Genomic DNA, 72,089 nt, shown 5'->3' on the forward strand with positions numbered 1-72,089 from the left:
TGTAACGTTCCTCTGCTCTTGTCCTGGCAATCCGCACTGGGGTCAGTAGCCATGAGAGGTTGGGGTAACCAGAGTCACCTGTGAATATCAAGGGATACCTGTTAGCCACATACTCACCCTTAGGGCCAAACCCACACCCATATACCTACATCAACTGGGTGGGGACCATGGGCTCACCTATTAGCCATACCCGGTGCCTCTGGAGTTGAGAAATCACTAATGGAATGCTGCTATTCCTCAAGATAAAGGCGTCATGCACAGAGCCAGGATACTTGGCATTCACATGGGAGATGTACTGGTCCGCCAAACACACCATCTGCAAATTCAGAGAGTGAAAGCTTTTTCTATTCCTGAACACTTGTTCAATTTTCTCCTGGGGGGTACAAATGCTATATGTGTACCATTGATGGCACCAATGATATTGGGGATATGTCCCAGGGCATGAAAGTCAGCCTTCACTGTGGCCAAATCCTCCACCTGGGGGAATACCATGTAGCTGCGCATGTGTTTCAGCAGGACAGACAACACTCGGGTCAGCACGTTGGAGAACATTGACATCCCTGATGCCATGGCCACTGTTGCTTGGAAGGAACCACTTGCCAGGAAATGGAGCACTGACAGGACCTGCACTAAAGGGGGGATACCTGTGGGCTGGCGGATAGCTGAAATCAGGTCTGGATCCTATTGGGCACACAGTTCTTGAATTGTGGCCCTATCAAGTCTGTAGGTCAGGATAATGTGCCTGTCCTCCATTGTTGCCAGGTCCACCAGGGGTCTGTACACGGGGATGTCTACATCTCCTACTCATCCTCAGCCGTTGAACTCTAGGGTAAAAAACAGTTAGCAGAGGGTCATAGTCACACATATGTGAAAATAAAAAAGCATTTCTTCCTTTACAGGCACAGTATGTGAATTTGAGAGTCAGTTGATGTGCCAATGTCTGCTGTGACGCAGCTAGGTGCCAGGTAGAGTACCAAAAGGGGGTTCCCTGATTTAATGAACGTAGCTCATACAGGGAAGCAACAACTGTAGAGGAAATCTAAATGCAGAGCTAAAACTATTTACCTGTAGGGTGAATATTCCTCAGGTACCATATCATTATAGATATCAATAAACATAATGTTGTATATCAAACTTTAACAATGACTCACGGATGAACGATAATTCTGAACATCAAGCTATATCAAAAGATAAAAAGTTCTATCAAAATGAGTTTAATGAATGATTACACAAAATACTAAAACCAAAAGACCTAATACAAAATTAGGAAAAACATGTTACCTAACTCAGCCATTCCACATACATACCAGACTAACGGCAAACAGAATAAAAGATAGAAAAAACAAGACTCTCATAATCCTAATGTGATATACATTGAATTACAAAGATGGAACCAGAAAGGTAATCTATTACATATCGATAAAGAGATGAGGAATAATACAAATCTAACAAAATCACAATAGCAATCTATAGTCCAAAACAGGGACGATCTATGGCTAAGAAAAAAGAGTATGGTATTATAATCTCAAATAAGATACAATAGGAACCGTAGGCCTACGTGCGTTTCGGTGTTCGTCTATTATTGAAGTCACCTTCATCAGGGCAGTTCCCAGTGTTGAGGTTCATTACTGGTACAATCCTAACGGCTGAACATCCTGGTCATTTCTTGTGCCCAAATCTGGAAATATGTCGAAACAATATATGTACATGATATCTAACAAAAGAAAAGATATATACAATTAAGGCTTGAATTCTGGAAATCTCTAATTCTATTTTTTTTTTGTAAAAATAGGAAAACCAAAAGAGAGTCAGTTGATGTGACAATGTCTGCTGTGATGCAGCTAGGTGCAGTGGCCTGTGCCCCTCTGAAATGGCGGCTTCCAGACCTGTGAGGAGAGACAAGTGGAAATGAGGTAATTCCGCTGGCGTTCTGCTCAGTTGCGGTAGGCGGTCGATGACCGCTGCAGAACTTTGCAATGGTTATCATTGGGTCCTATGGGTTCCAGGAGCCAACGGCTATGTACGCCAGCTGTGACGGTACGCACTGCTGCAGACGTGACCGCCATTTTCTATCTGTTCATTCACTTGCTACCTGACCTTCAACAGGAGAGGACCTACACTGCAAGTGCTGCTGTGACCTGTGTCTGGAAGCAACAATGGCTCGAGTGTCTGGGGAAAGGGTCCCTGCCTTTACTTCGGAGGAGTTGGAGAGACTGGTGGATGGGGTCCTACCCCAGTGCACTTTACTCTATTACTCTATGGTGCTCCAGACAAACAGGTGAGAACACTGTGAGCATGATGCGTGGGCCATGAATGTATTGATTGCTGTGTGTGTGTAAGCCTCATGTGGGGGGGGGCTGAGAGGTTCTGGGCAGAGTGCTGCATGTCTTGAGGTCAATGTCTGTGCGTAAGGGGATGGGAGGGATATTGTGGGCCATGAGTGTAACATGAGTGTAACAGTCCGGACCCTGGGGTTCTTTGACAGGCAGAGCACCTACTGCTGCAAACGGTGGGAGGACCTGCGCCGCTGGGCAAGGAAGACAACGGAGGCCCAGCTGGGGCTGGTCTCCCAACAAGGAAGGGGTGCCCATCGTACCCTGACCCCCCTGATGTTCCACATCCTGGCGGTGGCCTATCCGGAGTTGGATGGGCGCTTGAAGGCATCACAGCAGCTACAAGGGGGTGAGTCCAGATTCAGAATCATGACTTTGCGCGTGATAAGGTTTTACCTGGCTGGAGGATGTGGGCTGTGGGTGCCCGTAGGCCAGGGCGAACTGGCAGGGTAGGTCCCTTGTTGGGCAGGCTCTGATGCACTCCAACCCCAATAGTGTTAGTGGGCATCTACTACTGGGCAGGGCCCTGTTGGTTTCAGGTGTGCAGCTAATGGCGTTAGGCAATGTACCCCATGGGCTGATAACTAGCTTTGTAACTGGTAGTGCATGGCCTAGTGCATAGGGCTGACCCTGTGTGTTGTGTATGCCAACGGTAGTGTTGTTGCTGGCATTGACCAAGTGTATCCTCTGTCTCTCCCCCTTTTTGTTTTGTCACCCTGTCCTGGTGTGCATTAGCATCATCTGCCGGAGGAGCAGAGGCACCAGTGAAGGGGGGAGCTGCATCCCACATGGGCCTAGATGGCGAATCCACCGACGGTGAGGGCACCAGTGGAACAGAGGGCGAGGGGAGCACCCCGACGGATACAGGAAGGGTCACTACCGACAGCGACTCCTCCTCCGATGGAAGCTCCCTGGCGGTGGCGGACACCTCTGTGCCCATCCCAACAACTGGTACAACCGCACTGCCCTCCCAGCAGCCCCTCAGCATGTTTCCCGTGCCCGCTCACCCCAGAGGGTGTGCATCTCCTTCGCCCCAGGCACCTCAGGCCCTGCCCCAGTCAGACCTGCTTCCCTCAGTGAGAAGGCTATCGACCTCCTGAGATTCCTCACTGTTGGGCAGGCAAGCATACAGAATGGCATCCAGGGTGTCAAAAGGCATTTGCAACAAACAAATGCATACCTGGAGGGCATTCACCATGGTGTGGTGGACCAACAGAGAGAATTTCAGGCTCTGGCCTCCGCACTGGTGGCAGTCATTGTCCCTGTCTCCAACCCCCCACCTCCAACCTCCTCTACCCAGTCCCAATCCCCTCAACCCCAACCTATCCCAAGCACAACTTCAGACCAGCATGCACCCATATTAACACGTAGAAGTGGCTCAGGCAAACACAAGCACCACACTTCATCTCACAGGCTCTCACACAAGCACCATCCCCATGCAGACACACCAACATCCACTGCCTCCACTGTGTCCCCCACCTCCTCGTCATCCACCTCCCTCCCAGTAGCGTCTCCACTCACACCTGCATGCACTACATCCTTATCCACTACCTCCATCTCCAGCACGCCTATCACTACATGCCCCTCACTGTCAGTCACCACCCCCACATCTATGCACACGTCCCCTGTGTCCTCTCCCACTGTGTCTGTGACCTCTCCTCCCAAAGTACACAAACGCAAGCACACACCCACCCAACAGCCATCCACTTCACAAAAGCATACAGCTCATGCACCTGCACCCAAGCACAGCAGACTGACACCACCTACAACCACGCCTTCTTCCTCCACTCCCAAACCTTCACCCTCTTCCCGCCCCAGTGTCCCTAAGAAGCTTTTCCTCACCAACATTGACCTCTTCCCTACACCCCCCCATCCTTCACCTCAGGCCAGGGTGGCCAGAACCCAGCCCAGCACCTCAGCCACCCAGTCCACGTCCGCTGTGGTTTCTGCAGCTGTGAGAGGCTCCAAGGAGGCACCCGTCAGCCCAGCTAGTGTGCCACCAAAACCTGCCAAGGCCAAGAAGGTTCTCCCACCTGGTAAGGGCAAGAATAGGACAGCCTCCAGCAAGGGGAAGAAGGCATAACCAGCCAGCAAGGCCACGTCATGGACTCCAGCTGGCAGAAACAAGGAGGCACCAACATCTGGCAAGGGCAGGAAGGGGCACAGAACACCAGCCATGGCACTTCAGCCATCCGAGGCTGCAGGTGAAGGCCTGGAGGCTACCACCACTGCCAGCACCTCCACCTACACCGCAGCCAGCACCACCACCTGCACCGCCGCAAGCAGCACCACTGCCAGCAGCAGCAGCCCCAGTGAGCAGCCGTCCGAGGCTGCAGGTGAAGGCCTGGAGGCTACCACAACCACTGCCAGCACTGCCACCTGCAGCGCAACTGCGATTCACTGAGCAGCTGTCACCGCCGGAGAGCAGTGTGTAGTGGTGACTACATGGGCTGCAGTGCATCCTGGCCCCTGCAAAAGCTATTGTTATGACACCCAGGTGAGAGACTGTGACCTTGCACTCCAAAACATCTGCATCACAGGGCGCAATGCCCCCTCCAGAACCAGTGGAAGAAGACATCCACTCAGCCCCTCCTTGCCAGGATGAAGCACACTGGGCACAATGCCCCCTCCAGAACCAGTGTAGGAAGGCATCCACTCAGCCCCTCCTTGCCAGGATGAAGCATACTGGGCACAAGGCCCTCTCCATAACCAGTGGAAGAAGGCATCCACTCAGCCCCTCCTGGCCAGGATGAAGCACACTGGGCACAGGGCCCCCTCCAGAACCAGTGAAAGAAGGCATCCACTCAGCCCCTCCTTGCCAGGATGAAGCACACTGGGCACAAGGCCCCATCCAGAACCAGTGGAAGTAGCCACCCACTTGAGAGACTGTGGCTTTGCACTCCCCAGGACCAAGCAGTGGGCAAACCACCCACTTGAGAGACTCTGGCCTTACACTCCCCAGGACCTAGCAGTGGGCAATCCACCCACTTGAGAGACTGTGGCCCCGCACTCCCCAGGACCAAGCAGTGGGCATGGAGCCCCTCCAGGAGCAGTGGCGTTTTACCATCTTCCAGCTGAGGTCCCCCCTTCCATGTCTCCCTGAGGTGCCTGTGTGTTTTCGACCTGATGCCCCTGCAGTGTTCTCTCCATATTGAGGCAGGAGTCAAGTGTGGGCTTGGCCTATGTGTTTTGGCCCAGTGGGCCACGGACATTTTTTGAGTGGATATTGTCCCGTCTTTTGCATATATACTGCTAACCAGTGCAAAAGTGCATAGGCTCTCTGTGTAAATTATATTGTTGATTGGTTTATCCATGATTGGCGTATTTGATTTACTAGTAAGTCCCTAGTAAAGAGTACTAGAGGTGCCCAGGGCCTGTGACTCAATTGCTACTAGTGGGCCTGAAGCACTGATTGTGCTACCCACCTAATAAGCCCTGTAAACATGGTTCAGACATGCCACTGCAGTGTCTGTGTGTGCAGTTTTAAACTGCCAATTTGACTTGGCAAGTGTACCATCTTGCCAGGCCTAAACCTTCCCCTTTCATACATGTAAGGCACCCCTAAGGTAAGCCTAGGGCAGCCGCATGGGCAGGGTGCAGTGTATGTTAAAGCTGGGACATGTGGTGATGTGCTTTATATGTCCTAACAGTGACGGCGATAGCAAAATCCACTCCGTAATGCCAACAGAAATGCACACACAGCATCATGACCCACGAATCACTGCAGTGGTCATTCAACCGCGGTAAACCATTGGCGGTATACACCGCCACGCTCAAAATACCCACACACTAACAAAACTGCACCACATTGGACAATTAAAAATACACACACCTGACACACATATGGAGACCACACCCACACACCAAATCCAATAGAAACACACACCCACAATACCCACAACCCCTTACAACGAAAACAAATATTGCCAACTGTGAGAGAGACAAGCCAGGTCACCCACTGAATCTGAGCCACATAACACCAGCACCCATACACCATTCACGCACTTCACAGCACACACCCTAACACACCCTCACACATACCACTCACACTACACCCATGGCACCACAAAGACACCCCAGGTTCAGAGGAGGATCTAAGGGTCATGCTGGAGGAAATCATCTGGGTAGAGCCACAGCTATTCGGATCACAGGTGCAGTGGATGTCTATTGCTAGGAAGATGGAGCTATGGCGGAGAGTCGTGGACAGGGTGAATGCCGTGGGACAGCACCCCAGAACAAGGGATGACATCAGGAAGATGTGGAATGACCTACGGGGGAGGGTGTTTTCCGTGGTTGCAAGACACCAGGTAGCCGTACAGAAGACTGGTGGTGGACCTCCACCGCCTCCCCCACAACTAACAACATGGGAGGAGCAAGTCTTGGCGATCATGCATCCTGAGGGCCTTGCAGGAGGAGCATGAGGACTGGACTCTGGTAAGTCAAATCTTTACTACTATATCCCCCACCCTACCTGCATGCCATCGCAAACTCCTACCCCTACCCTCACCCCATCACTCCACCACCTCACATATACCCCAATATCACAACCCACCCATCCCAATACCAAGCCCTGCATGCAACACCAATGCATGGACACCCTTCACAGACTTGCACGGACACCCATCACCACAGCATGCACACTAGTGACAATCACTTAGCCAAACCAAGCACAACTCACACAAGCCAAAGCTGCCTTGATAAAAACAACCATAGAGGGAAACACATCCATGCACAAGATGGCACAAGCAGATACACTAACACTGCATTTGCATCCCCACAGGACCCCCAATCAACGTCACCGGAGAGGAGGTGCCACCAACATCCAGTTCTACCCAGAAGAGGCCCACAGTGATGACAGCATCTCTGCACGCCTGGCTCACGATGACCAACCAGGCCCATCAGGGACCTCTAAACAGTTGGTTGCCCTGCCACAGTTCCGACCCACCACAGAGCCTCCCCCTTCAGGAAACACCACCACAGCACCCACCCAGTGGGCCCATAACTCTGTCCCCAGGCAGGACACGTCAATCAGCAGTTTGTCCACCACTACAGGGACCCCAGCAACCCCACAAAGCCAGGACAATCAGAGACCTGAGGTCAGTGGCAGTGGGCACACGGTTCAGGGATGAGAGGCACAGGACAACAGGGAAGCTGGGAAGACTGCTGTGTGACAGGGGGGGGGACAGGCCCAGAGAACCCTCTCTCCACAAGGCACTTGCAGGTATCCTGGGAGTATACCACCATGAGCCAGATACTGTACAAGTTGCAGGAGACCCGGCGGCTGCAGGAGGGACAGTACCTGGGGATCATGGAGCACCTGAAAGACATCCACACCACCCTGGTCACCATTGCAGGGGTGCTGGCAGACATGGCCAACACCATGAGGGAGGCAGTGGCACACCAACGGGCCCCTGACACTAGCCACACCGAAGAACAGCCCTCCACCTCCACCGGTGATAGTGGACAGGAGGCCTCGCCACAGGACCAACAGGCAACCAGCACCCCACCCCCTGCAGACGGAGAACCACAGGTAAACGGTCCCTGCGATCTAGGCAGAAGCCAAAGAACATTGCCAAGACCCCGCCAGGAAATAAGACTCTCCTGATTGTCACCCTTCTGTCCCACTCTGTCACGCTATCCATCTTGAACTGCCATTGCTCCACTTCCTGTGCCTCCTTGGACAATGCACCTGTGATACAAATAGACTGGACTCTACCCTGGACTTTCCTCCATCAGCAACCCAGCCCATTGCAATACCCACTCCACTTATTAGCACATAAATAAATACTCTTTGAACTAATTCAAGTATGGAGTCTGTGGATTATATGACACGTGTATTAGTTTCACAAACTGTAAACATTGCATTTCTAATCTACTGTAATATTAACATAGGTATAACCTGTAGTGGACAGCAGTAAACACACCAGGAGCCAGAGTGGGGAACAGAGATCTGAAAATAGAGATGCCAAAGGGTACAGTAAGTGGCCATAGACATAGGGAAATCAGGCTGCCATGTTCAATGTCAAACACAAAACTGCAATGGAAGGTGAAGTTACAGGGCCTGATTCTAACTTTGGAGGACGGTGTTAAACCGTCCCAAAAGTGGCGGATATACCACCTACCGTATTACGAGTCCATTATATCCTATGGAACTCGTAATACGGTAGGTGGTATATCCGCCACTTTTGGGACGGTTTAACACCGTCCTCCAAAGTTAGAATCAGGCCCACAGTGTCTTACCTGTGTGTCACTGGAAGTACTGTTGAGTGAGTGTACTTCTGTTGTCAACATCTTCTTCCTCTGCCTTCTCTTCCTCCCTGTCCAAGGACTCCACTGCTGCCACAAGACCATCTCCAGGCTCATCCTCCTGCAGAAAAGGCACCTGGCGTCTCAAGGCCAGGTTGTGCAACATGCAGCATGCAACGATGATCTGGCACACCTTCTTGGGGGAGTAATACAGGGATCCACCTGTCAGATGGAGGAACTGGAATCTGGCTTTCAGAAGGCCAAAGGTTCTGTCAATTATCCTCCGTGTTTGCTCATGTGCCTCGTTGTAACGTTCCTCTGCTCTTGTCCTGGCAATCCGCACTGGGGTCAGTAGACATGAGAGGCTGGGGTAACCAGATTCACCTGTAAATATTGAGGGATACCTGTTAGCCACACACTCACCCTTAGGGCCAAACCCACACTCATATACCTACATCAACTGGGTGGGGACCATGGGCTCATCTATTAGCCACACCTGGTGCCCCTGGAGTTGAGAAATCACATATGGAATGCTGCTATTACTCAAGATAAAGGCATCATGCACAGAGCCAGGATACTTGGCATTCACATGGGAGATGTACTGGTCCGCCAAACACACAATCTGCACATTCAGAGAGTGAAAGCTTTTTCTATACCTGAACACTTGTTCAATTCTCGTGGAGGGTACAAATGCTACATGTGTACCATCAATGGCACCAATGATGTTGGGGATATGTCCAAGGGCATGAAAGTCAACCTTCACTGTGGCCAAATCCTCCACCTGGGGAAACACGAAGTAGCTGCGCATGTGTTTCAGCTGGGCAGACAACACTCAGGTTAGCACGTTGGAGAACATTGGCTGAGACACCCCTGATGCCATGGCCACTGTTGCTTTGAAGGAACCACTTGCCAGGAAATGGAGCACTGACAGGACCTGCACTAGAGCAGGGATACTTGTGGGCTGGCGGATAGCTGAAATCAGGTCTGGCTCCAATTGGGCACACAGTTCTTGGATTGTGGCCCTATCAAGTATGTAGGTCAGGATAATGTGCCTGTCCTCCATTGTCGCCAGGTCCACCAGGGGTCTGTACACGGGGGATGTCTACATCTCCTATTCATCCTCAGCCATTGAACTCTAGGGTGAAAAACAGTGAGCAGAGTGTCATATTCACACATATGTAAAAATAAAAATGCATTTCTTCCTTTACAGACACAATATGTGAATTCGAGAGTCAGTTGATGTGCCAATGTCTGCTGTGACGCAACTGGTGCCATGGCCTGTGCCTCTCTGAAATGGCGGCTGCCAGACCTGTGAAGAGAGACAAGTGGAAACGAGGTAATTCCGCTGGCGTTCTGTGCCGTTGCGGTAGGCGGTCGATGACCGCTGCGCAACTTCGCATTGGTTATCATTGGGCCCTATGGATTCCAGGAGCCAATGGCGATGTAAGCTGGCGGTGACGATACGCACTGCTGTGGACGTGACCGCCATTTTCTATCTGTTCACTCACTTGCTACCTGACCTTCAACAGGAGAGGACCTACACTGCAAGTGCGCCATTTTCTATCTGTTCACTCACTTGCTACCTGACCTTCAACAGGAGAGGACCTACACTGAAAGTGCTGCTGTGAACTGTGTCTGCAAGCAACAATGGCTCGAGTGTCTGGGGAAAAGTCCCCTGCCTTCACCTCAGAGGAGTTGGAGAGACTGGTGGATGGGGGTCCTACCCCAGTACACTTTACTCTATGGTGCTCCAGACAAACAGGTGAGTACACTGTGAGCATGATGTGTGGGCAATGAATGTATCGATTACTGTGTGTGTAAGCCTCATGTGAGGGGGGCTGAGGGGTTCTGGGCAGAGTTCTGCATGTCTGGTGGTCAATGTCTGGGCGTAAGGGGATGGGAGGTATATTTTGGGCCATGAGTGTAACAGTCCGGACCCTAGGGATCTTTGACAGGCAGAGCACCCACTGCCGCAAATGTTGGGAGGACCTGTGCCGCTGGGCAAGGAAGACGGTGTAGGCCCAGCTGGGGCTGGTCTCCCAATGAGGAAGGGGTGCCCGTAGTACCCTGACCCCCCTGATGTTCCAAATACTGGCGGTGGCCCATCCGGAGTTGGATGGGCGCTTGAAGGTATCACAGCAGCCACAATGGGGTGAGTCCAGATTCAGAATCATGACTTTGCGCGCGTTAAGGTTTTACCTGGCTGGGGGATGTGGGCTGTGGGTGCCCGTAGGCCAGGGCGAACTGGCAGGGTAGGTCCCTTGTTGGGCAGGCTCTGATGCACTCCAACCCCAATAGTGTTAGTGGGCATCTACTACTGGGCAGGGTCCTGTTGGTTTCAGGTATGCAGCTAATGACGTTAGGCAATGTACCCCATTGGCTGGTGACTAGCTTTGTAACTGGTAGTGCATGGCCTAGTGCATAGGGCTGATCCCTGTGTGTTGTGTATGCCAACAGTAGTGTTGTTGCTGGCATTGACCAAGTGTATCCTTTGTCTCTCCCCCCTTTTTGTTTTGTCACCCTGTCCTTGGGTGCATTAGCATAATCTGGCGGAGAAGCAGAGGCACTGGCGATGGAGGGAGCTGCATCCCACATGGGCCTGGATGCCGAATCTACTGATGGTGAGGGCACCAATGAGACAGAGGCCGAGGGGAGCACCCCGACGGAGACAGGAGGGGTCAATACCGACAGCGACTCCTCCCCCGATGGAAGCTCCCTGGCGGTGACGGACACCTCTGTGCCCAACCCAACAACTGGTACAACCGCCACCCACGTACCAGCACTGCCCTCCCAGCAGCCCCTCAGCGTGTTTCCCGAGCCCTCTCACCCCGGAGGCTGTGCTTCTCCTTCGCCCCAGGCACCTCAGGCCCTGCCCCAGTCAGCCCTGCTGCCCTCAGTGAGGAGGCTATTGACCTCCTGAGATCCCTCACTGTCGGGCAGTCAAGCACACTGAATGCCATCCAGGGTGTCGAAAGGCATTTGCATCAAACAAATGCATACCTGGAGGGCATTCACCCTGGTGTGGTGGCCCAACAGAGAGCATTTCAGGCTCTGGCCTCCGCACTGATGACAGCCATTGTCCCTGTTTTCAGCCTCCCCTCCAACCTCCTCTACCCAGTCCCAATCCCCTCAACCCCAACCTATCCCAAGCACACCTTCAGACCAGCATGCACCCAAATTAACACATAGAAGTGGCTCAGGCAAACACAAGCACCACACTTCATCTCACAGGCACTCACACAAGCACCATCCCCATGCAGACACACCAACATCCACTGCCTCCACTGTGTCCCCCTCCTCCTCGTCAACCACCTCCCTCCCAGTAGCGTCTCCACTCACACCTGCATGCACTACATCCTTATCCACTACCTCCATCACCAGCACGCCTATCACTCCACGCTCCTCACTGTCAGTCACTACCCCCACATCCATGCAAACGTCCCCTGTGTCCTCTCCGACTTTGTCTGTGACCTCTCCTCTCAAAGTACACAAACGCAAGCACACACCCACCCAACAGCCATCCACCTCACAAAAGCATACAGCTCATGCACCTGCACCCAAGCACAGCAGACTGACACCTCCTACAACCACTCCCTCTTCCTCCACTCCCAAACCTTCACCCTCTTCCCACCCCAGTGTCCCTAAGAAGCTTTTCCTCACCAACATTGACCTCTTCCCTACACCCCACCATCCTTCACCTAGGGCCAGGGTGGCCAGAACCCAGCCGAACACCTCAGCCACCCAGTCCACGTCCGCTGTGGTTTCTGCAGCTGTGAGAGGCTCCAAGGAGGCACCTGTCAGCCCAGCTAGTGTGCCACCAACACCTGCCAAGGCCAAGAAGGTTCCTCCACCTGGCAATGGCAAGAAGGGGACAGCCTCCAGGAAGGGGAAGAAGCTACAACCAGCCAGCAAGGCCAAGTCAAAGACTCCAGCTGGCAGAAGCAAGGAGGCACCACCATCTGCCAAGGGCAGGAAGGGGCACAGAACACCAGCCATGGCACATCCGACCACTGCCAGCACCACCACCTGCACCGCGGCCAGCACTGCCACCTGCACCGCCACAAGCAGCACCACTGCCAGCAACAGCAGCTCCAATAGGAAGCCGTCCAAGGCTGCAAGTGAAGGACTAGAGGCTACCACCACCACTGCCAGCACTTCCACCTGCACCACAGCCAGCATTGCCACCTGCACCACCGCAAGCAGCACCACTGCCAGCAGAAGCAGCCCCAGTGGGCGGCCGTCCGAGGCTGCAGGTGAAGGCCTGGAGGCTACCACCACCACTGCCAGCACCTCCACCTACACCGCAGCCAGCACCGCCACCTGCACCACCGCAAGCAGCACCACTGCCAGCAGCAGCAGCCCCAGTGAGCAGCTGTCCGAGGCTGCAGGTGAAGGCCTAGAGGCTACCACAACCACTGCCAGCACCGCCACCTGCAGCGCAACTGTGATTCACTGAGCAGCCGTCACCGCCGGAGAGCAGTGTGTAGTGGTGACTGCATGGGCTGCAGTGCATCCTGGCCCCTGCAAAAACTGATGTTGTGACACCCAGGTGAGAGACTGTGACCTTGCACTCCAAAACATCTGCATTACAGGGCGCAATGCCCCCTCCAGAACCAGTGGAAGAAGACATCCACTCAGCCCCTCCTTGCCAGGATGAAGCACACTGGGCACAATACCCCCTCCAGAACCAGTGGAGGAAGGCATCCACTCAGCCCCTCCTTGCCAGGATGAAGCACAGTGGGCTCAAGGCCCCCTCCAGAACCAGTGGAAGAAGGTATCCACTTAGCCGCTCCTTGCCAGGATGAAGCACACTGGGCACAAGGCCCCCTCCAGAACCAGTGGAAGAAGGCATCCACTAAGCCCCTCCTGGCCAGGATGAAGCACACTGTGCACAAGGCCCCCTCCAAAACCAGTGGAGGAAGGCATCCACTCTTCCCCTCCTTGCCAGGATGAAGCACACTGGGCACAATGCCCCCTCCAGAACCAGTCGAAGAAGGCATCCACTCAGCCCCTCCTTGCCAGGATGAAGCACAATGGCCACAAGGCCCTCTCCAGACCAGTGGAAGAAGACATCCACTCAGCCCCTCCTGGCCAGGATGAAGCACACTGGGCACAAGGCCCCCTCCAGAACCAGTGGAAGAAGGCATCCACTCAGCCTCTCCTTGCCAGGATGAAGCACACTGGGCACAAGGCCCCCTCCAGAACCAGTGGAAGTAGCCACCCACTTGAGAGATGGTGGCCTTGCACTCCCCAGGACCAAGCAGTGGGCAAACCACCCACTTGAGAGACTCTGGCCTTGCACTCCCCAGGACCAAGCAGTGGGAAAACCACCCACTTGAGAGACTGTGGCCCTGCACTCCCCAGGACCAAACAGTGGGCATGGAGCCCCCTCCAGGAGCAGTGGCGTTGTACCATCTTCCGGCTGAGGTGCCCCCCCATTCCCTGTCCCCCTGAGGTGCCTGTGTGTTTTCGACCTGATGCCCCTGCAGTGTTCTTTCCGTATTGAGGCAGGAGTCAAGTGTGGGCTTGGCCTATTTGTTTTGGCCCAGTGGGCCACGGGCAATGTTTGAGTGGGCATTGTCCCGCCTTTTGTATATATTGTATATATTGTAAATACTGTTTTTTGCTTTATGAACGTATTTCTTGGTATTTCTAATATTACACTCATTTGACTCTATTCCTTTTGTCCTTGCATTATTCCTGAGGGTTACAGACTGTATATGTAATGTTGTTGTATGTGTTTGTGTGTATGGTGTTGTGAGTGAGGGTGGGGGTGGGGGTGTTGCGTGTTGCGTGTGTGTATCACTGTTTTTTCCTCCCCCTCTCCCTTGTGTGCTAGGTGCAGTACTCACCGTGGTCGTCGGTGGCGGCATTCCTGCTCCTGGTGTATGAGAAGATACACCAGCATGGGGAAAACCTGCAGCTCGGGCTTCATGGCGTCCTGGTTCTTCCTTGAGTGTCGAGAGGTGAGTCGTTTCCCTTCAGAGTACTGTTTCCTCCGTGCTTTTGATGGGGTTCGTACCGCCCCGGAAAAGCTGGCGGATGGGCGGGTTGTAATAGAGTGGGCGGTACATTGTCTTCTGGCTGTTGGCAATTACCGCCGCAGTGTTTGTTGCTACCACCGTGGCGGTCATAGTGTTAAAGTGGCTGTATGTGTTGGCAGTTTCCACAGTGGTCATGATTCCATTTTTTTTACCACTGGCCTGTTGGCGGTGTTACCGCCGCTTTAACACCGACTGACAGGGTTTTAATGAGGGCCTTATTCTTTTGAAAATTCATATCTTAACTTGTGTATGTTTAATTTTTGTCGTTTTGGTCTTGTTTGATTTAGATAAATATTACTTAATTCTCTAAACTGTTGTGGTGTCCACTTTGTAGTGATTCACTGTATTACTGTGTGTGTTGGTACAAATAATTTAAGTATTGCTTCTGAGTTAACCCTGCCAGCTCGTGCCCACCTACCAAGGGGGTGAATAGGGGATAACCAGGTGTGTTTCTCCTTTGCCCTGACTAGAGTGAGGGCCCTTGCTTGGATAGGGGTAACCTGACTGCCAACCAAAGCCCCCTTTTCTAACACTGGTGATCAGCGGTGAGGATTGGACTTGCATTTGTACTTGACATACAGTGACCAAGTTTACACTACTGTTTTCAGTAAAGACCATTACATGACCACATACTACCTGTTTTAACTTTTGCTCTTTTTGGACTTTTTCCCTGCTTCCATATTTTTGGTGATCTTTTTGTTAATTCTTGAACTTCTCATTGGGAACACTCTTTCTGCCTTGGAACTTTGCACTTTTGATTTGCCATCATGTTTCAACCTGGAGATGCACCTGTTAGAGCTGTTTTTGAGGTAGGGAAACTGGAAAGTTACACAGTTGCTCAACTGAAACATTTTTGTAAGGATCTTGCCTGTCCCATTAAGAGTTCCACCAGGAAGGAGGAGCTGCAAAGGCACTGAGGGTCTTGGTGACAGCCAATGAGGCTGGGGGCACGCAGAGGAGGAGGATGAGGATGGGGAAATGCAGAGTATACCCGTTACACCTGGGGGGAGGGTCTCAAGGATAGGTAGCAGTATGTCCTCTGAAGGTCTGACTCCTGAAGAGTTGCAGGACAGATAGGCAGAAAGGGTGCACCAACTTGAGCTAGAGAAGCTTAGGATGAAGATGGAGCAGAGAAGGCTGGCCTTAGAGCAGAAAAAGATACTCTTTGCTTATGAGCTAAGATTGAGGAAGCTGTAAGTCATTAGGGCTGAGTCCAGCTTAAATGGTGGCAGCAAACATTTTGGCCCTCATTACAACATTGGTGGCAAAAGCCACTTACCGCCGTGCAGAAGACTGCCAACACACCGCTGCGGCAGCGGAATTCCGCCACGGTCATCATGACCCACTGTTAGGAATCCGCCAATATTGAGACACCCACATAAGTCCGCGACACCAAAGGTCAGTGATAACAAAACCTCCACCGTCACGCCAACAGAAATATGCCACACTATCACGACCCACGAATCCATGCGGCGGTCTTTCAACCGCGGTATTCCATTGGCGGTACACACCGCTGCGTTCAAAATACACACACTCTTGCAAAACACAGCCACATTGGACAAATCGAAATACACATACCTGATACACATACACACCCCACTCCCACACACCCATTACAATATAAAACACCCACCCACAAACCCCTACGACCAAAATACCGAAAGAAGGCCAGAGAGAGACACTACAGACTACTACCAAGCATCCACAGGCACACAATACCATCACCCACATAACTTCAACGCACCTCATCCAACACACCACTAAATATCACCCCACTTATCACAACACACACCACCCCACACATCACCCACACCACCCTATGGCACGACAAAGACACCCCAGGTTCTCTGAGGAGGAGCTCAGGATCATGGTGGAGGAAATCGTCCGGGTAGAGCCACAGCTATTCGGATCACTGGTGCAGCACACCTCCATAGGTAGGAAGATGGACAGGGTCAACGCATTGGGACAGCACCCAAGAAATAGGGATGACATCAGGAAGAGGGGACACGACCTACGGGGGACAGTGAGTTCTGTGGTATCAAGACACCACCTTGCGGTTCAGCGGACTGGCGGCGGACCCCCACCTCCTCCCCCACAACTAACAACATGGGAGGAGCAGGTATTGGCGATTCTGCATCCTGAGGGCCTCGTAGGAGTAGATGGAGGAATGGACTCTGGTAAGTCAAATCTTTACAACTATATCCGCCACCCTACCTGCATGCCATCACATACCCATACCCTCGCCCTCACCCCCATCACTCCAACTCCTCACAAATGTCCCAATATCACAAACCACACATCCCAACACCAAGCCCGGCATGCAACAACAAAGCATGGACACCCATCACCAAAGCATGGCCACTGCACATACCCATACACACCCCTAAACCACCATCACACAAGGTCCCACACAGGAATGCAAGCACTGGGGTACACGATCACCCGCCCATTTAACACCATGGCACACACAGATGCAATAAACCTCCTTTTATACCCCTGCAGGACCCCTACCCAACGTCACCGGACAGGAGGGTCCAAACATGTCCACACCACCAACAGAAGAGGCCCACAGTGATGACAGCAGCTCTGTCCAACTGGATCTAGATGACCAGCCCGGCCCATCTGGGACCTCGGGACAGTCCATTCCCCTCACACTGGCACAAGTCACCACAGAGCTTCCCCCCTCTGGAGACACCACCACAGCACCCACCCAGCGGGCCCATACCTCTGTCCCCACGACACGTCAAGCAGCAGTGTGTCCACCACTACAGGGAACCCAGGCTAACCCACCACCCCAACAACAAAAGGGACCTGGGGCAGTGGCAGTGGGCACACGGTCCAGGGGACAGAGGCCCAGGAACACAGGGGAACTGGGATGGCTGATGTGCTACTGGGGGAGGACAGGCCCAGGGAACCCCCTCTCCACGAGGCCCTCTCCAACATCATGGAAACATACCATCATTCCCAGGAGACGATGGCAACGGTACTGGCCAAGTTTCAGGAGACCCAGCGGCTGCAGGAGGAACAGTATTTGGGCTTCAGGGAGGAACTCAGATCCATCAGTTCCACCCTGGGCACCATCGTAGGGGTGCTGAAGGAAGTCCTCAACACCAGGAGGGACACTGGCACAACAAGGGCCCCTGACACTAGCCTCGACGATGAACTGCCCACCACCTCTGCCGGCTCTAGTGGACAGGAGGCACTGCCACAGGACCACCACACCAGCACCCTCCCCTGCAGAGGGAGAACCACCCCGCAAACGGTCCCTGAGATCCAGGACAAAGACAGAGAACGATGCCAAGACCTCCGCCAAGAAATGAGACCACCCTGAATGTCATCCTTTTGTCCGACCTTGTCACCCTGTCCATCCTCAAACTGCCCCAGCTCCACTTCCTATGCCCCTTTGGACAATGCACCTGTGAGACTAATAGACTGGACTCTGCCATGGACAGTCCTCCACCATCACCCCTCACCATTTTACAGCACCCTCCAATATAGAGCACTTAAATAAACACTCTTAGAGCACAAAACAATCTGGAGTCAGTCTGTGATTTCGAAATAGTGTATTAGCAATTGCAGTGACAAAATGCTCTTTCAATTGTAATGTCAACAAACCTATGTCACACAGCTCTAGTCCATGAGGAAACAAAGCAGATGTCACACAGTGGGAGCCACATCTGTGAAATCGTAAGTGAAAGTGACAACTCAGTGACCATACACTGGGTGAAAACGACAGACAGTAGAGAGGTGGTAGTGTTAAAGTACATGCAGTAGGCAGGTTTGTATTCTTACCTTTGTCTCACTAGAAGTATTGCAGGATCACCGAGTTCCTGTTGTCGATGTCCTCTTCGTCTGCTTCCTCGTCTTCACTGTCCACAGGCTCCACAGCTACCACAACACCTCCATCTGGACCATCCTCCTGCAGAAAAGGCACCTGTCATCGCAAAGCTAAGTTGTGAAGCATACAGCAGGCCACAATGATCTGGCACACCTTCTTTGGTGAGTAGAATAGGGAACCACCTGTCATATGGAGGCACCTGAACCTGGCCTTCAGGAGGCCGAAGGTCCACTCTATAATCCTCCTAGTTTACCCATGGGCCTCATTGTAGTGTTCCTCTGCCCTTGTCCTGGGATTCCTCACTGGGGTCAGTAGCCATGACAGGTTGGGGTAGCCAGAGTCACCTGCAAGTGGTGAGGGACAACTGCTAGACACACACTAACCCGTAGGGATATCCCCAGACCCAGACAACCATTCCCACTGACTTGCTCACCTAATAGCCACACACGGTGCCTCTAGAGTTGACCCATCACATAAGGGATGCTGTTTCGCAGGATGTAAGCGTCATGCACTGAGCCAGGGAATTTGCCATTCACATGGGAGATGTACTGGTCTGCCAAACACACCATCTGCACATTCATCAAATGATGACTCTTCCGGTTTCTGTACACCTGTTCACTCCTGCGGGGGGTACCAAAGCCACATGTGTCCCATCAATGGCACCTATGATGTTGGGGATATGTCCCAGGGCATAGAAGTCACCTTTCACTGTAGGCAAATCCTCCACCTGAGGGAAAATGATGTACCTCCGCATGTGTTTCAGCAGGGCAGACAACACTCTGGACAACACGTTGGAAAACATAGGATGGGACATCCCTGATGCTATGGCCACTGTTGTTGGAAATGTCCCACTTGCAAGGACATGGAGTACTGACAGCACATGCACTAGAGGGGGGATTCCTGTGGGATGGCGTATAGCTGACATCAGTTCTGGCTCCAACTGGGCACACAGTTCCAGGATTGTGGCACGATCAAGCCTGTAGGTGATGATCACACGTCTTTCCTCCATTGTTGACAGGTCCACAAGCGGTCTGTACACCGGAGGATGCCACCATCTCCTCACATGTCCCAGCGGACAGTGCCTATGAAGGACAGCAGCGAGCACAGAGTCAACCAACTCAGAGGTACGTACACACAGCTTACACAGAGCACGATTCATAATCCGAAATGTGCATGTATGGTTGTATGGGATGTGAGGTAACTGCGCTGACGTTGTACACCCTCACAGTAGGCGGTCGAAGCCCGTGGCGCAATTCTGCATTGGTTAACATAGGACCCTAGGGGTCCCAGGAGCCAATGACGATGTACGCCGGTGGTGACGGTACGCACCGCCGCGGACGTGACCACCATTTTCTATCTGTTCAATCACTCGATACCTGATCTTCGACAGGAGAGGACCTACACTGCAAGTGCTGCTGTGACCTCAGTCTGGAAGAGACAATGGCTCTTGCGTCTGGGGAAAGGGCCTCTGCCTTCACATCGGAGGAGTTGGAGAAACTCGTGGATGGGGTCCTCCCCCAGTACACGTTACTCTACGGTCCTCCAGACAAACAGGTAAGTACACTGGGAGCATGCTGTATGGGCTGTGCCTGTGTGGAGTGGGGTGGATGAAAGATGGGTGGGGGGAATGAGACGTGCATGAAACGACGGTGAGTGCATGTGCCACATGGCAAGGGTAGGGATGGGGGCCAATGACTGAGATGGTGCAGTTGGTAATAACTTTTCTTTTTCCCCTGTACAATTCATGTAGGTCAGCACCCACCAGAAGAAGAACATCTGGCGTGCCATCGCCAAGGACGTCTGGACCCTGGGGGTCTATCACAGACGGAGCACCCGCTGCCGTAAGAGATGGGAGGACATTCGCCGTTGGACCAAGAAGACGGCAGAGGCCCAGCTGGGGATGGCCTCCCAACGTAGGAGGGGTGCCCGTCGCACCATGACCCCCCTGATGTTTAGGATCCTGGCGGTGGCGTACCCGGAGTTGGATGGGCGCTTGAGGGCATCACAGCAGCCACAAGGGGGTGAGTACACTCACATTCAGCTGATTCAGCGTGCAGTGGAGGTGTCTGGGTGGGGGAGGTGGGCTGTGGGTTTCCCTAGGTCAGGGCGAGTGTGCTAGTTAGGTCCCCTTCTTCTGGCAGACCCTGTGGCACCCCACCCCACCTGTGTACAGTGCCAACTACACCTAGTCAGGCTCCTGTGACATCCATGTGTGCAGATGTCGGCCATAGCCTTGTAGGACATGTCCCAGGGATTGAAGAGTGGACCCCAAGTGCGCGGCGTAGTGCAGGGGGCTTCTGTGTCTGTCGTGTCCGCCAACGGTAGCGGTAATGCATCCACTCAACATGTCTTTCTTCTGTCGTCCCCCCCTTTTTGTGGTCTCCCTGTTCTTGTGTGCATTAGCATCATCAGACGGAGGAGTAGTGGCACCGGAGCAGGAGGGAGGTGCATCCCACATGGCCCTGGAGGGCGACACTACGGAGTCTGAATTCACCAGTGGGACGTAGGGCGAGGGGAGCTCCATGGCGGGGACAGGAGCTGACACCTGTGATACGGACTCGTCCTCTGATGGGAGCTCCCTTGTGGTGGCGGCCACATCTGTGCCCCCTGCATGTACAGGTACAGCCGCCACCCCCCTACCAGCACCGCCCTCCCAGCAGCCCCTCACCATTTGCCCCGTGCCCGCTCACCCAGGAGGGTGGGCATCACCTTCGCCCCAGGAACCTCAGGCCCTGCCCCAGTCACCCCTGCTGCCCTCAGTGAGGAGGACATTGACCTCCTCAGGTTTCTCACTGTTGGGCAGTCTACCTTTTTGAATGCCATCCGGGGTGTAGAGAGGCAGTTGCAACAAACCAATGCATTCCTGGAGGGCATTCATTCTTGTCAGGCAGCCCTTCAGAGAGCATTTCAGACTCTGGCCTCAGCACTGATGGCAGCCATTGTCCCTGTCTCTAGCCTCCCCCCTCCAACTTCCTCCACCCAGACCCAATCCCCTGTACCTCAGCCTACCCTAAGCACACCATCAGACCAGCATGCACACACGTCAACACACAAAGGAAGCTGAGGCAAACATAAGCACCACACATCCCACAGGCACTCACACAAGCATCACACACATTCAGACACACCAACATCCACTGCCTCCACTGTGTCCCCCTCCTCCTTGTCTCCCTCCTCCCTCCCAGTCTCGTCTCCACTCACAACTGCATGCACTACATCTACAGCTACTACTTCCATCACCAGCACACACACCACCACATCCTGCTCACGTGCAGTCACCACCCCCATTACCATTCACACGTCCCCTGTGTCCTCTCCCAGTGTGTCTGTGACGCCACCTCCCAAGGTACACAAACGCAGGCACACACCCACCCAACAGCCATCCACCTCATGACAGCCTCCAGCGCATGCACCTTCACCCAAAGTCACCAAACGTACACCTCCTACAACACCAACCTCTTCCTCCACTCCCAAACCCCCTCCAGCTACCCATCCCAGTGTTCCCAAGAAACCTTTCCTGGCCACCCTTGACCTCTTTCCCTCACCTCCCCCACCCCGTCAGTCTCCTAGGGCACGACTCTCCAGGTGCCAACCTAGCACATCAGCCACAACATCTCCAGGACCAGTGGTGCCAGTAGTCACCGGATTCTGGAGTGCACCCGGCAGCAGGGCAGTCAGTGTGGCAAGGAGCCACAGCACGGACAGTCCCCCACCTGTCAAGCATAAAAGGTTGGCCAGTGCCCGGCGGGAGAGGGGGAAGACTCCAGCCACCAAAGCCACTCCCAGGGGTACAGGTGGGAGTGTGGAGTCAGCTGCGACACCTTCCAAGGTGGGGAAGGGGCACAAGAAACCCAGCAAGTCTGGGAAGAGCAGCACGGCGGAGAAGACCGTCAGCAGCCCCGCTGCCCAGGAGGCCACCGCCATCAGCGCCGCTGCCCAGGAGGCCACTGCCATCAACCCCGCTGCCCAGGAGGCCACCGCCATCAGCCCCGCTGGCCAGGAGGCCACCGCAATCAGCCCGCTTCCCAGGAGGCCACCGCCATCAGCCCGCTGGGCCAGACAGGACCGCCAGCACCAGCCCTGCTGGCCAGGGGCCACCGCCATCAGCCCCGCTGGGCCAGACAGGACGGCCAGCACCAGCCCCTCTGGGCCAGACAGGACCGCCAGCACCAGCCCTGCTGGGCCAGGCATGACCGCCAGCAGCTGAGTCGCTGCCAAGGACCCCGCCGCAAGAAGCACTGCTGAACAGGACACCGCCGTCTCAGGCACCGTTGAACAGGACCCCACCGCCACAAGCACCGCTGAACAGGACACCTCTGCCACAAGCACCGCTGAACAGGATACCGCCGCTACAAGCACCGCTGAACAGGACACCTCCGCCACAAGCACCGCTGAACAGGACACCACCGCCACAAGCACCGCTGGCCCATGAGCGCTAAGGGCACTGACGCTACTGAGTCCGCCACGAGCAGGATGAAGCACTCTGGGCACAAAGCCCCCTCCAGAACCAGTGGAGAGATACATCCACTGCCTCTGTCCTTGGCAGGATGAAGCACTCTGGGCACAAAGCCCCCTCCAGAACCAGTGGAGAACAGCATCCACTCACACAGTCCTTGGCAGGATGAAGCACTCTGTGCACAAGGCCCCCTCCAGAACCAGTGGAGTATCTCATCCACTACCTCAGTCCTTGGCAGGATGAAGCACTCTGGGCACAAAGCCCCCTCCAGAACCAGTGGAGACTGTTGTCCACTTGAGAGACTGTGGCTTTGCACTCCCCAGGATTGAACAGTGGACAAACCACCCACTGTAGAGACTTGAGAGACTGTGGCTTTGCACTCCCCAGGATAATGCAGTATGCAAGCCACCCACTGTAGAGACTTGAGAGCCTTTGGCCTTGCACTCCCCAGGATTGAACAGTGGGCAAGTCACCCACTGTAGAGACTTGAGAGACTGTGGCTTTGCACTCCCCAGGATTCAACAGTGGGCAAACCACCCACTGTAGAAACTTGAGAGACTGTGGCTTTGCACTCCCCAGGATAATGCAGTATGCAAGCCACCCACTGTAGAGACTTGAGAGACTGTGGCTTTGCACTCCCCATGATTGAACAGTGGGCAACCCACCCACTGTAGAGACTTGAGAGACTGTGCCTTTGCACTCCCCAGGATTGAACAGTGGGTAACCCACCCACTGTAGAGACTTGAGAGACTGTGGCTTTGCACTCCCCAGGATTGAACAGTGGGCAAACCACCCACTGCAGAGACTTGAGAGACTGTGGCTTTGCACTCCCCAGGATTGCACAGTGGGCATGGGGCACCCTTGTGGATTTGGCGTCATGCACTCAACCGGCTGAGGTGCCCCCCCTTTCCCGTCCCCCTGAGGTGCCTGTTTTATTGCAATCTGATGCCCCTGCAGTGTTCTCTCCGTCATGTTCGGGTATTAAGTGTGGGCCTCGCGCATGCAGTGTGGGCCCAGTGTTCCACGGACTTCAATGGAGCAATACCTGGACTACTATTCTTGGTGTATATTTTTGTTTATAGTGTATATATTTTTTGCGTACTGGATTTTAATAGATTGTTTACATTTTTTAAGACATCCAAACTTGTCCCCAAACAACAACGGAAACTCCGACCTCCATTTTTCCAACTTTACATCTTCATGCATAAGTTAACACCTGTTCATCCGCATTTGGATTCAACACAATTGCCAACGCTCTTTGCTCGTTGCACCCTACCAAACATTTGCCACTCTCCACCACATACACACAACATCTTATTTCTCTCTGTTTAAAAACTACAGTTCCCTGAAAACATCCTACAACCGGTATTCTACTCCCACCATTTCCTACCAATTCAACTTTAGACTTGGTCAAATTCACCTTTCCTACTTTGTACCACGTATCATTATCAATGAGCTTATACAGGTAACATGAATCCGCCCACATGCTAATTGATACACCATTCAAACTCACAACACACTTTGGCGGTCTGTACCGCTCATTTCCTAACAACAAAATATTACTTTGATCCGACTCTTCTTCTGTGGTGGCATCACTCAGCATAAACACCTGTATATGGTCATCATATTCATCGGAAGAAAGTTTCTCTACTTCTTTGTAAAGAAATCGCTGCACCACAAATGCTTCTTTTTCTTCTTTATTCTTCAGATCAGAAATACACATCCAACCCTGGCAGGTCTTATCAACAACTGCCTGCCTTACAATCTAATCATAACATTCCAGCTCCAACCCAGTTGCTAAGCAGCCCACTAAGATTCCCTTGAATAGAATACAACATATCTCCCTTCTTACAATAACAAAATTATCTAAAAAAAACACAAGAAAAACAATAAACACAACTACTCTGTAATATAATCTTTCATATATTCTGGTTTCTTGAACACTCTCTGTGACCTTCTCACTCCTCTTGACTCCTCGACACTACGGCCACACCCAACCTGCTTCTTCCACTCAGCTACTTCCATTTCACTGCATCTGACAACATCAGCCATATTCCATCTTTTACCGTCGCTTAAAACCACACTATAACACTTTTCTTCCCCAACCATTTTTGGTTCTGACCACTTTGACAAACCCTTCCTGCCGCCATGCCATACTCTGGTTCGCACCCAGTCCCCAACTGCAACCACACATTCTTTCGGTTTTCCCAATATACTTTCGTCATACTTCTCTTGCACCCCCTCCACTCTAAATTCAAGATTCCTTACACTTACACGTTTTTTACCAGCTTTCCCCATCCAACCAGGAACAGCTTTGGTACACGGTTTCCTTCCCTTCAACAAAACAAACGGGGTTTCTCGCGTCGTCGAATGCGGAGTCGTCCGATAATTCCATAGCATGTTTTTCACTTCAGTTCTCCAACACAAACCAGTCTGAATTGACAGTTGAATATTGTCACACAACACTCTGTTAAACCTTTCTGCCACAGCTGTCCTCACATGGTTTACTGCACACAATGTTAAATAGTCCTCAAACTCAAACGAAGTAAATTGTGTCCCATTGTCAGTCAAAACCTCCTCGGGATAACCTTCCCTTTTCCAAATTTCCTCACAAAATTCAATCACCACTCCAGCTTTAGTGTCTTTGACGATACTAACTTCTGGCCATTTGGAGTGGTAATCTACCATAACCATGGCATAAAACTTTCCACCATCACCAAAATCAAACGGGCCACACACATCAATTGCTATCTTTTGCCATGGTTTAACAGGAAAAGGTACAGGAATGACAGGTGTTCTCTCGCACACGTGTGTTTTGTCACTACAAGCACAGCTTACACAATTCCTAACAAACCTTTCAACCTCTTTGTCCATGCCTGGCCACCAAAAATCCTCCCTGGCTTTCCTCTTCATACCCTACATACCACCATGTCCCTCATGTAGAATCTCTAAAACAGCCTGCCTCAACTTATGTGGCACTACCAACCTATCACCTCTCCTGAGTAAATTACTCTGTAATGACAACTCAGACCACACACTTTTGAAATTTGAAAACTTACTGGTTTCATCACCCAATTCAGACCAAAACTTATGCAAATTCCTTATTATTGCCTGAAGTTCAGTATCCTCCTGAACCGCTGCCTTCCAAACTTCCTTACTGATAGCCTTTGTCTTAATGTCTTGCAGGTCAGCCACAACCCATTCTTCCTCTTCTTCTCCACCCACATTTTCTAATGGCAACCTCGACAAACAGTCTGCATTTACATTCATTATACCAGGTAAGTATTTTACTGTGAAAGTGTATTCCTGTAACCTATATAACCACTTGGCAATCCTAGAAGAAGCACGACTTGCACCTGAAGTAGTAAAAATGTCCACAAGCGGTTTGTGGTCTGTACGTAATTCAAAGCTTCTTCCCCACACATAGTTTTTAAAATATGTGATGCCCCACGAACAAGCAAGAGCTTCTTTTTCTACAGCGGAGTATGTTGTTGTTTCCGCTCCCTTCAATGTACGTGAAGCGAACGCTACCACACGTTCCTTTCCATTATGCACTTGCATTAGTACCGCACCCAACCCGTACATGCTTGCATCCGTTGTTATTATTGTGTGATAATGAGCCACAAAAGGGTTTAATTCAACTGCTTCTATAATGTTTTTCTTCAATTTATCAAACGCTTGTTGGCACTCATCCGACCAGATATATTTTTTATTTTTTTTCATTAACATTCTTAAAGGATATGCTATGTCAGCGAAATTCCTTACAAACTTAGCATAATATTCCGCTAATCCAAGAAATGATCTCAGTTGATCTTTGTTAACTGGACTAGGTGCCCACTCAATTGCTTCCATAAGATTAACTTTGGGCGTTATACCCTTCCATGAAATAGTATGGCCCAAATACTCAACACTGTGACATGCAAATTTACATTTGCTAGCCTCAACAGTCAAACTAGCATCCTCAAGAATATGGCACACTTTTTCCAGAATGGTATCATGCTCTTGTAAATCCTCTGCCCATACTAGCACATCATCCTGAAAAAACCTCACACCCTTTGCACCACCAAGTAGATTTTGCATAACCCTTTGAAAAACAGCTGAGGCAGACGCAAGTCCAAACGGCATGCGCACAAATCTAAAAGCTCCCTCAGGCGTTATAAACGACGTGAGATGCCTGGACTCTGGGTGCAACATTATTTGGTGGTACGCACTGGATAAATCTAGGGTTGAGTACACCTTTCCCCCTTGAATACCACTCAATAGTTCATTAATATTAGGAATAGGATGTCTGTCTACCCATATCTTGCTGTTAAGGTCCCTCAAATCTACACACATTCTAATCTTGCCATTAGGTTTGCGGGCTAAAACCACTGGACTCAACCATTCCGACGCTTCTATTCTCTCAATCACACCCAAACTCAATAATCTAGATAATTCAATTTTTAATGCATCTCTCAAAACAACCGGCACACTCCTGACCTTATGTACACTAGGAACAGCCCCACTTTTCAGCACAACGTGGTTGAAGAATGATACGCGATTAGTAAACGCTGTAGCCGGTAAGACTAGCGGTTTAATGTGATTCCTGTTCAACAACTTGTAGAACAACTGCATCTCAAACATAAACCTTAGTTTTTACGAGGTTTTTGTTCGCCCCACTGACAGGAGAGTTTGGAGCCTTGACGGCTTCGATATATTCAATAACCGGCCCGAAATGTGAGATGACTAAAGGGCTTGACCGGTTGTCGTTCTCCACAAAGTAAGTCTATATAATGATGGTTTTTCATTTAAGCTAATTCATAATAGGATAAACACGGGTAAATTAGGTTGTATGGGGTTGTACAAAAGCATTAGATGTTTGAGATTCAAGTTAGATTCACCATTATATATATTTGTTATATATTTTTTATCTTTTTCTTGCTTCTGGTATGAGCTAATATGTTCACAAATGAAAGGTTGTAAATACCAAATAGTCTGTTGTCAGTGAGACCATATACTTTCTAGACCTGATTAATATGTGTAGGATATTGTATGTATAGTTGAAAGAATTGTTTTTTGTCTGTTTAATTGTTTTTTAGAATCACTTGTGCCCTTATCCAGTCCTGATGAGGCCTTAATCTACAGGCCGAAACGCGTTGACTTCTCCTTACAAGTACATTGGGCTTACCGAATTAATGGACTATATAGTAAAAGATATTTCAAAATGCACCAATACACGCTTGTGTGAAAGAAATACACAAGTGAGTGATAGTCAAGTGCATTAAAAGCCCACTGGCTGAGTTAATAGAAGTGGATCACCTTGGCAGTTGTGTTATAGTGACCACTGTTTAAATGTGTAGGGTATGATGTTTTGTTAGTTTTGTTACTGTACTTTGTGCAATGTGTGGCTCATTGTGGTTTATATATGAGTTTTGTAAATAATAGTACAGCAATTTATGTTATGTGTATTAGACTTTGGATTACACTACCATAGCTTCCTTTTTTACTATTTAATTTTTTGAAATAAATCTGAGAAAGAAATTAAATCTAGGATTAACAGAATTAATGACTGTTTATTTAATTTAGGATTTAATTTGTCCCTACCTGTCATTTTCTTTTTTGTGACGTTGTATTAACCCTAGATAGGGTAGGGTGATAGGGTTCCCCCTGTGGATTTGCAGATTTGTATTACACCTTGTTAGGTGTGAGGGTTTTATTAAGATATATGAGTGATATCTGACCCCCACTATGTGGAGGTCCAAATAGGTATTATATAGTTCTAAAAAGGATGCAATTGGTGGTGTATGAGATAGAGTGCCAATAACAGCCTAGAAAGTGTAAAAGAGTGTATTTCACATACTAAATAGATAATATGTCAGATCATCAAACAGTTAGCTATACAGATGAACAAATATCAAAACTTTTGGAATTACCTTCACTTCTTAGTGGGGAATCTCCATTAAGTGAGACACCGAAACTAGATAAAATAGAGAGATTAAAACAGCTGAAAAAGAAAAATACACGAACCCAATTACATGCGCAGGTCTTACTTGAACATCTAAAAAATAATACAATTCCGTTAGGTCTACAGGTTAAAAATATTCCTGTGATCTTTATTGGTGACCCTAAATATTTGTCACAATTTAGTGGAGTAGGCACCAAATGCTCCCGTGATTGGTTAGCTTTGTCGGTTGAAACAGCTCTAAGGATCAGTGAATGTGAGTTAAAAGAAATAGCAGATTTGGAACAAGAGATTTCAGCAGATAACACCATACAGAATGCCCAACAATTGTTGGAAGTAGTGAATAAAACTATTTCAGACTTTAAAACCAATACAATCCATCAAAAGATAACTAAACTAGCACGAGATATAAAGAATTTTGATATTCTAAATACTTATCCATATTTAAGAGAAGACTTCTATAGAAACAACAACCCTAATAATCTTAACCTTCAGTTGCAGACAAGATCACGCAAAAAATTCATTACTTTTTCAGATACTTCGTCTGAATCGGAACCAGAGATACAAGGTGCTTACTCTACGGCACAACCTTTTTTAGGCAGAGGCAGCCGCAGAGGGTGGAGAGGGGGAGGCAACTCCAGAGGACAATTTCAAGAGCAAAATTTGTTTCGAACCAGGAGGAGAGCCTACAGACGACAGTAATGCAATCTGAGGATTCAATTCCTATTTACAATTTGTCTTCACACTCTCTTACACAAATAGAAAAACATGTGCTAAGTAAAGGATTGTCTTTTGTCCCTATTAAGAACCAAGACTCAGTTGAAAGTAAAATAGAAATACTGCAATTTCTACGTAAGGTTAGATTGAGAGCTTTTTTTAGTATAACTCCTATACAGGATGGAATTGAAGACAGTGGCTTTAGACCAAAATTGAGTTTTTTACCAGAGAGAAATGAGTTACCTGAAGAAATTAGAGTATTTGAAAATGTGGTTCTGAAGGAACTAGATTTACTTAACTCTAAAAGAATTCATTTCAATGATAATTGCTCTAAAATAGAAAAAGAAGCCATAAAAGAGTTGGCTGACAACCAAGAAATAATCATAAAACCGGCAAATAAAGGAGGTGGGATCATAATTTGGGATAAAGAACAGTACAACTTGGAAGCCATGAGACAATTGAGTAACCCTCTTCATTATCGGGAAATACAAGATGATACACCTAAACAGGTTGGGAGACAAATTGATTTACTTCTGGTTAAAGCGGAAGAACAAGGTTGGATTGGTAAAAAAGAGTTTAACTTTTTGAGCCAATCTGACGCAAGAACCCCTTGTTTTTATATGCTCCCTAAGATCCATAAAAATGCTGAGCATCCACCAGGGAGACCAATAGTATCAGCGTGTGGCTCCATCCTAGAACCTCTTGCTCAATTTGTTGATGCATTCATAAAACCTGCTGTGATTAAGACATCAGCTTATGTAAGGGATTCCATGGATATTATCAACAAGTTGGAAAATTTAACATTTGAGGAGAACAGTCAGCTGTTGGTTACGTTTGACATTGAGTCATTGTATACTAACATTCCGCAAGACGAAGCTATTGAAATTATCAGAAAGACTTTGAACAATAACATTATGCCTCACACTCCGCCCACGGAATTCCTAGTAGAGTTAGCGACTCTTTGCTTAAAAAACAACTTTTTTATATATAACGATCAGTTATATCGCCAAGTTAAAGGCGTAGCGATGGGCTGTAGCTTTGCCCCAGAGGTCGCTAACCTTGTGATGGATGATTTCGAACACAAATGGGTTTATCCTCAAACTAACCCTTTTAGGGAGCATATTAACCACTGGTTTCGATACATCGATGACATCCTGATGGTATGGCAAGGATCAGAGGAAACTTTAAAAGCTTTCCATGACTGGCTAAACCACCGCACAGTCGATTTCAATTTTACTATGAGTAAGGACAAAACCAAAATTAATTTCCTTGATCTATGGATATGGAACAAAAATGGTAAACTAGCAGTCAGTTTATATAAAAAAACTACTGACCGTAACACTTTGTTACATTTCTCCAGTGGACATCCACGGACACTCAAAGAAAATTTACCTTATGGGCAATTTTTGAGAATCAGGAGGAATTGTACAGAAAAAACTGATTATTTTGACAATGCGGAAGAATTGACTAGGAAACTTATTGAGAGAGGGTACCCCAAAAAACTGGTTAAGAATGCAGCGAAAAGGGCATGGTTTACTCCTAGGGAAACATTATTGGTCCCAAAAGAAAAGACAAAAGATGTACCTTTAACATGTGTGATCACATTTAGCCCTAAGGCAAATAAAATACGATCTATTATTGAACGTAATTGGAAAATAATCAGTGAATTGAATATAGACAAACCACTTTTTTCGTTTAAGAAGGCACGAAGTCTGAAAGATCAATTGGTTAAGGCAGTGCAAAAACAACCAGAAAAAAAGAAAAAAGATTTGAGATCCCTGTTACAACTACCAGCAATCCAAGGGCACTTTAGATGTGGCAAATGTCTGGCATGTAAATACACGCAAGATACCAAAGAGGTTAAAATAAATGGCAGAGTGCATGTGCAAAATGACTTTACTAATTGTAACACTAAAAATGTGATCTATTGCATTTTGTGTCCTTGTGGAAAAGCGTATATTGGACAGACTTCGCAACCAATAAAAACCAGGATCCTGCAGCACCGTTCACGAATTAAATGTGGAGTGAAAGGAGCACCATTAGTCGAACATTTTGTGGATTACACACACACAGAAGAAGACATCTGGTGGACAGTATTATTGGTAATACAAACTAAATCTGATGGACCAACAACGACAAAGAAATTACAAAAAATGGAAGCAAGATTTATTGAGAAATTCCAAACAGCAAAAACTGGTCTGAATGATGATGATGAAATGTGGGCTTTAATTAAATGAGTTCCTGAATTTTTGAGTTACCTACTCTTGAAGTGAGGCTTGGCTCCTTTGGGATTACAATAGACTGTGTGGTATAGTTTATAGTACCAGCTAATATTGATTGCCCTTGGACTGATATGTATAGTCACTATTGTGATGGCAATACCGAAGAAAGAGTGGATACTGTGACGATGGGAGATATAGGCCCTCATTCTGACCTTGGCGGGCGGCGGAGGCCGCCCGCCAAAGTCCCGCCGTCAGGTTACCGTTCCGCGGTCGAAAGACCGCGGCGGTAATTCTGACTTTCCCGCTGGGCTGGCGGGCGGTCTCCTTCAGACCGCCAGCCAGCCCAGCGGGAAAGAGGCTTCCACGATGAAGCCGGCTCGGAATCGAGCCGGCGGAGTGGAAGCTGTGCGACGGGTGCAGTTGCACCCGTCGCGTATTTCACTGTCTGCGCAGCAGACAGTGAAATACATTTAGGGGCCCTCTTACGGGGGCCCCTGCAATGCCCATGCCAGTGGCATGGGCACTGCAGGGGCCCCCAGGGGCCCCGCGACCCCCCCTACCGCCATCCGGATCTCGGCGGTCCGACCGCCGGGATCTGGATGGCGGTAGGGGGGGTCGGAATCCCCGCGGCGGTGCAGCAAGCTGCGCCGCCGCGGAGGATTCAATGGGGCCGCGGTACACTGGCGGGACCCCGCCAGTGGTGCCGGTCCGACCGCGGCTTTACCGCCGCGGTCGGAATCCCCATTGGAGCACCGCCGGCTTGTCGGCGGTGCTCCCGCGGTCCTCCGCCCTGGCGGTCAAAGACCGCCAGGGTCAGAATGAGGGCCATAGTGTCTGTGGTGAAATGTTTAATTTTAAAAAAAAAGTCCTGAGAATTTAGTGATACACTTCTCTTTTTTGGGTAATAATAACAAAAATCATCCTGGGCAGGAAGTCCTTGTTTCTTTTAAAATGAGGGACAGTAAAGATGGCCGACATAATTACTCTGAGAGTCTTTTTAATATTTAGAGGCCTCTATTTAAATTAATATAGGGGGCCCTCGCTAGTTTTACTCCATCCTATTATTTCCACCGCTTTTCAAGTTCACTAACGCTTGGTGTTCACATAGAGATTGAGAGCTCTCCAGTTACAGTAACATTTATGCTTGTAGCAAGCAATTAACATAAGACGGTGCTGTCCGTCCTAAGATGGCCACCGATATTGACTCACGTTAATGTGAATAAGGATCCACATAGTTGAATAACACGGGGATCGGAGGGCTATTTCAGCCCTTAACGTCATGACGTTATTCGTAACGCCATTACGTTTAAATGAGTGCAACGTTGCCACGTTGCTTAGCAACCAGATTGACGCAGAGACGCGACCTGAATCAACGTGGTTGAAGAATGATACGCGATTAGTAAACGCTGTAGCCGGTAAGACTAGCGGTTTAATGTGATTCCTGTTCAACAACTTGTAGAACAACTGCATCTCAAACATAAACCTTAGTTTTTACGAGGTTTTTGTTCGCCCCACTGACAGGAGAGTTTGGAGCCTTGACGGCTTCGATATATTCAATAACCGTCCCGAAATGTGAGATGACTAAAGGGCTTGACCGGTTGTCGTTCTCCACAAAGTAAGTCTATATAATGATGGTTTTTCATTTAAGCTAATTCATAATAGGATAAACACGGGTAAATTAGGTTGTATGGGGTTGTACAAAAGCATTAGATGTTTGAGATTCAAGTTAGATTCACCATTATATATATTTGTTATATATTTTTTATCTTTTTCTTGCTTCTGGTATGAGCTAATATGTTCACAAATGAAAGGTTGTAAATACCAAATAGTCTGTTGTCAGTGAGACCATATACTTTCTAGACCTGATTAATATGTGTAGGATATTGTATGTATAGTTGAAAGAATTGTTTTTTGTCTGTTTAATTGTTTTTTAGAATCACTTGTGCCCTTATCCAGTCCTGATGAGGCCTTAATCTACAGGCCGAAACGCGTTGACTTCTCCTTACAAGTACATTGGGCTTACCGAATTAATGGACTATATAGTAAAAGATATTTCAAAATGCACCAATACACGCTTGTGTGAAAGAAATACACAAGTGAGTGATAGTCAAGTGCATTAAAAGCCCACTGGCTGAGTTAATAGAAGTGGATCACCTTGGCAGTTGTGTTATAGTGACCACTGTTTAAATGTGTAGGGTATGATGTTTTGTTAGTTTTGTTACTGTACTTTGTGCAATGTGTGGCTCATTGTGGTTTATATATGAGTTTTGTAAATAATAGTACAGCAATTTATGTTATGTGTATTAGACTTTGGATTACACTACCATAGCTTCCTTTTTTACTATTTAATTTTTTGAAATAAATCTGAGAAAGAAATTAAATCTAGGATTAACAGAATTAATGACTGTTTATTTAATTTAGGATTTAATTTGTCCCTACCTGTCATTTTCTTTTTTGTGACGTTGTATTAACCCTAGATAGGGTAGGGTGATAGGGTTCCCCCTGTGGATTTGCAGATTTGTATTACACCTTGTTAGGTGTGAGGGTTTTATTAAGATATATGAGTGATATCTGACCCCCACTATGTGGAGGTCCAAATAGGTATTATATAGTTCTAAAAAGGATGCAATTGGTGGTGTATGAGATAGAGTGCCACTAACAGCCTAGAAAGTGTAAAAGAGTGTATTTCACATACTAAATAGATAATATGTCAGATCATCAAACAGTTAGCTATACAGATGAACAAATATCAAAACTTTTGGAATTACCTTCACTTCTTAGTGGGGAATCTCCATTAAGTGAGACACCGAAACTAGATAAAATAGAGAGATTAAAACAGCTGAAAAAGAAAAATACACGAACCCAATTACATGCGCAGGTCTTACTTGAACATCTAAAAAATAATACAATTCCGTTAGGTCTACAGGTTAAAAATATTCCTGTGATCTTTATTGGTGACCCTAAATATTTGTCACAATTTAGTGGAGTAGGCACCAAATGCTCCCGTGATTGGTTAGCTTTGTCGGTTGAAACAGCTCTAAGGATCAGTGAATGTGAGTTAAAAGAAATAGCAGATTTGGAACAAGAGATTTCAGCAGATAACACCATACAGAATGCCCAACAATTGTTGGAAGTAGTGAATAAAACTATTTCAGACTTTAAAACCAATACAATCCATCAAAAGATAACTAAACTAGCACGAGATATAAAGAATTTTGATATTCTAAATACTTATCCATATTTAAGAGAAGACTTCTATAGAAACAACAACCCTAATAATCTTAACCTTCAGTTGCAGACAAGATCACGCAAAAAATTCATTACTTTTTCAGATACTTCGTCTGAATCTGAACCAGAGATACAAGGTGCTTACTCTACGGCACAACCTTTTTTAGGCAGAGGCAGCCGCAGAGGGTGGAGAGGGGGAGGCAACTCCAGAGGACAATTTCAAGAGCAAAATTTGTTTCGAACCAGGAGGAGAGCCTACAGACGACAGTAATGCAATCTGAGGATTCAATTCCTATTTACAATTTGTCTTCACACTCTCTTACACAAATAGAAAAACATGTGCTAAGTAAAGGATTGTCTTTTGTCCCTATTAAGAACCAAGACTCAGTTGAAAGTAAAATAGAAATACTGCAATTTCTACGTAAGGTTAGATTGAGAGCTTTTTTTAGTATAACTCCTATACAGGATGGAATTGAAGACAGTGGCTTTAGACCAAAATCGAGTTTTTTACCAGAGAGAAATGAGTTACCTGAAGAAATTAGAGTATTTGAAAATGTGGTTCTGAAGGAACTAGATTTACTTAACTCTAAAAGAATTCATTTCAATGATAATTGCTCTAAAATAGAAAAAGAAGCCATAAAAGAGTTGGCTGACAACCAAGAAATAATCATAAAACCGGCAGATAAAGGAGGTGGGATCATAATTTGGGATAAAGAACAGTACAACTTGGAAGCCATGAGACAATTGAGTAACCCTCTTCATTATCGGGAAATACAAGATGATACACCTAAACAGGTTGGGAGACAAATTGATTTACTTCTGGTTAAAGCGGAAGAACAAGGTTGGATTGGTAAAAAAGAGTTTAACTTTTTGAGCCAATCTGACGCAAGAACCCCTTGTTTTTATATGCTCCCTAAGATCCATAAAAATGCTGAGCATCCACCAGGGAGACCAATAGTATCAGCGTGTGGCTCCATCCTAGAACCTCTTGCTCAATTTGTTGATGCATTCATAAAACCTGCTGTGATTAAGACATCAGCTTATGTAAGGGATTTCATGGATATTATCAACAAGTTGGAAAATTTAACATTTGAGGAGAACAGTCAGCTGTTGGTTACGTTTGACATTGAGTCATTGTATACTAACATTCCGCAAGACGAAGCTATTGAAATTATCAGAAAGACTTTGAACAATAACATTATGCCTCACACTCCGCCCACGGAATTCCTAGTAGAGTTAGCGACTCTTTGCTTAAAAAACAACTTTTTTATATATAACGATCAGTTATATCGCCAAGTTAAAGGCGTAGCGATGGGCTGTAGCTTTGCCCCAGAGGTCGCTAACCTAGTGATGGATGATTTCGAACACAAATGGGTTTATCCTCAAACTAACCCTTTTAGGGAGCATATTAACCACTGGTTTCGATACATCGATGACATCCTGATGGTATGGCAAGGATCAGAGGAAACTTTAAAAGCTTTCCATGACTGGCTAAACCACCGCACAGTCGATTTCAATTTTACTATGAGTAAGGACAAAACCAAAATTAATTTCCTTGATCTATGGATATGGAACAAAAATGGTAAACTAGCAGTCAGTTTATCTAAAAAAACTACTGACCGTAACACTTTGTTACATTTCTCCAGTGGACATCCACGGACACTCAAAGAAAATTTACCTTATGGGCAATTTTTGAGAATCAGGAGGAATTGTACAGAAAAAACGGATTATTTTGACAATGCGGAAGAATTGACTAGGAAACTTATTGAGAGAGGGTACCCCAAAAAACTGGTTAAGAATGCAGCGAAAAGGGCATGGTTTACTCCTAGGGAAACATTATTGGTCCCAAAAGAAAAGACAAAAGATGTACCTTTAACATGTGTGATCACATTTAGCCCTAAGGCAAATAAAATACGATCTATTATTGAACGTAATTGGAAAATAATCAGTGAATTGAATATAGACAAACCACTTTTTTCGTTTAAGAAGGCACGAAGTCTGAAAGATCAATTGGTTAAGGCAGTGCAAAAACAACCAGAAAAAAAGAAAAAAGATTTGAGATCCCTGTTACAACTACCAGCAATCCAAGGGCACTTTAGATGTGGCAAATGTCTGGCATGTAAATACACGCAAGATACCAAAGAGGTTAAAATAAATGGCAGAGTGCATGTGCAAAATGACTTTACTAATTGTAACACTAAAAATGTGATCTATTGCATTTTGTGTCCTTGTGGAAAAGCGTATATTGGACAGACTTCGCAACCAATAAAAACCAGGATCCTGCAGCACCGTTCACGAATTAAATGTGGAGTGAAAGGAGCACCATTAGTCGAACATTTTGTGGATTACACACACACAGAAGAAGACATCTGGTGGACAGTATTATTGGTAATACAAACTAAATCTGATGGACCAACAACGACAAAGAAATTACTAAAAATGGAAGCAAGATTTATTGAGAAATTCCAAACAGCAAAAACTGGTCTGAATGATGATGATGAAATGTGGGCTTTAATTAAATGAGTTCCTGAATTTTTGAGTTACCTACTCTTGAAGTGAGGCTTGGCTCCTTTGGGATTACAATAGACTGTGTGGTATAGTTTATAGTACCAGCTAATATTGATTGCCCTTGGACTGATATGTATAGTCACTATTGTGATGGCAATACCGAAGAAAGAGTGGATACTGTGACGATGGGAGATATAGTGTCTGTGGTGAAATGTTTAATTTTAAAAAAAAAGTCCTGAGAATTTAGTGATACACTTCTCTTTTTTGGGTAATAATAACAAAAATCATCCTGGGCAGGAAGTCCTTGTTTCTTTTAAAATGAGGGACAGTAAAGATGGCCGACATAATTACTCTGAGAGTCTTTTTAATATTTAGAGGCCTCTATTTAAATTAATATAGGGGGCCCTCGCTAGTTTTACTCCATCCTATTATTTCCACCGCTTTTCAAGTTCACTAACGCTTGGTGTTCACATAGAGATTGAGAGCTCTCCAGTTACAGTAACATTTATGCTTGTAGCAAGCAATTAACATAAGACGGTGCTGTCCGTCCTAAGATGGCCACTGATATTGACTCACGTTAATGTGAATAAGGATCCACATAGTTGAATAACACGGGGATCGGAGGGCTATTTCAGCCCTTAACGTCATGACGTTATTCGTAACGCCATTACGTTTAAATGAGTGCAACGTTGCCACGTTGCTTAGCAACCAGATTGACGCAGAGACGCGACCTGAATCAACGTGGTTGAAGAATGATACGCGATTAGTAAACGCTGTAGCCGGTAAGACTAGCGGTTTAATGTGATTCCTGTTCAACAACTTGTAGAACAACTGCATCTCAAACATAAACCTTAGTTTTTACGAGGTTTTTGTTCGCCCCACTGACAGGAGAGTTTGGAGCCTTGACGGCTTCGATATATTCAATAACCGGCCCGAAATGTGAGATGACTAAAGGGCTTGACCGGTTGTCGTTCTCCACAAAGTAAGTCTATATAATGATGGTTTTTCATTTAAGCTAATTCATAATAGGATAAACACGGGTAAATTAGGTTGTATGGGGTTGTACAAAAGCATTAGATGTTTGAGATTCAAGTTAGATTCACCATTATATATATTTGTTATATATTTTTTATCTTTTTCTTGCTTCTGGTATGAGCTAATATGTTCACAAATGAAAGGTTGTAAATACCAAATAGTCTGTTGTCAGTGAGACCATATACTTTCTAGACCTGATTAATATGTGTAGGATATTGTATGTATAGTTGAAAGAATTGTTTTTTGTCTGTTTAATTGTTTTTTAGAATCACTTGTGCCCTTATCCAGTCCTGATGAGGCCTTAATCTACAGGCCGAAACGCGTTGACTTCTCCTTACAAGTACATTGGGCTTACCGAATTAATGGACTATATAGTAAAAGATATTTCAAAATGCACCAATACACGCTTGTGTGAAAGAAATACACAAGTGAGTGATAGTCAAGTGCATTAAAAGCCCACTGGCTGAGTTAATAGAAGTGGATCACCTTGGCAGTTGTGTTATAGTGACCACTGTTTAAATGTGTAGGGTATGATGTTTTGTTAGTTTTGTTACTGTACTTTGTGCAATGTGTGGCTCATTGTGGTTTATATATGAGTTTTGTAAATAATAGTACAGCAATTTATGTTATGTGTATTAGACTTTGGATTACACTACCATAGCTTCCTTTTTTACTATTTAATTTTTTTAAATAAATCTGAGAAAGAAATTAAATCTAGGATTAACAGAATTAATGACTGTTTATTTAATTTAGGATTTAATTTGTCCCTACCTGTCATTTTCTTTTTTGTGACGTTGTATTAACCCTAGATAGGGTAGGGTGATAGGGTTCCCCCTGTGGATTTGCAGATTTGTATTACACCTTGTTAGGTGTGAGGGTTTTATTAAGATATATGAGTGATATCTGACCCCCACTATGTGGAGGTCCAAATAGGTATTATATAGTTCTAAAAAGGATGCAATTGGTGGTGTATGAGATAGAGTGCCACTAACAGCCTAGAAAGTGTAAAAGAGTGTATTTCACATACTAAATAGATAATATGTCAGATCATCAAACAGTTAGCTATACAGATGAACAAATATCAAAACTTTTGGAATTACCTTCACTTCTTAGTGGGGAATCTCCATTAAGTGAGACACCGAAACTAGATAAAATAGAGAGATTAAAACAGCTGAAAAAGAAAAATACACGAACCCAATTACATGCGCAGGTCTTACTTGAACATCTAAAAAATAATACAATTCCGTTAGGTCTACAGGTTAAAAATATTCCTGTGATCTTTATTGGTGACCCTAAATATTTGTCACAATTTAGTGGAGTAGGCACCAAATGCTCCCGTGATTGGTTAGCTTTGTCGGTTGAAACAGCTCTAAGGATCAGTGAATGTGAGTTAAAAGAAATAGCAGATTTGGAACAAGAGATTTCAGCAGATAACACCATACAGAATGCCCAACAATTGTTGGAAGTAGTGAATAAAACTATTTCAGACTTTAAAACCAATACAATCCATCAAAAGATAACTAAACTAGCACGAGATATAAAGAATTTTGATATTCTAAATACTTATCCATATTTAAGAGAAGACTTCTATAGAAACAACAACCCTAATAATCTTAACCTTCAGTTGCAGACAAGATCACGCAAAAAATTCATTACTTTTTCAGATACTTCGTCTGAATCTGAACCAGAGATACAAGGTGCTTACTCTACGGCACAACCTTTTTTAGGCAGAGGCAGCCGCAGAGGGTGGAGAGGGGGAGGCAACTCCAGAGGACAATTTCAAGAGCAAAATTTGTTTCGAACCAGGAGGAGAGCCTACAGACGACAGTAATGCAATCTGAGGATTCAATTCCTATTTACAATTTGTCTTCACACTCTCTTACACAAATAGAAAAACATGTGCTAAGTAAAGGATTGTCTTTTGTCCCTATTAAGAACCAAGACTCAGTTGAAAGTAAAATAGAAATACTGCAATTTCTACGTAAGGTTAGATTGAGAGCTTTTTTTAGTATAACTCCTATACAGGATGGAATTGAAGACAGTGGCTATAGACCAAAATCGAGTTTTTTACCAGAGAGAAATGAGTTACCTGAAGAAATTAGAGTATTTGAAAATGTGGTTCTGAAGGAACTAGATTTACTTAACTCTAAAAGAATTCATTTCAATGATAATTGCTCTAAAATAGAAAAAGAAGCCATAAAAGAGTTGGCTGACAACCAAGAAATAATCATAAAACCGGCAAATAAAGGAGGTGGGATCATAATTTGGGATAAAGAACAGTACAACTTGGAAGCCATGAGACAATTGAGTAACCCTCTTCATTATCGGGAAATACAAGATGATACACCTAAACAGGTTGGGAGACAAATTGATTTACTTCTGGTTAAAGCGGAAGAACAAGGTTGGATTGGTAAAAAAGAGTTTAACTTTTTGAGCCAATCTGACGCAAGAACCCCTTGTTTTTATATGCTCCCTAAGATCCATAAAAATGCTGAGCATCCACCAGGGAGACCAATAGTATCAGCGTGTGGCTCCATCCTAGAACCTCTTGCTCAATTTGTTGATGCATTCATAAAACCTGCTGTGATTAAGACATCAGCTTATGTAAGGGATTCCATGGATATTATCAACAAGTTGGAAAATTTAACATTTGAGGAGAACAGTCAGCTGTTGGTTACGTTTGACATTGAGTCATTGTATACTAACATTCCGCAAGACGAAGCTATTGAAATTATCAGAAAGACTTTGAACAATAACATTATGCCTCACACTCCGCCCATGGAATTCCTAGTAGAGTTAGCGACTCTTTGCTTAAAAAACAACTTTTTTATATATAACGATCAGTTATATCGCCAAGTTAAAGGCGTAGCGATGGGCTGTAGCTTTGCCCCAGAGGTCGCTAACCTTGTGATGGATGATTTCGAACACAAATGGGTTTATCCTCAAACTAACCCTTTTAGGGAGCATATTAACCACTGGTTTTCGATACATCGATGACATCCTGATGGTATGGCAAGGATCAGAGGAAACTTTAAAAGCTTTCCATGACTGGCTAAACCACCGCACAGTCGATTTCAATTTTACTATGAGTAAGGACAAAACCAAAATTAATTTCCTTGATCTATGGATATGGAACAAAAATGGTAAACTAGCAGTCAGTTTATATAAAAAAACTACTGACCGTAACACTTTGTTACATTTCTCCAGTGGACATCCACGGACACTCAAAGAAAATTTACCTTATGGGCAATTTTTGAGAATCAGGAGGAATTGTACAGAAAAAACTGATTATTTTGACAATGCGGAAGAATTGACTAGGAAACTTATTGAGAGAGGGTACCCCAAAAAACTGGTTAAGAATGCAGCGAAAAGGGCATGGTTTACTCCTAGGGAAACATTATTGGTCCCAAAAGAAAAGACAAAAGATGTACCTTTAACATGTGTGATCACATTTAGCCCTAAGGCAAATAAAATACGATCTATTATTGAACGTAATTGGAAAATAATCAGTGAATTGAATATAGACAAACCACTTTTTTCGTTTAAGAAGGCACGAAGTCTGAAAGATCAATTGGTTAAGGCAGTGCAAAAACAACCAGAAAAAAAGAAAAAAGATTTGAGATCCCTGTTACAACTACCAGCAATCCAAGGGCACTTTAGATGTGGCAAATGTCTGGCATGTAAATACACGCAAGATACCAAAGAGGTTAAAATAAATGGCAGAGTGCATGTGCAAAATGACTTTACTAATTGTAACACTAAAAATGTGATCTATTGCATTTTGTGTCCTTGTGGAAAAGCGTATATTGGACAGACTTCGCAACCAATAAAAACCAGGATCCTGCAGCACCGTTCACGAATTAAATGTGGAGTGAAAGGAGCACCATTAGTCGAATATTTTGTGGATTACACACACACAGAAGAAGACATCTGGTGGACAGTATTATTGGTAATACAAACTAAATCTGATGGACCAACAACGACAAAGAAATTACTAAAAATGGAAGCAAGATTTATTGAGAAATTCCAAACAGCAAAAACTGGTCTGAATGATGATGATGAAATGTGGGCTTTAATTAAATGAGTTCCTGAATTTTTGAGTTACCTACTCTTGAAGTGAGGCTTGGCTCCTTTGGGATTACAATAGACTGTGTGGTATAGTTTATAGTACCAGCTAATATTGATTGCCCTTGGACTGATATGTATAGTCACTATTGTGATGGCAATACCGAAGAAAGAGTGGATACTGTGACGATGGGAGATATAGTGTCTGTGGTGAAATGTTTAATTTTAAAAAAAAAGTCCTGAGAATTTAGTGATACACTTCTCTTTTTTGGGTAATAATAACAAAAATCATCCTGGGCAGGAAGTCCTTGTTTCTTTTAAAATGAGGGACAGTAAAGATGGCCGACATAATTACTCTGAGAGTCTTTTTAATATTTAGAGGCCTCTATTTAAATTAATATAGGGGGCCCTCGCTAGTTTTACTCCATCCTATTATTTCCACCGCTTTTCAAGTTCACTAACGCTTGGTGTTCACATAGAGATTGAGAGCTCTCCAGTTACAGTAACATTTATGCTTGTAGCAAGCAATTAACATAAGACGGTGCTGTCCGTCCTAAGATGGCCACCGATATTGACTCACGTTAATGTGAATAAGGATCCACATAGTTGAATAACACGGGGATCGGAGGGCTATTTCAGCCCTTAACGTCATGACGTTATTCGTAACGCCATTACGTTTAAATGAGTGCAACGTTGCCACGTTGCTTAGCAACCAGATTGACGCAGAGACGCGACCTGAATCAACGTGGTTGAAGAATGATACGCGATTAGTAAACGCTGTAGCCGGTAAGACTAGCGGTTTAATGTGATTCCTGTTCAACAACTTGTAGAACAACTGCATCTCAAACATAAACCTTAGTTTTTACGAGGTTTTTGTTCGCCCCACTGACAGGAGAGTTTGGAGCCTTGACGGCTTCGATATATTCAATAACCGGCCCGAAATGTGAGATGACTAAAGGGCTTGACCGGTTGTCGTTCTCCACAAAGTAAGTCTATATAATGATGGTTTTTCATTTAAGCTAATTCATAATAGGATAAACACGGGTAAATTAGGTTGTATGGGGTTGTACAAAAGCATTAGATGTTTGAGATTCAAGTTAGATTCACCATTATATATATTTGTTATATATTTTTTATCTTTTTCTTGCTTCTGGTATGAGCTAATATGTTCACAAATGAAAGGTTGTAAATACCAAATAGTCTGTTGTCAGTGAGACCATATACTTTCTAGACCTGATTAATATGTGTAGGATATTGTATGTATAGTTGAAAGAATTGTTTTTTGTCTGTTTAATTGTTTTTTAGAATCACTTGTGCCCTTATCCAGTCCTGATGAGGCCTTAATCTACAGGCCGAAACGCGTTGACTTCTCCTTACAAGTACATTGGGCTTACCGAATTAATGGACTATATAGTAAAAGATATTTCAAAATGCACCAATACACGCTTGTGTGAAAGAAATACACAAGTGAGTGATAGTCAAGTGCATTAAAAGCCCACTGGCTGAGTTAATAGAAGTGGATCACCTTGGCAGTTGTGTTATAGTGACCACTGTTTAAATGTGTAGGGTATGATGTTTTGTTAGTTTTGTTACTGTACTTTGTGCAATGTGTGGCTCATTGTGGTTTATATATGAGTTTTGTAAATAATAGTACAGCAATTTATGTTATGTGTATTAGACTTTGGATTACACTACCATAGCTTCCTTTTTTACTATTTAATTTTTTGAAATAAATCTGAGAAAGAAATTAAATCTAGGATTAACAGAATTAATGACTGTTTATTTAATTTAGGATTTAATTTGTCCCTACCTGTCATTTTCTTTTTTGTGACGTTGTATTAACCCTAGATAGGGTAGGGTGATAGGGTTCCCCCTGTGGATTTGCAGATTTGTATTACACCTTGTTAGGTGTGAGGGTTTTATTAAGATATATGAGTGATATCTGACCCCCACTATGTGGAGGTCCAAATAGGTATTATATAGTTCTAAAAAGGATGCAATTGGTGGTGTATGAGATAGAGTGCCACTAACAGCCTAGAAAGTGTAAAAGAGTGTATTTCACATACTAAATAGATAATATGTCAGATCATCAAACAGTTAGCTATACAGATGAACAAATATCAAAACTTTTGGAATTACCTTCACTTCTTAGTGGGGAATCTCCATTAAGTGAGACACCGAAACTAGATAAAATAGAGAGATTAAAACAGCTGAAAAAGAAAAATACACGAACCCAATTACATGCGCAGGTCTTACTTGAACATCTAAAAAATAATACAATTCCGTTAGGTCTACAGGTTAAAAATATTCCTGTGATCTTTATTGGTGACCCTAAATATTTGTCACAATTTAGTGGAGTAGGCACCAAATGCTCCCGTGATTGGTTAGCTTTGTCGGTTGAAACAGCTCTAAGGATCAGTGAATGTGAGTTAAAAGAAATAGCAGATTTGGAACAAGAGATTTCAGCAGATAACACCATACAGAATGCCCAACAATTGTTGGAAGTAGTGAATAAAACTATTTCAGACTTTAAAACCAATACAATCCATCAAAAGATAACTAAACTAGCACGAGATATAAAGAATTTTGATATTCTAAATACTTATCCATATTTAAGAGAAGACTTCTATAGAAACAACAACCCTAATAATCTTAACCTTCAGTTGCAGACAAGATCACGCAAAAAATTCATTACTTTTTCAGATACTTCGTCTGAATCTGAACCAGAGATACAAGGTGCTTACTCTACGGCACAACCTTTTTTAGGCAGAGGCAGCCGCAGAGGGTGGAGAGGGGGAGGCAACTCCAGAGGACAATTTCAAGAGCAAAATTTGTTTCGAACCAGGAGGAGAGCCTACAGACGACAGTAATGCAATCTGAGGATTCAATTCCTATTTACAATTTGTCTTCACACTCTCTTACACAAATAGAAAAACATGTGCTAAGTAAAGGATTGTCTTTTGTCCCTATTAAGAACCAAGACTCAGTTGAAAGTAAAATAGAAATACTGCAATTTCTACGTAAGGTTAGATTGAGAGCTTTTTTTAGTATAACTCCTATACAGGATGGAATTGAAGACAGTGGCTTTAGACCAAAATCGAGTTTTTTACCAGAGAGAAATGAGTTACCTGAAGAAATTAGAGTATTTGAAAATGTGGTTCTGAAGGAACTAGATTTACTTAACTCTAAAAGAATTCATTTCAATGATAATTGCTCTAAAATAGAAAAAGAAGCCATAAAAGAGTTGGCTGACAAACAAGAAATAATCATAAAACCGGCAGATAAAGGAGGTGGGATCATAATTTGGGATAAAGAACAGTACAACTTGGAAGCCATGAGACAATTGAGTAACCCTCTTCATTATCGGGAAATACAAGATGATACACCTAAACAGGTTGGGAGACAAATTGATTTACTTCTGGTTAAAGCGGAAGAACAAGGTTGGATTGGTAAAAAAGAGTTTAACTTTTTGAGCCAATCTGACGCAAGAACCCCTTGTTTTTATATGCTCCCTAAGATCCATAAAAATGCTGAGCATCCACCAGGGAGACCAATAGTATCAGCGTGTGGCTCCATCCTAGAACCTCTTGCTCAATTTGTTGATGCATTCATAAAACCTGCTGTGATTAAGACATCAGCTTATGTAAGGGATTCCATGGATATTATCAACAAGTTGGAAAATTTAACATTTGAGGAGAACAGTCAGCTGTTGGTTACGTTTGACATTGAGTCATTGTATACTAACATTCCGCAAGACGAAGCTATTGAAATTATCAGAAAGACTTTGAACAATAACATTATGCCTCACACTCCGCCCACGGAATTCCTAGTAGAGTTAGCGACTCTTTGCTTAAAAAACAACTTTTTTATATATAACGATCAGTTATATCGCCAAGTTAAAGGCGTAGCGATGGGCTGTAGCTTTGCCCCAGAGGTCGCTAACCTAGTGATGGATGATTTCGAACACAAATGGGTTTATCCTCAAACTAACCCTTTTAGGGAGCATATTAACCACTGGTTTCGATACATCGATGACATCCTGATGGTATGGCAAGGATCAGAGGAAACTTTAAAAGCTTTCCATGACTGGCTAAACCACCGCACAGTCGATTTCAATTTTACTATGAGTAAGGACAAAACCAAAATTAATTTCCTTGATCTATGGATATGGAACAAAAATGGTAAACTAGCAGTCAGTTTATATAAAAAAACTACTGACCGTAACACTTTGTTACATTTCTCCAGTGGACATCCACGGACACTCAAAGAAAATTTACCTTATGGGCAATTTTTGAGAATCAGGAGGAATTGTACAGAAAAAACTGATTATTTTGACAATGCGGAAGAATTGACTAGGAAACTTATTGAGAGAGGGTACCCCAAAAAACTGGTTAAGAATGCAGCGAAAAGGGCATGGTTTACTCCTAGGGAAACATTATTGGTCCCAAAAGAAAAGACAAAAGATGTACCTTTAACATGTGTGATCACATTTAGCCCTAAGGCAAATAAAATACGATCTATTATTGAACGTAATTGGAAAATAATCAGTGAATTGAATATAGACAAACCACTTTTTTCGTTTAAGAAGGCACGAAGTCTGAAAGATCAATTGGTTAAGGCAGTGCAAAAACAACCAGAAAAAAAGAAAAAAGATTTGAGATCCCTGTTACAACTACCAGCAATCCAAGGGCACTTTAGATGTGGCAAATGTCTGGCATGTAAATACACGCAAGATACCAAAGAGGTTAAAATAAATGGCAGAGTGCATGTGCAAAATGACTTTACTAATTGTAACACTAAAAATGTGATCTATTGCATTTTGTGTCCTTGTGGAAAAGCGTATATTGGACAGACTTCGCAACCAATAAAAACCAGGATCCTGCAGCACCGTTCACGAATTAAATGTGGAGTGAAAGGAGCACCATTAGTCGAACATTTTGTGGATTACACACACACAGAAGAAGACATCTGGTGGACAGTATTATTGGTAATACAAACTAAATCTGATGGACCAACAACGACAAAGAAATTACTAAAAATGGAAGCAAGATTTATTGAGAAATTCCAAACAGCAAAAACTGGTCTGAATGATGATGATGAAATGTGGGCTTTAATTAAATGAGTTCCTGAATTTTTGAGTTACCTACTCTTGAAGTGAGGCTTGGCTCCTTTGGGATTACAATAGACTGTGTGGTATAGTTTATAGTACCAGCTAATATTGATTGCCCTTGGACTGATATGTATAGTCACTATTGTGATGGCAATACCGAAGAAAGAGTGGATACTGTGACGATGGGAGATATAGTGTCTGTGGTGAAATGTTTAATTTTAAAAAAAAAGTCCTGAGAATTTAGTGATACACTTCTCTTTTTTGGGTAATAATAACAAAAATCATCCTGGGCAGGAAGTCCTTGTTTCTTTTAAAATGAGGGACAGTAAAGATGGCCGACATAATTACTCTGAGAGTCTTTTTAATATTTAGAGGCCTCTATTTAAATTAATATAGGGGGCCCTCGCTAGTTTTACTCCATCCTATTATTTCCACCGCTTTTCAAGTTCACTAACGCTTGGTGTTCACATAGAGATTGAGAGCTCTCCAGTTACAGTAACATTTATGCTTGTAGCAAGCAATTAACATAAGACGGTGCTGTCCGTCCTAAGATGGCCACCGATATTGACTCACGTTAATGTGAATAAGGATCCACATAGTTGAATAACACGGGGATCGGAGGGCTATTTCAGCCCTTAACGTCATGACGTTATTCGTAACGCCATTACGTTTAAATGAGTGCAACGTTGCCACGTTGCTTAGCAACCAGATTGACGCAGAGACGCGACCTGAATCAACGTGGTTGAAGAATGATACGCGATTAGTAAACGCTGTAGCCGGTAAGACTAGCGGTTTAATGTGATTCCTGTTCAACAACTTGTAGAACAACTGCATCTCAAACATAAACCTTAGTTTTTACGAGGTTTTTGTTCGCCCCACTGACAGGAGAGTTTGGAGCCTTGACGGCTTCGATATATTCAATAACCGTCCCGAAATGTGAGATGACTAAAGGGCTTGACCGGTTGTCGTTCTCCACAAAGTAAGTCTATATAATGATGGTTTTTCATTTAAGCTAATTCATAATAGGATAAACACGGGTAAATTAGGTTGTATGGGGTTGTACAAAAGCATTAGATGTTTGAGATTCAAGTTAGATTCACCATTATATATATTTGTTATATATTTTTTATCTTTTTCTTGCTTCTGGTATGAGCTAATATGTTCACAAATGAAAGGTTGTAAATACCAAATAGTCTGTTGTCAGTGAGACCATATACTTTCTAGACCTGATTAATATGTGTAGGATATTGTATGTATAGTTGAAAGAATTGTTTTTTGTCTGTTTAATTGTTTTTTAGAATCACTTGTGCCCTTATCCAGTCCTGATGAGGCCTTAATCTACAGGCCGAAACGCGTTGACTTCTCCTTACAAGTACATTGGGCTTACCAAATTAATGGACTATATAGTAAAAGATATTTCAAAATGCACCAATACACGCTTGTGTGAAAGAAATACACAAGTGAGTGATAGTCAAGTGCATTAAAAGCCCACTGGCTGAGTTAATAGAAGTGGATCACCTTGGCAGTTGTGTTATAGTGACCACTGTTTAAATGTGTAGGGTATGATGTTTTGTTAGTTTTGTTACTGTACTTTGTGCAATGTGTGGCTCATTGTGGTTTATATATGAGTTTTGTAAATAATAGTACAGCAATTTATGTTATGTGTATTAGACTTTGGATTACACTACCATAGCTTCCTTTTTTACTATTTAATTTTTTGAAATAAATCTGAGAAAGAAATAAAATCTAGGATTAACAGAATTAATGACTGTTTATTTAATTTAGGATTTAATTTGTCCCTACCTGTCATTTTCTTTTTTGTGGCACTTGAAACACTTAGCATCTCTTGCAGGACAATTCATCGAGGATGCCATATGTTTTATGCTCCCGCATTTAAAACATTTCTTTCTTTCATCCATTATAGTGGTATTTTTGCTGATTTTCACAGAATTTACAGCTTGTACTAGTGCACCCTCAGTATCATTTCTACTTAACTCCTTAACATACCTAGATGTGTTTTCAACACGTTTAGCCACTGCTATGGCCTCCTCCAAAGATGGATCTTTTAAATTTAACAACTTTTCCTGAATTTTCAAACAACATGTACGATTTATTAATTAATCTCTAATAATTTCTTCATGCAAGTCTTTAAACCTGCACGATTTAGCTAGCGTACGTAACGCACACACAAATTGATCGACCGATTCATGAGACGCTTGGGTCCTAGAAAAAATTTGTGGCGTTCTACAACAATGCTTACTTTCTTGCTAAAATGTTCCTCCAACACCCCCAAGCCATCATATACACATCGTCCTCATTCTCATTCTCCTCATCCTCAGACCTTCCATCGTTATTCGTTACAAAATTTGCAAATGGCAACGTTTTCAAAATCTTTCTACCTTCCACGCCCAAATTGTGTTTTAACAAAGCCAACTTCCTTTTGTCCGTAAAAATGGCACCTCCCAAAGCCTCTAAATATGTTTCAAATGCTTCCCTCCAATCTTCCCATGACATGGTTGGTTCACCAGGCATGCTCAAAAAATGTAGGTGGTGGTGCAATCGACTGCATGTCTGCTACGTAAGTTATTTAACTATTATGAGCATAAATATTCCCATAAATAATCTAGAAAGCTAATGAAATATGACGAGAGAAGAAAAAAAAAAATTAACATAAATAAAGTAGTCACCGTCCTTAGGCTGATTGTTTCCGTTGTCACCGTTGAGTAAACTAAAATACAGCACTGCAAAGTTGAAGGTTGAAAACGCTGCAAAGTTAAAAGTCGAAGGCAATATGTTACAGTTGTTATGTTTTTACTGTTGCTTCAACCTCTTTCTACAAGAGGTTTCCCGTGTTTTGCCGCTAACACTGCTGACGTCACATCCACTGAAACCGGGTATCATCCACTGTGTCGATGCAGCACGAGGACTCTCAGGGCAGCGTCCGCAAGACTCTTCAGTTAAGCGCCTCTTTCAAAATGCCAACCCAACGGCACAAACTTTTTTCTTAAGAAAGAAAAAACAAAAAAAAACGCGCTACCTCCACAACTCGGTCAACTTGACAAACCGAGTTCGGAATCCATCACAAAAATCCATCACAAAAATTCAATTTATGGTTATTAAGATCAGCGCTTTCTCACACCACCAGTCACAGTACAACGCTGCAAGGGTTGGTCCACGTCTCATTCTTTATGATCCCATCCTCGTCGCCACTGTAAAGAAATTGCTGCACCACAGAGGCTTCTTTTTCTTCTTTATTCTTCAGATCAGAAATACACATCCAACCCTGGCAGGTCTTATCAACAACTGCCTGCCTTATAATCTAATCATAACATTCCAGCTCCAACCCAGTTGCTAAGCAGCCCACTAAGATTCCCTTGAATAGAATACAACAGTTACACTCATTTCCTATTGTCTTTGCATTCTTCTGGGGGGAGGGGGTTGGGGAGTGTCACTGTAATGTATCATGCTGTATTAGTGTGTGTGCTGTCGTGGGTGAGGGTGAGGGTTGGGGTGTTGCATTCATGCTCCTGGTAGAGGAGCAAGTAAATAAGGGCAGAGAAAATGTGAAGCTCTAGTTCCATGGCGTCCTGCTTCCTCATGGGGTGTGTAGAGGTGAGCGTTTTCCCTTCAAAATCCGGTTTCTGCCATTTTTTTGTTCGTGGTGAATCCACACCGGAAAAGGTGGCGGATTGGTAGGTTGTGATTCTGTGGGAGGTACATTGTCTCCCGCCTGTCTGTTGGCGGTGACCGCTGCGCTGTTTGTTTGTACTGCTGTGGCGGTCGGAGTTTTAAAGTGGCTGTCTTTGTTGGCGGTTTCCACCAAGGTCGTGATTCCATTTTTTTTTCCGCCAGCCTGTTGGCATTCTTACCACCGCTTTAACACCGTCCGCCAGGGTTGTAATGACCACCTTTATGTTCAGTGCTGATGAAGAAGTGAGGGGGTTAACATACACCAAGAGGTTCAGGGGTATGAGGTAGCTCCAGTAATGCGCAGGGTCCCTGAGGTGGATGGGGAAATTTGCACAGGGAGTCATACTCCTAGTGGTGGGAGGGACATTCTACTGGCTCTAGGTGAGAGTGACAGGGAGAAGGGTTCCCACCAGGTAGAGGTCCTGGTTGTGGAGTGTGTAGACACCCAAGAAGAATGTGGTTTGAGTGTCGGGATAGTTGGGTACTGTCTCACCAGTCTCAGGAGGGTGATGTGGGGTACTTTTTCCAGGCTGAGTCACTGGATGATTGGGTGAAGGGTAGTTTATTTAACTCATCTGAGGGGCTGTGTGATGTGATTGCTGGAGAGCAAATGTCCAGTCCTTGTTTTCCAGAGCTACGCCAACACCAGGTGGAGTGTGAGTTCTCTGACCCCAGGGAACTTGCACTGGAGGTAGACCCCTGGGTGACTTCCAGAGGGTCTGAAGAGGCATTTGGGTGTGCTCCTGAAGGAAGTGGTCTAGGCATTTCCCAACCAGGAGAGGTGGGAAAGGATTGTAGTGTCCCAGGTAGGTCCCAGTGTGGTGGGATGGCTAAGGGATCCCATGTCCATTCTCCGAGGAGAGGGAATAGGGGTTGGCTGAGTCCCAGAGTGCCTGAGATCCAGTCCCAGGTCTTGGAGGGTTCCATGAGTGAACACCAGGAGGGGTCCTAGCCTGTACTGTATGCCATCTGAGGGAGACCCCATAGTGTCAGGAGAACTTGGGGTTGCAGCTGTAGCCAGTGTCCCACCAGTTCTGGTGTCTGGGAGTATCACTCCTAGTGAGGGGGGCAGAAGTGCAGACATAGGGTTGAGAGGGGGTTGTTGGCCCCAGTGGAGAACCTGGAGGGTCAGGGGTTAGCTCTAAGGTCAGAGCTCCCCAAGAATGACCTTGGTGATACCATTTCTGGCTGGGAGGGTAACAAGGCTCTGCCAGGTGGGCAGAGGTCAGGGGACCGGCACCAGCCAGGCTCTCATAGATCCCTTAGGGAAGGTCGATCCCTTGTGGGTGGTAGGTATACTCCCCAGGAAGTCCTGGCTTGACAGAAAGTGGTCCAGCCTGAGGATGGTGACTCTTGCTTGGATGGTCAGGTTCAAGGGTAAGCTCTGACCTAATGGGGGGTAGATGTGCCTCCCAGGAAGTCCTAAAGTGCCAGACAGTGGTCCAGTCTGAGGGTACAGACCCTAGGCTGGAAGATCAGGTGCAGGGGCTAAACCCTTACCTAATCGGGGCAGTTTGCCCAATCACACCCCCGTGTGACTTCTAGGGGTACTCTCCATGGTGGGGTGGTACAGAACCCTCGGAGTAGGGGAAGGGGAGAGAGAGAGACTCACCTGTGACTCCAATTCAATCCAAGGGTACAGATGCTGGGTTGAAGAGACAGGTTCAGGGTGTTCCCCTCTGACCTGGAGGGAGGGGCTACTGCTATCAGTGCCCCTACCATGTTGGATTCTGGGGGGTCACTCCTTGTGAGGGGGGGTGCAGGAACCCAGAAGGAAGGGCCAGGGGAGGGAAGCCTCACCTCTGGCCCTGCTCTAACCTGAAGGTACAGACCCCAGTTTGGAAGACCAGTTGCACGTTAACATCCTTGCACTGGTGGGAGAATTGTGCAGGACTGCTTCCTTAAGCACCCTGACAATACTGGATTCTTGGGGGGGCACTCCTAGTGGGGGGTGCAGGACCCTAGAAGGAAGGGCAGGGAGAGGGAAGCCTTTTCCCTGGCCCAGGTTCAACCTGAAGGTACAGACCCCAGGTTGGAAGACCAGTTGCAGGTTAACATCCCTGCACTGGTGGGAGGGAAAGTAGTCAAAGGGTGCCTGGCACCTGGGGCTACTTCCCCCCACTCTCCCCAGTCACAGTGGGATGAGTGCCCTGGAAGGCCTGGGGCCTGGCTCTCATCCCTGGCAGATGTCAGTGGCCACCGAGGCTTGCTATCCTGGTGGACAGAATTGCCCCGGGGGGGGTCACACCCCGGGGGTAGACTGTGTGTGTTGGTACAAATACTTTACACATTGCTTCTGAGTTAAGCCTGCCTGCTCGTGCCAAGTTACCAAGGGGGTGAGTTGGGGTTAACCAGGTGTGTTTCTCCTTTGCCCTAATTAGAGTGAGGGTCCTTGGTTGGACAGGGGGCAACCTGACTGCCAACCAAAGACCCCATTTCTAACAGTCATGAACATTTTGTAGTTACTTTTTGTGGCTATTGTGTTTTCTCAGAGGGATTAGATAAATTGGTTGTCATTGGCGTAGTAGATGATGTTACGTTTGGGGGTCCCAATGATGCTTGCCAGTGTAAGAGCCTTGTTGGGCTCCACAGATGAGGTCCTTGTGTTCTGAAGTTAACGGAGGAAGCTTGACCTAATGTGTTTTTCCAGCCTGGAAGGAGACTATCCACTTGAGGACTGGTCCTTGGATTTCAGTTTTATGGAGTCTGGAGATGAGTGTGTGGTGGGAAACTGTGTCAATAGTGGTGGAAAGTTCAAGGAAGAAGAATGCAGCATGTCCTTGATCTAGTATGGTGTGAATGTCATCTACCGCTGCGATGAGGTCAGTCTCAGTGATGTGGTTGCTGCAGAAGCATGATTGCGAGCTGCCAGGAGTTTGTAGTGTTGAAGGTAGTGAGAGAGCTGACATTTGATTGTCTTTTCTATGACTTTGGTTGGGAAGAGGAACAGGGAGATGTGTCGGTAGTTGCTGAGAATTTCGGGATCCGAGGATGGTTTCTTGAGGAGCATAGTGACTTTGGCATATTGTCAGGAGATTGGGAAGGTGGCTTTTTTGATAGAGTTGCTGAGGACAATTTTGAGTGCCATGCTTATTGTGGGTCTCCTTAAGCTGGAGAAGTGGTGGGGTCATGGGTCCATGGGGGCCCGAGTGAATGGATGCCATTCAGGCTCTTTTGAGGTTCTCCATTTTCTTTCTGTTTACTATGCCTCTTGGACCCTCTGAGTGTATTGGTGTACCAGCAAGCTTGTTTGTTTGTTCTCTTCGGGTTGGTGTTTTTGAGGGATGCAAGAATGTTAGCTCTGGTGTGAATCCATTTATTGAAGCAATCTGTGTTACTGTTGGTGTTCCAGAGAAGGTCAGCCTGTGGAGCTGGAGGGTTTTGAGCCTAGGGTCACATTCTTCCAGCTGTATCTAGGAGTGCATAGCCTCTCAATCAGTGCAGTTGAGATGTGTATGATTAAGAGGTCTGTCAAAGTGAGCAGGTAGATATGGCTGTTATTGATTTTGTCACTTGAGGTAAAGATAGGGTCCAGGGTGTGTCCTGCGGAGTGCATGGGTCCCTTCATGAGTTGAGTGAGGCTGATGTTTTATAGGCTGTCTAGTAGGCCTGGTGGTGTTGGAGCTTGTGGGGTAGTCAAGATGGAAGATGAGGTCGCCTAGGAGTAAGAAGTCTTTGATGTTAATGGCAAAGCGGTGACAAGGTCAGTGAGGAAGTTTCTGATGTGGGATCCCAATGGCCAGGGTTCGAAGATCCCAGTGAAGAGCCGTCCATCTGGAGCTTGAAATGTACATGTTCTATGAAAGTTGTTTCTGGGTCATTGGTAGAGGTGCATTTGATGGTGTCTTTGTGGATGATGGAGATGCCACCTCCTGGTTTCGTGATTCAGTCCTAGGGCAGATTCTTGTATCCTGGAGGGACAGTGCTGGCGATGTTCGGGGCAGGCGAAAGGGTGAGACAGGTTTTAGTAAGGAAAACAAGATCAGGGGCGCGGGTGGGGATCAGGTCCCAGACCTCAGTGGGGCACTTTTTAAGTGAGAGATTGTTGAGGATCATGAATGCAGGCATTTGTTGGTGAGTTGGTGAAGTGTTGTACGATGTGTGGGTGTGGGAGGTGGAGTCAGGAGAGTTCCTGTGTGAATGAGTGTGCCTGGAGGGTGCAAGAGTGCGGCAACAGGTGAAACAGCAGTGTAACCATGTCAAAGGATGTACCGTGGATTGGAATGAGGTTTAGTCAGTGGAGTTCCTCAGGGGAGTATCTTTGGCCACCTGGAGGACCAGGGTTCCTGGCATTGGGCGTGGTCCAGGAACAGATGGGGCAGACGGGCTTGTCTTTGGCACACCAGTGGTATCTCTGCTGCGTGGTCGAGCTGCAGCCTGCATTAAGTAGGTCCTGGAGTGGGCAGGGCTAGGAATTGGCAGGAAAACAAGAAGGTAGGAAGGGAGCGGCAGCGATCCATGTACAAGGCAAGCAAACAGGAACACGAGCAGTTAACTAAGCAGTAGCAGGGAAGCTGTTGCTCAATAGGTGCCCAGGTGCCTACTTAGTGGTGCTGTTGCACAGTGTGCCATATTAAATAGGTCCTGGGTTGTGCGTGGCTCGGAATTGTGGGAAAATGGAGGGGTGCGAATCGAGCGGCGGCACTGCAGGCACAAGGCAAAGAGGCTGAAACAGGAGCAGAACAGGTTTGGAACATGAACAGGTAAGCAGAGTAGGAACAGAAAGGCTGAGGCTTACAGGGTACCCAGGTACCTAATGACTTCTGTGCACATCCTTAACAATGGGATAACTGTACCCACTTAGGCCATCTTCAGAATAGCAGAAGTTTTTTGCCACACTAAACTTGGGCTCTGAGTTCTGGGTGTGTGTGTGAGGAATGTACTGTGGTACTCCTAGTCTCATCCCACATCTAACATTAAAATCCAGTTTGGAGCAGTTGCTGTATCCCCAATAAACACAGGGACAGAAGTATGGCAGAACAAAGCAGGGTTTTCTAGCACACAGTGATTACACAAGAATTGCTCACCGTCCTGTTTCCCTTCCTTTCAAATTCATGCCTAATGTAATATGTAAAAATCCAGAGACAGAAGTCTGGTAGAACAAAGGTAGGTTTGCAGCAACATGACAGTGAATACAAAAGAACTGTTTTGCCGTCCTGTTTTCCTTCCTTTCAACTATGTCCACAGCAATATATGGGAAACCCAGTAGACCTTTCATGCAGGCTTTAACACTCAGGCATGTTTTGATATGGTGATGCCAAAAATAATACTGCATATTCTTTCATGTTGAGAAGAGTCATCTCCACCCATTCAGGTCAGCCTAATATTTGCTCCAGGGAATTGATGTAGGAAGAATAGGAACACATCATATACATCACATACATACAAACAAAAGTTCCCAAACCCCAATACCAACATTGTAGGCTAGGGATAGATGTAAACCAATGTAAGTAGTGAAAGGCTTAATACATGACATGTTAAAAAAGACAGACTGTGGGTTCAATAGAAAAGGCAGGTCATATTTAGGACAAACAAACACCTATTACTTAGGAAACTTATACACATGCTGCATTGTTGAGTTAGCTGTGCTGAAACACACAATAGGCCCAAGGCACACTAGAATTAGAGTTTTTCTTTAAAGCTGCACCAACTGTCGATTTCAAAATCTTCACTTAGCACGAACAGGGTGGAACAAAAGGGTGTATCCTGCCTTAGCGCAAGGGTCCTAAAAACCACAAGTCATTCATATCTTGGTGAGTGGAACTCTGAAAGGGTCAGATAAGCATTTGCACAAGGCAGGGCTACCGTGAGCATCATGTAACATGTAGGCCCTCATTACAACCCTGGCGGTCGGTGGTAAAGCGGCGGTAAGACCACCGACAGGCTGGCGAAAAAAAAAATTTAATCACGACCGTGGCGGAAACTGCCAACAGAGACAACAGAGACAGCCACTTCAACACTCCGACCCCTACGGCGGTACAAACAAACAGCTTGGCCGTCACCGCCAACAGACAGGCGGAGGACGATGTACCGCCCACACTATTATGACAAGCCAATCTGCCACCTTTTCCGGGGCGGATTCCACGCAAACAAAAACACAGTGGAAACAGGACTTGGAAGGGAAAACTCTCACCTCTACACACCCCACGAGGAACCAGGACGCCATGGGGCCGGAACTCCAAATCCTCCCTGCGATTGTATTCCTCCTCCTCTAGCAGGAGCACGAACGACGGCGGCGACGACCACGGTGAGTACTGCACCTATGACACAGGGGAGCATGGACACCTATCAACACACCTATGTGTGCTGATAGGACACCTATCAGCACACTAGAAAGAATCACCCAGCCCACCACATAACAACTCACACAAGGAAGAGCTGCCAGGGCAAATCCAACCAAAGAGGGCAACACCCCCACCCTCACCCACAACAACACACACACAAATACATGCTGAAACGTTACATTACCCCCCCCCCCAACCTCCGCTAGAAGAATGCAAGGACAAAAGTAAATGATTTGAACGAATGTAATCAAGAAAAATCCATTACTCAAAAATGTATATACACTATTAACAAATATGTACACCAAGAATTCAAATCCAGGTACTGCACCTATATAGTCCATGGACCACTGGGCCCAAAATGCATGGGCGAGGCCCACACAAAATACCCGATCCAAACTGAGAGAACACTGCAGGGGCATCAGATCGAAATAAAACAGGCACCTCAGGGGGAAGGGAAGGGGGGGGACCTCAGCCGGATGAGTGCACAACGCCAGCTCCACGAGAGGGCTCAATGCCCATTGATGTATCCTGGGGAGTGCAAAGCCACAGTCTCTCAAGTCTCTCCAATGAGTGGTTTGCCCACTGCTTTACCCTGGGAAGTGCAAAGCCACAGTCTCTCAAGTCTCTCCAGTGGGTGGTTTGCCCACTGCTTTATCCTGGGGAGTGCAAAGCCACAGTCTCTCAAGTGGAGAACAGTCTCCACTGGTTCTGGAGGGGGCTTTGTGCCCAGAGTGCTTCATCCTGCCAAGGATTGAGGTAGTGGATGTGATACTCCACTGGTTCAGGAGGGGGCATTGTGCCCAGAGTGCTTCATCCTGCCAAGGACTGAGGTAGTGGATGTGATACTCCACTGGTTCTGGAGGGGGCTTTGTGTCCAGAGTGCTTCATCCTGCCAAGGACTGAGGTAGTGGATGTGATACTCCACTGGTTCTGGAGGGGGCATTGTGCCCAGAGTGCTTCATCCTGCCAAGGACTGAGGTAGTGGATGTGATACTCCACTGGTTCTGGAGGGTGCATTGTGCCCAGAGTGCTTCATCCTGCCAAGGACTGAGGTAGTGGATGGGATACTCCACTGACAGTGGGGCAACATGGAAGCTGCCCAGGCCCCTGGAACTGACCACCAGCCTCGTACGAATGACCACTGGGGATGGCAGCCATGTCTGCGGTGGTGCCACTGGCTCAAGTTGTAGCGTGGCCCCTGGTGGTGCTGGCGGCGGGCTCAGTAGCGGCGGTGCTTGCAGCGGTCGTTGTGCAGCGGTGCTGATGGGGGGCTCACTGAACTTGGTGCTGGCGGCGGTGTCATGAGCGGCGGGGCTCGTGGGGGGCTCACTGACCTCGATGCTGGCGGTGGTGTCATGAGTGGCGGTGCTGGTGGGGGGCTCACTGACCTCAGTGCTGGCGGCAGTGTCATGAGCGGCGGTGCTGGTGGCGGGCTCACTGACCTCGGTGCCGGCGGCGTGTCATGTGCGGCGGGGCTGGTGGCGGGCTCACTGACCTCGGTGATGCTGAAGGGCACAGTGTCTGCGGTGCTGGTGAAGGGCTCAGTATCTTGGGTGCTGGCGGCGGTGGCTGTGGCGGCGGTGCATGTGGCGGTGCCGGTGGCAGTCTTGTCCGACGTGCAGGTTGGCGGCGACTTGCCTTTCTTTTTCAGGCCCTTCCCTACCTTGGATGGTGGCGCAGCTGACTTGCCACTCCCAACTGTTGTCTTGGCTGAGCCCTTGGTGGCAGGTGTTTTGGCCTTCTTCCTCTGGGATGTGGGAACTTCTTCTGTTTTGGAGGTGGGGGAATGTCCTTGGCCTCGCTCCTTGGGACACTGGCAGCCCTGCTGCTTGGCGCACTCCAGAAGCCGGTTACTGCTGGCACCACTGTGGCCGGTGATGTGGTGGCTGGGGTGCTGGGTTGGGACCTGGAAAGGCGGGCCCTAGGGGACGGAAGGGGTGGGGGAGGTGAAGGGAAGAGGTCAAGGTTTGACAGGAAAAGTTTTTTAGACACACTGGGACGGGTAGATGGAGGGGGTTTGGGAGTGGAGGAAGAGGTAGTGGTTGTAGGAGGTGTCCGTTTGCTGACTTTGGGTGAAGGTGCATGGGCTGGAGGCTGTCGTGAGGTGGATTGCTGTTGGGTGGGTGTGTGACTGCGTTTGTGTACTTTGGGAGTAGGGCTCAAAGACACACTGGTAGAGGACACAGGGATGTGTGAATGGCAGTGGGGGTGGTGACTGCACGTGAGCGGTGTGTGGGGATGGAGGTAGTGGCTGAAGATGTAGTGCATGTAGGTGTGAGTGGAGACGTGACAGGGAGGGAGGAGGGAGACATGGAGGAGGGGGACACAGTGGAGGCAGTGGATGTTGGTATGTGTGCATGGGTATGATGCTTGTTTGAGTGTCTGTGGGATGTGTGGTACTTATATTTGCCAGAGCTACCCTTGTCTGTTGGGGTGTGTGCATGCTGGTCTGATGGTGTGCTTGGGATAGGCTGAGGTACAGGGGATTGGCTCTGGGTGGAGGAAGTTGGAGGGGGAGGCTGGACACAGGGACAATGGCTGCCATCAGTGCTGAGGCCAGAGTCTGAAATGCTCGCTGTTGGGCTGCCTGGCCAGAATGAATGCCCTCCAGGTGTGCATTTGTCTGTTGCAACTGCCTCTCTACACCCTGGATGGCATTCAGAATGGTAGACTGCCCAACAGTGAGGTTTCTCAGGAGGTTACTGGCCTCCTCACTGAGGGGAGCAGGGCTGACTGGGGCAGGGCCTGAGGTGCCTGGGGCAAAGGAGTTGCCCACCCTCCTGGGTGAGCGGCCACGGGGCACAGGCTGAGGGGCTTCTGGGAGGGCGGTGCTGGTAGGGGGGGTGGCGGCTGTACCTGTAGATGCGGGGGCACAGAGGGGCCCACCACACAAGGAAGCTCCCATTAGAGGAGGAGTCAGTGTCGCTGGTCTCTGCTCCAGTCCCAGTTGGGAGGCCATCCCCAGCTGGGCATCCGCCATCTTCTTGCTCCAGCAGCGCTTGTCCTCCCATCTTTTACGGCAGTGGGTGCTCCATCTGTGGTGGACCCTCAGGGCCCGGACGTCTTTGGCGATGGCACGCCAAATATCCTTCTTCTGGTGGGCACTGACCTACAGGAATAGTACAGAGGAAAAGGTACAACATTAACCGTCCGGACTGTCACAGTCATTGGCCCACGTTCCCACCCTTGCCCTGACGCACATACACTCACCGTCGTATCATGGACGCCTCATCCCCCCCTGTATCTTCCATCCACACCACTCCAAACAGGCATTGCCCATACAGCATGCTCACAGTGTACTCACCTGTTTGTCTGGAGGAGCGTGTACTGGGGGAGGACCCCATCCACTAGTTTCTCCAACTCCTCTGATGTGAAGGCAGGGGTCCTTTCCTCAGACACTTGAGCCATTGTCGCTTCCATACTGAGGTCACAGCAGCACTTGCAGTGTAGGTCCTCTCCTGTCGAAAATCAGGTATCAAGTGAGTAAACAGAGAGAAAATAGTGGTCACATCGTCATCGGCTCCTGGGAACCATAGGGTCCAATGTTATCCAATGCAGGATTACGCTGCGGTCTTCGATCACCTACCGCGACGTGTACAACACCAGCGCAGTTACCTCATATCCCCTTTTCCCACCTTACAGGTCAGGCAGCCGCCATTTCAGTGGGCCACATGGCATTAATTTTAAATGCGTCACACATATCTAGGCCTTGCATACACACTAAGGGGGTCATTCCGACCCTGGCAGTCAAGGACCGCCGTGGCCGGGGTCGGCGGGAGCACCGCCAACAGGCTGGCGGTGCCCCGCAGGGCATTCTGACCGCGGCGGTTTGGCCGCGGTCAGAACAGGAAAACCGGCGGTGTCCCGCCGGTTTACCGCTGCCCTGGGAATCCAAGCTGCGCCGCCATGGGGGATACCGACCCCCTCACCGCCATCCTGTTCCTGGCGGTTCCGACCGCCAGGAACAGGATGGCAGTGAGGGGTGTCGTGGGGCCCCTGGGGGCCCCTGCAGTGCCCATGCCAATGGCATGGGCACTGCAGGGGCCCCCGTAAGAGGGCCCCACTTTGTATTTCAGTGTCTGCTTTGCAGACACTGAAATACGCGACAGGTGCCACTGCACCCGTCGCACATCCTCCACTCCGCCGGCTCCATTCAGAGCCGGCATCCTCATGGAGGGGTGTTTCCCACTGGGCTGGCGGGCGGCCTTTTGGCGGTCGCCCGCCAGCCCAGTGGGAAACCCAGAATACCCGCGGTGGTCTTTTGACCGTGCAGCGGTATTCTGGTGGTTCCCTCCAGGCGGGCGGCTCCCGCCGCCCGCCGGGGTCAGAATGACCCCCTAAGACAGATACATAGCGGATTGACAATTGTGTGCAATAAAGTTGTATTTTTTGTACCTCAGTGTTGGCTGACCCTCTGATCGCTGTTCTCATCCATAGAGCACATCCGCTGGGGCAGGTGAGGAGATGGCGGCATGCTCCGGTGTACAGACCGCTGGTGGACCGATCGACAATGGAAGAGCGACATGTAACAGTCACCTACAGACTTGATCGTGCCACAATCCAGGAACTGTGTGCCCAGTTGGAGCCAGACCTGATGTCAGCTATCCGCCATCCCACAGGAATCCCCCCTCTAGTACAGGTCCTGCCAGTACTCCATTTCCTGGCAAGTGGGTCTTTTCAAACTACAGTGGCCATAGCATCAAGGATGTCCCAGCCTATGTTCTCAAACGTGTTGTCCAGAGTGTTGACTGCCCTGCTGAAACACATGCACAGCTATATCGTTTTCCCTGAGGTGGAGGATTTGCCTACAGTGAAAGGTGACTTCTATGCCCTGGGACATATCCCCAACATCATAGATGCCATTGATGGGACACATGTGGCCTTGGTACCCCCCCACAGGAGTGAACAGGTGTACGGAAACCGGAAGAGCTACCATTCTATGAATGTGCAGATGGTGTGTTTCGCTGACCAGTACATCTCCCATGTGAACGCCAAGTTTCCTGGCTCAGTGCATGACGCTTACATTCTGAGGAATAGTAAGGCATCCCTTATGTGATGGGGCAACTCCAGAGGCACCGTGTGCAGCTATTAGGTGAGGACAAGGACCCTATACAGTTTGAATAATTGTCTGGGGTTGTCCCTAAGGGTTAGTGTGTGTCTAACAGTTGTCCCTCGACATTTGCAGGTGACTGGCTACCCCAACCTGTCATGGCTACTGACCCCAGTGAGGAATCCCAAGACAAGGTCAGAGGAACGCTACAAGGAGGCACATGGGCGAACTAGGAGGGTTATAAAGAGGACCTTCGGCCTCCTAAAGCCCAGGTTCCGGTGCCTCCATATTACAGGTGGTTCCCCATACTACTCACCAAAGAAGGTGTGCCAGATCATCGTGGCCTGCTGAATGCTGCACAACTTAGCTTTGCAACGACAGGTGCATTTTTCTGCAGGAGGATGGTCCTGAAGGAGGTGTTGTGGCAGCTGTGGAGCCTGTGGACAGTGAAGAAGAGGAGGCAGAAGAAGAGGACATAGACAACAGAAATACCGTGATCCAACAATACTTCCAGTGAGACACAGGTAAGAAGACATCACTGCCTCCTACATCTGATTAAATTGTTCGACCTCTCTTCTGTCTGTCACTTTCACCCAGTGTATGGACCCTAATTTGTCACTTTCCCTTTTGGTTTCACAGATGTGGGTCCCAGTGTGTGACCTCTGCTATGTTACCTTATGGACTAGAGCTGTGTGACATAGGTATGTTGACAATTGAATGGACATTGCTGTTTCCCGCAGTTATTGCAAATACACAATTGTGAAAGCACAGACTGACTCCAGATTGTTTTGTTGTTCAAGGGTGTTTATTTAAGTGCTAAATAGTGGAGGGGGTTGTAAAATGGTCAGGGGTGATGGTGGAGGAATGTCCATGGCAGAGTCCAGCCTATTTGTCTTACAGGTGAATTGTCCAAAGGGGCATAGGAAGTGGAGCTATGGCAGTTTAAGGATGGACAGGGTGACAAAGTGGGAGGACAGAAAGATGACATTCAGGGTGGTCTCATTTCTTGGCGGGGGTCTTGGCATTGTTCTCTGTCTTTGTCCTGGATCTCAGGGACCGCTTGCGGGGTGGTTCTCCATCTGCAGGGGGTGGGGTGCTGGTGTTGTGGTCCTGTGGCGGTGCCTCCTGTCCACTAGCGCCGGCAGAGGTGATGGGCAGTTCATCGTCCAGGGTAGTGTCAGGGGCCCCTTGTTGTGCCACAGTGTCCCTCCTGGTGTTCACGAGATCCTTCTGCACTCCTACAATGGTGCCCAGTGTGGTATTGATGGATTTGAGTTCCTCCCTGAACCCTAAATACTGTTCCACTTTCAGCAGCTGGGTCTCCTGAAACTTGGCCAGTACCGTTGACATCGTCTCCTGGGAATGATGGTACGCTCCCATGATGTTGGAGAAGGCCTTGTGGAGAGTGGGTTCCCTATGCCTGTCCTCCCCCTGTCACACAGCAGACCTCCCAGTTCCCCGGTTTTCCTGTGCATCTGTCCCCTGAACAGTGTGCCCACTGCCACTGCCCCCAGGTCCCAGTTGTTCTTGGGGTGGTGGGTTAGCCTGGGTTCCCTGTAGTGGTGGACACACTGCTGCTTGACGTGTCCTGGGGACAGAGGTATGGGCCTGCTGGCTGGGTGCTGTGGTGGTGTTTCCTGAGGGGTGAAGTTCTGTGGTGGCCTGTGACTGTGTCAGGGGAACCGATGGGCCGGGCTGGTAATCTAGCTCCAGTTTGACAGAGCTGCTGTCATCACTGTGGGCCTCTTCTGTGGGTGGAGTGGACATGTCTGGAACCTCCTGTCCGGGGACGTTGGGTAGGGGTCCTGCAGGGGTGTAAAGGCATGATTATTGCATCTGTGTGTGCCATGGTGTGCAATGAGTGGGTGACCCTGTACCCCAGTGCTTACATTCTTATGTAGGACCTTGTGTGTTCATTGTTTAGGGGTCTTTGTGGGTATGTGTAGTGGACATGCATTGGTGATGGGTGTCCATGCTTTGTTGTAGCATGCAGGGCTTGGTGTTGGGATGTGTGGTTTGTGATAGTGGGACATATGTGAGGAGTTGGAGTGATGGGGGTGAGGGCGAGGGTGGGAGTATGTGATAGCATGCAGGTAGGGTGGGGGATGAAGTATTTAGGATTTGACTTACCAGAGTCCATTCCTCCAGCTACTCCTGCGAGGCCCTCAGGATGCAGAATTGCCAAGACCTGCTCCTCCCATGTTGTTAGTTGTGGGGGAGGAGGTGGGGGTCCGCCACCAGTCCTCTGAACTGCAATGTGGTGTCTTGAGACCACGGAACGCACCTTCCCCCGTAGGTCATTCCACCTCTTCCTGATGTCATCCCGTGTTCTTGGGTGCTGTCCCACTGCGTTGACCCTGTCCACGATTCTGCTACATAGCTCCATCTTCCTAGCTATGGTGGTGTGCTGCACCTGTGATCAGAATAGCTGTGGCTCTACCCAGAGGATTTCCTCCACCATGACCCTGAGCTCCTCCTCAGAAAACCTGGGGTGCCTTTGCGGTGCTATGGGGTGGTAGGGGTGATGTGCGAGGTGGTGTGTGTTGTGATGTGTGGGGTGATGTTTAGGGGTGTGTGGTGTTTTGTGTGTGGATGTGTATGTGTGATGGTGTTGTGTGCCTCTGTCTGCTGGTGTGGTGTTTGCTTTGCTGTCTCTCTGCTTCTGCCAACTTATTCGTTGTAAGGGTTTGTGGGTAATGTGGGTGTGTGTTTTATATTGTATTGGGTGTGGGGGAGTAGTGTGTGTATGTGTATCAGGTGTGTGTATTTGGAATTGTCCAATGTGGTAGTGTTTTGTAAATGTGTGTGTATTTTGAGCGTGGCGGTCTGCACCGCCAATGGAATACCGCGGTTGAAAGACCGCGGGATTCGTGGGTCGTGATAGTGTGGGCGTATTCCTGTTGGAGTGACGGTGGAAGTTTTTTATCGGCAGTTTATCACTGACCTTTGGTGTGGCGGACTTGTGTGGGTGTCTAGATTTTGGCGGATTCTGAGCTGTGGGTCATAATGGCTGTAGCGGATTTCGGCAGTCGTGGTGGTGTGTTGGCGGTCTTCTGCATGGTGGTAAGTGGAATTTACCACCAATGTTGTAATGAGGGCCATAATCACTTGTCGTGCATAAAGACAGAGAAGTTGAATGACGTCAATGTTACTTGCCCACCCATGAGGCGACCAATAATCGTGCATGTGCTCTTTTTGAGAGGTACCTCTCCCCTATTATTTTATCAGTACTGCTTGTTCTTGCTTACGTCAATGATGAACTTGTGACCGTAGTTTTTTGTAGTTTTTACAGTATAAATAAATAAAAAAATTGTGCTGATGTTTTTTTTGTTTTTGTTTGAAACAAGAGATATGTGAAACAAAAATTCATTGGTTATAGGGTGGAATGTAATGCTATTAATTGTGTTTGACCAATGACTTTGTGTTTCACCACTGCGCATATTAGTTGCTCAATGTTCACCAGTAGCACATTATGGGGGTCATTCCGACCCCGGCGGTCAAGGACCGCTGGGGCCGGGGATGCGGGAGCACCGCCAACAGGCTGGCGGTGCCCCGCAGGGCATTCTGACCGCGGCGGTTTGGCCGCGGTCAGACAAGGAAAACCGGCGGTCTCCCGCCAGTTTTCCGCTGCCCTGGGAATCTGCGCCGCCATGGGGGATTCCGACCCCCTCACCGCCATCCTGTTCCTGGCGGCTCCGACCGCCAGGAACAGGATGGCGGTGAGGGGTGTCGTGGGGCCCCCGTAAGAGGGCCCCACTTTGTATTTCAGTGTCTGCTTTGCAGACACTGAAATACGCGACGGGTGCCACTGCACCCGTCGCACATACCCACTCCGCCGGCTCCATTCGGAGCCGGCTTCCTCGTGGGGAGGGGTTTCCCTCTGGGCTGGCGGGCGGCCCTCTGGCAGTCGCCCGCCGGCCCAGCGGGAAAGCCAGAATGGCCTCCGCGGTCTTTCGACCGCGGAGCGGCCATTTGGCGGCTCCCTCCAGGCGGGCGGCTCCCGCCGCCCGCCAGGCTCAGAATGAGCCCCTATATGTTTTGTTCCGTTTAGCTGCCTATTGGCTTTGACACGGCATTAGCCATTACATTCTTTATTCTGCCTATTGGCTTTGACATGCTGTATTCAGTTTAGCTGTCTATTGGCTTTGACATGATATTAGACATTACATTTTGTATTCAGCTTAGCTGCCTATTGGCTTTGACATGATATTAGACATTACATTCTGTATTCAGTTCAGCTGCCTATTGGCTTTGACATGACATTAGACATTACATTTGATATTTAGGTTAGCTGCCTATTGGCTTTAACGTGGAGTTAGACATTGCAGTTGAGAATCCAAGCTGTATTTTTCCAAGCTATGTTTTTCCACAAGATGAACCAAGATGTTTTCTTCACACCAGACTAGACCTGATAAGAGAGTGTACAATTGGTGTTTTCCTTTCTGCTCAGGCTTGGGAAGAGGTGAAGTCTAGGAGATCTGGCCAGTCTCCAAAAGCTTGCGTAGTTTTCCCGAGTCTGAGAGGAGGGGGCACGCTTTTGTAAGGATGACTCGGGGCTTCAGAGATTTAAATTAGAATCTGCTTGACTTCAGGCTGGAACTTGGCGCCAGTTGCCAGTCTCCCGTGTGGGTAGATAATCTCTTTCTCGCAGTTGACCGGAGTCATCAACTTGCAGACCCCAGAAAGATGAAGCTGTATATAGGTCTCACACGGTGAAGAATTTAATTTGTTTTGCTTTGCGTTCAATATCTTATATATAACCTGCTGTGTACATTGCAACTGAGAAGTACCGTGATATATTTTGTTTTCTTGCTGCGACTACTTTTGTGCTTGAAATCTAATAATTTGTCTCTCAAGAACTTGTGGGTGGGGAAGAATTAACAACAATAAAGGTCTTCTTTGAACTTAGAAGTGCATTCCCGAGATGTTCTGTAAGCTCTGATACGAGATAAGTAGGAAGGCAGAACAATACCACTGCTTGTGAACTAGAACTTTGAACTTCATTCATGGCCTCTATGTTGAGACTGCCTGTCGTTCCCAGCTGAAAATCGATTAAACCTATATTACCCTGTAAAATTGATCTGTCTTATTTTATTGACAGATTTCCTTCTGACAGAAGCATTTTTCTAACATTTGTTCAAACACTAATTATTGACTGACAGAAGTGGGAGAGCAAATGCACATTTGGTCTCAAGGAAGTTTGGTGGGAAAAAGTAACTTTCGAAAAGTTCCTTTTCCTTTTTATATAGATAAACAATCTGATTTCACCATTGAATTGTATTTTCAATAACTATTAAAAATAGGTTTTTTATTATTTTTCTAGCTAGTCCCGTTCCTGAGAAACAGTATGAGGATTTTTAATCTGTACACTGGTTTTCTACATAGGACAGCTGGGCTGCCACAGTAAAAAATAGCTTTTGTGTGCAGTTAGTATTACATTTCTATATGTCCTACATTTAAATACCATGCACCCTCCCTTGTGAACTAAAAGACCTGCCCAGGAGTGATCGATTACCTTTGAAAAGGGAGGTTTTTACAGTAAAACTGGTTTCTTTTGACAGATGGGGTTGCATTTTTGCATTGTTACAGTCAGGCTATTATTGTAGGTCTAAAGCCATGATTTACACTGTCAAAGTAGTGGATGACACCATAGGTGCTGCAGTCCACTATTGAAAATTAATTTACAGGCCCTGGATCCTCTTTGTATCATATACTAGGAACTTATAGGTAAATTAAATATACAAATTAACAATGTTGCAATTTTAACATGTTTAAAGGGAGATCATAGGCTCTTACTGCTGGTTACCGATTAGGAGGGGTAAAGTGCACAAACTTCGAAACCCAGCAAAAATGTAAGGTAAAACAAATGGTGAAAAATCTGGCGTGACCAAGCCAAAAAGGTGGATTTCACACACATGTGTATGCACATATGTATTTATGTGGTATTTGTATAGCATGAACGCAAAGTAATTGGTGCACTGTACAAGGTCAAATAAAACGATGAAGTCAGTGAGTGATTGGAGGGCTAGCTGGGTTCTGGAAGCATACTAAAACTGCATTCAGATAAAGTGTTATTGAAAAGGTACAGCTGCACATCTTTAACTCTTTTCTTAACGGGATCAAGGTTGAGGCAGGGATGTCGGTGCTGATCCTGGGTGCATAAATGAAAAAGGAGAAATGTGACATTTACTTGACACAATTGATATGAAATTTACAACCTGTCGTCCTGAAAAAGACCTGGTAGTCCGAAAAGCATGGCTCAACTCCATGTTGGAAATTATCCCTATACACACCTTCACAGTGTTTCTATATTTGATTCATACATTGGGATATACTGTGTTATCATTAACCCGTTCTGTGCCGCAGACGTAATGGTTACGTCCTGCGGCACAGTGCTGCTGTGCCAAGGACGTAACCATTACGTCCTCGGCACATAGCCCAGAGGGAGCGCTCTCGCTCCCTCTGTGTGCTTCCCCCCACCCCCCAAAGTCAGGGATGGAAGGGGAAGCCTTTCCCCTTCCACCCCCAACCCCCCCCACCCCCCCCCCCCCATAATGACGTCAGCACGCGATCGCGCGCTGACTTCATTATGGGGTTCTCGCCGCACAGGAAGCCATTTGCTTCCTGTGCGGCGAGCGGAGAAGAGGTGAGTTACTCTTCCCGGTGGGTGGGGGGTTTGGGCCAAAGAGGCACCGGGGGAAAGGAAAGGCTTTTCCTTTCCCCCGGTGTCTCTTTGAGCATTCCTGCTGCCCGATCGCATTATTTTTTTAATATTGTTTTTGTGTTTTGGACTTGCGGGGAGCGGCCCCTTGGGCAAGGGTCGCTCCCCTTTAGGGGGCAATTATTTACGGCCATTTCTGCCTCCCTTGGGGGCAGATTGGCCTACTTTTTAGGCAGATCTGCCCCCAAGGGGGGCAGAAAACACTAGATCACCAGGGATTTTTATTTATTTGTGTATTTATGTGGGGGGGGTGCCCCCTTGGGCAAGGGGCGCCCCCCCCCAAGGGTGCATAGAACTGTTGGCCTTTTCTGCCCCCCTTGGGGGCAGATCGGCCTATTTTTTTTTGGTCCATCTGCCCCAAAGGGGGCAGATGCCACTTAGGCACCAGGGATTGTGTGTGTAGTAGATGGGGTGGCGGCCCCTTGGGCAAGGGTCGCTCCCCTTTGGGGGGCATGTCTTTTAGGGCCATTTCTGCCCCCCTTGGGGGCAGATCAGCCTATTATTTTTAGGCTGATCTGCCCCAAGGGGGGCAGAAACCACTAGAACGCCAGGAATTTTTTTTTTATGTGTTTATTTTTGTGGGGGGGCGTCCCCTTGGGCACGGGGTGCCCCCCAAGGGGGGCATTGACCTGTTGGCCATTTCTGCCCCCCCTGGGGGCAGATGGGCCTATTTTTTTAGGCCCACCTGTTACCAAGGGGGGCAGAAGCCACTTAGACACCAGGGATAGTGTGTGTGTGTGTGTGTGTGTGTGTGTTAGTGGATGGGGGGGCCTTGGGCAAGGGTCGCCCCCCACTTTGGGGGCACATGTACCGAGGCCATTTCTGCACCCCTTGGAGACAGATCAGCCTATTATTTTTAGGCTGATCTGCCCCCAAGGGGGGGCAGAAACCACTAGAACGCCAGGGATTTTTTTTATTTGTTTATTGTTGTGGGGGGGGCATCCCCTTGGTCACTGGGCGCCCCCCCAAAGGGGGGGGGCATTGACCTGTTGGCCAATTCTGCCCCCCCTGGGGGCAGATGGGCCTATTTTTTTAGGCCCACCTGCCCCCAAGGGGGGCAGAAGCCACTTAGACACCAGGGATAGTGTGTGTGTGTGTGTTTGTTAGTGGATGGGGGGGCATGGGCAAGGGTCGCCCCCCACTTTGGGGGCACATGTACCGAGGCCATTTCTGCACCCCTTGGAGACAGATCAGCCTATTATTTTTAGGCTGATTTGCCCCCAAGGGGGGGCAGAAACCACTAGAACGCCAGGGATTTATTTTATTTGTTTATTTTTGTGGGGGGGCGTCCCCTTGGTCACGGGGCGCCCCTCCAAGGGGGGCATTGACCTGTTGGCCATTTCTGCCCCCCTTGGGGGCAGATGGGCCTATTTGTTTAGGCCTACCTGCCCCCAAGGGGGGCAGAAGCCACTTAGACACCAGGGATAGTGTGTGTGTGTGTGTGTTAGTGGATGGGGGGGGCCTTGGGCAAGGGTCGCCCCCCACTTTGGGGGCACATGTACCCAGGCCATTTCTGCACCCCTTGGAGACAGATCAGCCTATTATTTTTAGGCTGATCTGCCCCCAAGGGGGGCAGAAACCACTAGAACGCCAGGGATTTTTTTTATTTGTTTATTTTTGTGGGGGGGGCGTCCCCTTGGTCACGGGGCGCCCCCCCCAAGGGGGGCATTGACCTGTTGGCCATTTCTGGCCCCCCTGGTGGCAGATGGGCCTATTTTTTTAGGCCCACCTGCCCCCAAGGGGGGAAGAAGTCACTTAGACACCAGGGATAGTGTGTGAATGGGGGTTAGTGGATGGGGGGGGCCTTGGGCAAGGGTCGCCCCCCACTTTGGGGGCACATGTACCCAGGCCATTTCTGCACCCCTTGGAGACAGATCAGCCTATTATGTTTAGGCTGATCTGCCCCCTAGGGGCAGAAACCACTAGAACGCCAGGGATTTTTTTTATTTGTTTATTTTTGTGGGGTGGGGCGTCCCCTTGGTCACGGGGTGCCCCCCCAAGGGGGGCATTGACCTGTTGGCCATTTCTGGCCCCCCTGGGGGCAGATGGGCCTATTTTTTTAGGCCCACCTGCCCCCAAGGGGGGCAGAAGCCACTTAGACACCAGGGATAGTGTGTGTGTGTGTTAGTGGATATGGGGGGGCCTTGGGCAAGGGTCGCCCCCCACTTTGGGGGCACATGTACCCAGGCCATTTCTGCACCCCTTGGAGACAGATCAGCCTATTATTTTTAGGCTGATCTGCCCCCAAGGGGGGCAGAAGCCACTTAGGCACCAGGGATAGTGTTGTGTGTGTTTTTTTTTTTTTTGTTTGAGGGCTGTCCCCTTTGGCAAGGGTCGCTCTCCATGGGGACACACTACTAAAGGTATTTTCTGGCCTCCTTGGGGCAGATAGGCCTATTTTTTAGTAGGCCCATCTGCCCTAATGGCAGAATCCACTTAGGCACCAATTTCTAAATGTTTGATGGTGGGGTGTTTGTCAACTGATGAAGTATTTGCATTTGTGATAAAACATGTTTTCCTCCTTTTTGTTCTAGTTCAAAGCTTTTGCTTTATTTGCTGTGGCTCCTTGCGGTTTTGGCAGTGGTTGACCTGCAGTTTGCA

Source organism: Pleurodeles waltl, chromosome 7, assembly GCF_031143425.1.
Source record: "Pleurodeles waltl isolate 20211129_DDA chromosome 7, aPleWal1.hap1.20221129, whole genome shotgun sequence".
Classification (NCBI taxonomy): Eukaryota; Metazoa; Chordata; class Amphibia; order Caudata; family Salamandridae; genus Pleurodeles; species Pleurodeles waltl.